Source organism: Octopus sinensis, linkage group LG25 (genome assembly GCF_006345805.1).
Source record: "Octopus sinensis linkage group LG25, ASM634580v1, whole genome shotgun sequence".
Lineage (NCBI taxonomy): Eukaryota > Metazoa > Mollusca > Cephalopoda > Octopoda > Octopodidae > Octopus > Octopus sinensis.
Window position 1 is genome coordinate 9,271,331 of NC_043021.1, and position 72,089 is coordinate 9,343,419.

The window sequence follows — 72,089 nt, forward strand, 5'->3', positions numbered from 1 at the left end:
CATTTTGCCTGGCATGCTAACGATTCTGCCAGCTCTCTCTCTCTCTCTCTCTCTACCTATATGAATAACAGTTTGACTCAGCTCCATATATAAGTTTCATGGGTTCAGAGGATGGCACCCTTTCAGACATTGGAAAAAAAGTAACCAGGTTTCAGATAAATTCAACATGATTTTTAGATGTGGGGTGTCTCTGTTAATCAGCTCAGGTCATATGAAAGCATCACCAGCTCTCTTCTTTATTGTGAGGCCCTGAGCTGACCAATAAAGGCCTTAATGTCTAGAATTTGTCAAAAATCTGTTACTCTTCTTCCAATATCTGATGAGATAGGTTCGTCCTACATGCCCATGAAACAAGTCATATGGAACTGAATCAAACTGTTATTAATATATATATATATATATATAACAGCTACCAAATGTGTTGAGTGCCACTTTCTTTTGTTTGAACACAATATCTATGTGTGTGTATATATATATATATATATATATATATATATAACAATTGCAGTGTGGAAGGTGTTTATAAGCCATGTAAGAAACACAAAAAACCGATAGATTCACTGTAGCATGGAATTTTGTCAATGAACAGGTCGTGGTCTCAAAGCAATGAAAATATTTTGGCAAATTAAATTTAAATGTTGAGTGAATCTAACGGTTTTTGTGTGTTTCTTAAATGGCTTATAAACACCTTCCACGCTGCAATTGTTTTCGTTCTAGCACACGGTCTCAGATCAGGTCACTTGCTATGCAAGTACATCTCCGTACTATATATATATATATATATATATGTATAAAGTGAGGTTACTCTCTCTCTGGCTGCTCCAAGTTTCATCTTAGTACAATAATAATAATAATCACCTAATTGACATTCAGAAAATTTTCGTCTTCTTGGTAAATTCAATTGTTAGATTTGCAACCATTGTTACTATAGTATAATAGTGGTCTTCCATATTTTCACCAATTCCAATCTGATCCTAAATTGGAAACATTTATTGTTGTTGTTGCTGTTGTTTGAACCTGGACATCTGAAACTACTTCAGTACTGGACCCTGTTCGGTTGGTTATTACTGATCAACGCTGTGTTATCTCCAACAAAATTCAGTTGGAAACAGAGACAGTTGATCTCGTTGCATCCTGGATCACAGCTGCAGTCACACTTGCAGTTTCCAAACTGGAGAAAGAAAAAGTCAGAGATAGAATGGTGAATAAGAACACTGTGTAACGATTTTATTTATTAGGTTGTCCCAAAAGTTCGTAAACACTTGTGAAAATTGAATTTGTACTTGCCAAGTACTAACAAAAATTATTCCTCAAAATAAAGACCATTATTTTCCAAGACTTTCTACGAACTTTTGGGACAACCTTATATTTATTTATTAATTTTTTTTTTTTTTTTGGGGGGGGGTCTTTGGTCAGTGAGCGTTATTTCCTATTTGCTTCTATCTAGAAATCAAAGGAAATCACTAAAGGGGATTGGGCTGTTACAACCCTGTGCTGGTTCCACATGAAAGGCACCTGTGCCAGCACCACACAAAGTGCACCTGTGTTGGCACCAGATAATAGAATCCGTGCCAGAACTACATAACAGCGCTCATCCAGGTGCCATGTAAAATGCTTGGCTTTAGGAAGGGCATCAAGCCTTAGAGACCAAGCCAAGTCAGACTGGAACGTGGTGCAGCTCTCTGGCTTGCCATCATGGACAACAGATGTTAAAGGATGATGATGAGGGTGAGAAAATCAGACAGGGAAAGACAGGATAAAGCAAGTTACATGATGTTAATAATAATAATAATAATAATAATAAACCAGTTGAATTACTTACACCACATGTGTTACCAGAACCTGCACCAGCACAACATTGGCATAGAATTATATCGACACAGTCCATTTGCTGAAAAGTGGAAAGAAGATAGATATATATATATGTATATAGATAGATAAGACCATATACACGCATGCACACTTCACAAACACACATATGGAGACACACATCTATACATAACAGACAGACGTACATAGTCACACAAATCCATACACATAGACACACTCAAGCATGCACACTCTCTCTCTATCCGAAGTCGACTCTCGGTCACTCGTTGGATCAGTGTCCTCCAGTCAGTTCTATCCTGGGCCGCTTCTTTCAGATTGGCTATGTCCATTCCAGTATCACTCTTGATGGTGTCAAGCCAGCGGGTTCTTGGTCGGCCTCTTCCTCTCTTGCCACTGACCATTCCGAGCATGATGTCCTCCTCCAGGGATTTTCTCCGCATAATATGACCGAAATATGCCAATCTATGCTTGGTGATCCTAGCTTCTAGATACAAAGTGATATTTACAATACTGATATCTAGTTGTATCAACATCTCACAGAGAAAAAGAGGATTCTGCAAATCATCTGAAATTGGAAATAGGTTAATAGAGGTAATATTTATCCCCACTTAACCCTTTCGTTACCAACCCAGCTGAAACCGGCTCTGGCTTTAAGTACAAATGTCTTGTTTTCATAAGTTTTGAATTAAAATCTTCCCCAAACCTTAGTCACAATTTATGTTCCTAACACTAGCTGAATGATAACTAAGTTATTTTACTTAATTCTTTGTTATATTTAAAGTAATTGAAAGAAACACAGAGCATCTCAACAGAAATATGGTAACAAAAGGGTTAAACATGGAGGCTCAGTTAAAACAAACTATACTGTGGTAGATATCATGAGAGAGACTGTCACATTGCTTCTTGGTGTAAAATGCACTCTTGTTTCTACAGCTGGTGGGGAGATAAATCTCTGCCATCTCCAGCACCAAGATCATCATATCATGTGATTTCGACCTTGTTTGGTCTCATCAGAGATGGATACTCGACTGCTAGAGATAGCAGTGACTCATCTTTCCACCAGTAATATATAGAAAATCAGTGCCAGTGAGTTTCTTGAAAGGTATATATATATTAATGATAGAGACAGTATTAATACCAAGAGATAATATTTCCCCCCCACTTAAATATGGATGTTTTCTTAGAACAATATGAGTGCATTTTGCACCAAAAACCAATATGAGAGTTTCTCTCATGGCATCTACTGCAGTATAGTTTGTTCTAACAGAACATCCATGTTTAAGTTGGGATAAATATTACCTCCTGAGAGTAACACTCTCTCTGTTGCTATTATATTTTAATATACAGGGATTTTTCGACTTGCGCAAGTAATTGGGGGATGCGCAATTCGAAATTCGCGCAAGTCGAGTATCAAATATTGTTATCAATTACTCAAACACAATATTTTTACTTTATGTATATTTGAAATGATGGATAGATAACAAGATAACAGACAAGGCAATGCAACCATGGATAATAAATATCTTTACAACAAGCGCAAGTCGAGAATACAACTCGCGCAACCTGAACACTCGGTACAAAAGTTGGCTCGCACAAGTTGGGGAATCCCTGTATATTTAACAGGGTTAGTAGAGAGAAAAAGAGTTATCTTACCTTCCTTTGGGGACAGCAGGCATCTAAGCATTTTTCCACACTCGGCACAGAACAAGTGCACTTCTCTGAGATAGCCAGGCAGCACTTGATACAATTGTTGTCAGGCTTGGACCCACAGATAGTACACTCAGAACAGACACCTCGCTTCTGTTTAGAAAAAGTGAAAGGTCAGAGTTTAGAGAAAGTAAGGAAACAAAAGTACTCACTCCCCTTTCTTTTTCAATAGGGGTATCCAGGTATCTACTCTACAGCAAGACACCTATCTCTGTGCCTATGTACCTTTAATCCTCGAACTACCCCAAAGCCACACCCCTCACAGCTATGTAGACACCTAAAACAATCAAGAAAAGCATGGTAGATGTCAGCAAGTCATACTCGATATATTTCTTTATTGCCCACAAGGGGCTAAACATAGAGAGGACGAACAAGGACAGATAAAGGGATTAAGTCGATTACATCGACCCCAGTGCGAAACTGGTACTTTTATTTATCGACCCCAAAAGGATGAAAGGCAAAGTCAACCTCGGCGGAATTTGAACTCAGAACGTAATGACAGACAAAATACCTATTTCTTTATTACCCACAAGGGGCTAAACAAGGACAGACATAGGTATTAAGTCAGTTACATCGACCCCAGTGCGTAACTGGTACTTAATTTATCGACCCCAAAAGGATGAAAGGCAAAGTCGACCTCGGCGGAATTTGAACTCAGAATGTAACAGCAGATGAAATATGGCTACACATTTCACCCGGCGTGCTAACGTTTCTGGCAGCTCGCCGCCTTAAGTCATACTCAATAGGTACAGGCATGACAGTGTGGTAAGAAGCTTGCTTTCCAACTACATGGTTCTGGTTTCAATCCCACCGTGTGGCATCTTAAGTAACTGTCTTCTACTATAGCCTCAGGCTGACTGATCAAAGCCTTGTGAGTGGGTTTGGTAGACAGAAACTGAAAGAAGCCTGTTATATAGGAGCACTCTGTCGGTTACGAGGATGAGGGTCCCAGTTGATCCGATCAATGAAACTGCCTGCTCGTGAAATTAATGTTCAAGTGGTTGAGCATTCCACAGACATGTGTACCCTTAACGTAGTTCGCAAGGAGATTCAGCATGATACAGAGTGTGACAAGACTGGCCCTTTTTTGAAATACAGGTACTGCTCCTTTTTTGCCAGCTGAGTGGACTGGAGCAATGTGAAATAAAGTGTCTTGCTCAAGGACACAACATGTCGCCAAGAATTGAACTCACAATCTTACGATTGTGAGCCAAATATCTCAACCACTAAGCCACGCATCTTCACACACACACACATATCATCATCATTGCTTAATGTCAACCTTCCATACTAGCATGGGTGGTACAGTTTCACAAAAGCTAGCCAATCAGAAGCTTGCACCAGACATCTGTGACTGTTTTGGCAGGATTTTTACAGCTGGATGCCTTTCCTGACACCAACCACTCAGCAGAGTGGACTGTATGTATGCATGTATGTATATATGTATGTATGTATGCATGTATGTATGTCTGTATGTATGTCTGTATGTATGTATGTATGTATGCATGCATGCATGTATGTATGTATGCATGCATGCATGCCTGTATGTATGTATGTGTGTGTGTGTGTGTGCGTGCGTGCGTAACCAGCCCATTTATGAATACCCCTCATTCATTGGACAATAAACCTTGCTTGTGAAGACCCATGGAGGCAAGTAAAATTAAAATCAAAATTGCTGACGTGGCTGACAACAGTACCGCCTGATTGGCATTCATGCCAGTGGAATGTTAAAAGCGCATCCGAATGTGGGGTGTAACCGGCCCATTTACGAATACCCCTCATTCATTGGACAATGATCTTTGATTGCGAAAACCTATTGAGGCAAGTGTAAACAAATCAAAATCGCTGACATGGCCAGTGATAGTACCACCTTATTGGCACTTGTGCCAGTGGAATGCTAAAAGAAGCATATCCGAGCATGATCGTTGCCAGAGCCACGGATTGGCTCCTGTGCTGGCGACACGTCAAAAGCACCATTCAAGCATGATTGTTGCCAGCATCACCTTACCGACAGGTGCCGGTGGCACATGAAAAACAACATTCGAGCATGGTCGTTGCCAGTGCCACCAGACTGGCTCCTGTGCAGGTAGCATAAAAAAACACCTCTTGAGCGTGAGCATGGTCATTGCCAGAACTGCCTGACTGGCCCTCGTGCCGGTGGCATGTAAAAAGCACCCACTACACCCTCGGAGTGGTTGGCATTAGGAAGAGCATCCAGCTGTAGAAACTATGCCAGACCAAACTGAGCCTGGTGCAGCCTCTGGTTCACCAGTCCTCAGTCAAACCGTCCAACCCATGCCAGCATGGAAAGCAGACATTAAACGATAATGATGATGATGATGATATCTAGAGATTAAATTTAATTTTGTCTCACCGTAAGACATTGCTGAATAATGGTGAATATGATGATAACCAAGAGGTAGATACCAATAGCAATGGACAGGATGGATGCTGGGTGGTAAATGAGTGTGACTGGTGTTGGCTGTGGAGTCGACATAATAGGCACCATCTGGAAAATTCCAAAAAGAATTAAAATATTTAGCAAATGTGAAGTAAATAATGGCGGTGCCCCAGCATGGCCACAGCTCGTGAGCTGAAACTAGATAAAATAAAAAAAAAAATTTTTTAAATAAATATAATTTTATTGATTCAGAAAATAAAAACATTTAACAACAACAACAATAATAATAACTGCTTGTCAGTTGCTTGAACCTTAACCAGTTGAGCATGTCCCTTAGTGGCTGATGATATGTGCATCTCTGATCACGAACAGAAGTAGTTGGGGAGCATCATAGCCGTATGTTGAGAGGAATTCTTTGGGGTTTCAATAACTCAGCCCCAGAAACATAGGCATTTCGTTCATCATCCTTCAACAACCCTCATTCAGGGACTTTTTGAGTGGGATGGGCTACTTGACCTGAAGAAAATTCTGAGTCTCACCTGCAAAGTCATGCATTGTTTATCTCAGTATGAGATCACCATGTCACGCACATATGGTTGTGATGCATGTGCCTGGTGCACTCTTATCAAATGAGAGGTCATGATGGGTATATTGGACTTTGTATACTTGTACCCCAGTGTCGCTCTGATGGCATACACTGCTCTCTCATCTAATAATAATAATAACAATAATCCTTCCCACTATAGGCACAAGACCTGCAATTTTGGAGAAGAGGCTAGTTGGTTATCTTTATCTTTTATCTTTTACTTGGAGCACCGCCTTTAGTCAAGCAAATCTACCCTGAGACTTATTCTTTGTAAGCCCAGTACTTATTCTATCGGTCACTTTTTGCCGAACCGCTAAGTGACGGGGACACAAACACACCAGCATCGGTTGTCAAACACAGACATACACATATATACGACAGGCTTCTTTTAGTTTCCGTCTACCAAATCCACTCACAAGGCTTTGGTCGGCCCGAGGCTATAGCAGAAGACACTTGCCTAAGGTGCCATGCAGTGGGACTGAACCCAGAACCATGTGGTTGGTAAGCAAGCTACTTACCACACAGCCACTCCTGCGCCTATTGACTTTAATAATATAATGCATCTAATAATAATAATAATAATAATAATTGATTCTTGTGTATGCATATACATGCAAAGATGTATGTACATTTAAGTGTAGGTATATGTATGTATATGTGTGTCTATTTATATTTATAACTTAACCTTATGTACTTTCTAAAATCTCTGATGAAGCCTAGAGAAACACCCAAGTACCTCAATTTCATTTACTAATTACTTCAGTCTACTAGAGAGATGAAGGTAGAATGAGGTATTTTACCTCTTGGCCGAATCAACTGTAAGATATTTTCACAATTTCTATTCATCATCATCATCGTTTAACGTTGATATTTTAATAATTACTGGTATCTTTATATATTATATATGTAAAGCATAATATGTTATACATGTATGTATATTGTTGTAATTGGCCTTTTATTAAATAAATAAATAAATACCACCTATTGATCCAAGGCGATGGGTTCAATCCTCAAGATTTACTTGGGCTGATAGCAGGGCCACCTCGAAAGCATTATTGGCCCCTGGACAAAATATGCTCAAGAGCCGCTCTAAGAACAATCACAGCATACACAGATTTGCATTAGGGCCCTAGAACCATGGGGCCCAAGGCCAAGTTTACAGTGTGTCTATGCATCCAGACGGCACTGGCTGATAACTACATCTCTACTGAACGCGATAACAGCTTTTCGATATAATAATGAAATTATTGTATACAGTGCTCAGGTGCACCACAACTTGTCAGACAGTGCATGTAAAGTACATGCAGTAATGTACAAATGTCTGGAAAGCGAACAGCATATGAGTCAGATACATGCTTGTGTGTGTATGGAGGGGAGAAAATCAAGTGTAGTGTTGGCGAATCTCAGGAAGCATGGAAGTTTTGAAGGATGCAGTGCTCCGACAACTAACAAATGATGCCGGCAGTTTGTTCCATGCTTCAGCAACTCTCAGCGTGAAAAAATGTTTCCTAAAGTCATGGGAGCTGTGCTGTTTTCTGACTTTGTAAATATGTCCTCAGGTGTTAGACGGGTGGAGTTCGAAAAGGTGCTCAGAGTTATTGTTTGTAAGATGGTTGATAATTTTATGGGTGTCTCCATATATCAGTAATGACCGGACACTGAACAAGATCCTGTACAACGGTTTCGTCTCAGTTGGAAGAAGAAACGAAGGATCTTAAGTATCCTAGTACATGGCAAGTACTTTAGTTTAACGACCTAGCAGGATTCGAACTCAGAACATAAAGACACATAGTTAAATATAACATTTAGCCGGTTTTTGCGGAGAAGGGAGTGTGTATAATAGTCGTCGATTACATCAGCCCCGGTATTTAAGAGAACTTTATCAACACCGTAGAGGGATAACAGGTGTTATCGATCTCAGTATGATTCGAACTCAAAAAATAAAGTGACGCGAAAAAACAAAAATTAAAGTTTCACAACTTCGTCTTACCATAGTACCAAAGAAAACATCTTCGCTGTCCTCTGTCCAAAACATTTACAAGAATTACATCGTCTATTAAGAATTTTGTGAGAGGGATGACTTAACAATGAACAACAGGGGCCATCACAATGAACAACAATGTTCAAAGTTGATCCATCAATGTTCAAAATTTGTTCTTAGAAACAATGTTTGATCACGTGACTAAGTTCTGGTTTCTAACGACTGGAAACGTCACGAATTTCTGTATTTTAAAAACATTCTAAAAAAGACTTTTCTCCCATATTTTTCTCATCAAAAAATTAAAAGAAAATTTTTCCTTTTCGAATTATCTTCTTATATGTTCCCAATGAATTAAAAAAAAAAATTTCTCCTTTTATAAACTTATTTACTTCCTTTATGTTTATTTTCGTCATCGATTTCGTACTTCCGGTTTACTCCGAAGAACCACAAGGCTTTTTGCTGTGTATTTACTTTCGTTTGTTGATTAATCACTAATTACTAAATAATTACCAATTATTTTGAAATTTACAATTAATTTAATTCCATAAGAGTATCATAGATCGATTCATTGTCGAAACAAAAACAAGGAAAAACAACAACAAAGTGAATGTTGTTTATTTCACTGTGAAATAATAAATAACAATTAAAAGAGAAGAGACAAAAAAAATGGCTTTGGAAACAAGGGAATATTGCGGAGTTCTTCGGAAAATCAGAGAAAGCAGCGATAAAGAAGCGATTCTTGTGAAGAAGAAAAAGAAAAAAGTCCTCGATGAAGACACTTATATCGAAGTGAGTTTAACATTCTTGTCACCTTTTCTGTAAAATTGTTTTCGTTTGAGCACCGTTCTCTGTGTATTGTCTTAGTTAATTACTGCTCTAATAGAGCCATGACCAAAACGCCTGTTTCTCCACAGAACTTTTGGTATATCCTGTATTCTACGGCTTTTAGTCCAGTAAATTTGAATAAATTTACGCACCAATAAGTACACCAAGGAGTGCTTATCCAACGTGTCATCCTTCCTCCTTTCTAAGACAGTTGGTGACAGATGTGGATCCTAGTTCTCAGCTACAACCGCCGAAAATCTTTTTTTTTCCTTCGTGTAATTGTTATTGATTAACTCCAAGTCAGCAGTGTTTCAGTAGACCTGTGATCAGTGGCGTTCCAACCATGATCATTCCATCTTTTATTTCAGATATCTAAATTGTGTCCTCTAAGATGGCAGGGTGGGAGATTTGGGTACTATTTCTAGCAGATTCAAGACCACATTGATACTCGTTTATACTGGTTGCATGGTTACATTAGCTCTATGATCAAAGACTTCTGGTCAGAACGAGTTTGTGTGTATATACACACACACACACACACACACACACATATATATATATATATATATATATACATATACATATATATAAATATATATATATATATATATATATATTATATATATATATATATATATATAATATATATATACATATACATATATATACATATACATACATACATATATATATATATATATAATATATATATATATATATATATATATACACATATATATTCCAAATTGAGGAGTGGAACAAATAAAATATACGCTACATGTGTTTCTGAAGCTTGTGATTCAATTGATTTGCATTAAGCTCTACTCATGTAGCTAATCACCAAGCCAAGACAACCTTAATGAAATTAACATTGATAGCATGGGCCTTAGTTTCTCCTTTAACTCCAACCTTAAAACTTCCTTGATATCAACTTAGATCTACAAAACGGCTCCTTCCATCCCCAACAACAAACCAGGTGAGAACCTAAATTATGTAAACTTCTTATCTTATCACTCCCTCTCTGTCCTTAAATCTGTTGTTAATGGCATGTCCTATAGAATTTCGTCTCTATCTGTTAATAAAGAAATACTGGTGCTGGTGTCACATAAAAGGCACTGGTGCTAGTGTCACATAAGAAATACCCAGTACACTTTATGGAGTGGATGGCGCTAGGAAGGGCATCCAGCTGTTGAAACCAAGCCAAGACAGACAATGGAACTTGGTGTAGCTCTTGGCCTTGCCAAGTTCCTTGCAAGCCAGCCAATCCATGCCAGTATGGAAAACGGATGTTAAATGTTGACGACGATGATGATGATGACAGTATGTAGATGACTGCATACATCTCTTTTACGCTTTTGTTTCAGGACTTATTCTTTGTAAGCCTAGCACTTATTTTATTGGTCTCTTTGCCAAACCGCTAAGTTACGGAGATGTAAACACACCAGCATCAGTTGTCGAGCGATGTTGGTGTGTGGGGACAAATACAAACACATAAACTCACACATATATACATACATATACATATATACGACGGGCTTCTTTCAGTTTCCGTCTACCAAATCCACTCACAAGGCTTTGGTCAGCCCGAGGCTATAGTAGAAGATGCTTGCCCAAGGTGTCACACAGTGGGACTGAACCTGGAACCATGTGGTTGGTAAGCAAGCTACTTACCACACAGTCACTCCTGTATATACAGATGTGTGTATATATATATATATATATATATATATAATATATATATATATACATCTGTATATATATATTTTATATAATATATATTATTATTATTTTACACACGTATATATCTTTCTGAAGAATTTTCTAATATTTCTTTCCTGGTATTAATAATATATATTATCATATAAAATATATATAATCGCTCGTATTAAATACATAAATACTTTAATAGTATTAATACTTTGATACAATAGAGCATTCAATATAAATTCAGTATGTAATATTCTCATTAAATATATTTAACTAAAGATTTACATACATCTGTATATATATATATATATATATATATAAAATCTTTTTTGTTGTTGTTTCATTTTCAGGGTTTACAGAAGATTATTCAGCGTGATTTTTTCCCTGATCTTCCAAAGTGGAAGGCTCAGGCAGAATACTTTGAAGCAGTAGAAAACAATGATCTTGTCAAGCTACGGGAAATCCAGATGAAATATGGTCTGCGGCGCCCAGAAACGGGCTCTTCATCCGTCTGTAAGTTTGCTCCCTTCCTCTTACAGTTTTCACTCTTTTACTCTTTTTACTTGTTTCAGTCATTTGACTGTGGCCATGCGGGAGCATCGCCTTTAGTCGAGCAAATCGACCCCAGGACTTATTCTTTGTAAGCCTAGTACTTATCCCATCGGTCTCTTTTGCCGAACCGCTAAATTACGGGGACGTAAACACACCAGCATCAGTTGTCAAGCAATGTTGGGGAGGCAAACACAGAAACACAAACATATACACATACATACACACACACAGAGTTTCTTTCAGTTTCCGTCTACCAAATCCACTCACAAGGCTTTGGTCAGCCCAAGGCTATAGTAGAAGACACTTGCCCAAGGTGCCTTGCAGTGGGACTGAACCCAGAACTATGTGATTCGTAAGCAAATATGGAAATATGCTGTGCTTGAGAAGACTTGGCAAGCTCAAGTGAGATCATAACCTTGTGGCCTATGCCAGGGGTGTAACCAGCCCACTTATGCATACCTTTCCTTCATTGGACACTAAACTCTGCTTGCGAAGACCTGTTGAGGCAAAACTCCTGATACATTTAACTCTTGTTTTATTAATTCTTAACAGACAACACTCCAGACACATTTGAAACCCCTGAAGGTAGAGAAAATAAAGGATCTCCAACAGAGAGTTCATCACTTAAAGAAAAACAAGACAATACTTCAGAGAAAAACGAGGAATCAGGTATGGCCAGCTTTCCTATCTTGTTCATATTTTATTTGTTATTTTTTTTTTAATATATATGTTTTCTGTTCGCTACTTTCAAAGGTCGCTTTTCCATTATTTGAATTGGGACCTTGAGCCAGTAAATCTTTCATTAGCTGATTGCACAACCGTGGACACCACCCCTACAGCTGCATTGCAGTGACCCTCTTGATAGTGCTTGGTGATCCTGACCTTTGATCTTTTAGGATTCCTCTGCTCAGCATCAACATAAGAAGTACCGTTGGCTCAGTTGAGCTCTTCCGCTATCTCTTCACAATCCATCATGCCGCAGTCCCATAACTTCACTGTGTCCCTGTCAGGGTGGCTGAACAGGTGCTACACCTTGTTAAAGGGCAGCCTATTTTCAAAATATCTGCATACCCAGTATGGTTAGCTCTCTTTGAATTAACCAAACATTGAGCCATAAATCCATATGCCTCATACTTTGTATATATACATATGGTTACTACCAAATCCACTCACAAGGCTTTGGTCGGCCCGAGGCTATAGCAGAAGACACTTGCCCAAGGTGCCACGCAGTGGGACTGAACCCGGAACCATGCGGTTCGTTAGCAAGCTACTTACCATACGGCCACTCCTACGTCTATATACACATTTATCCATGTATATCCGAATTATCTTGGATGTCTTTTGATTTATAGATAGAATGTAATATGTTTTTTTTTTTTTTGTTTTTTGCAGAGAGACTTCAACTCGATACGCTGGATAACTATTTGTCGAAACATACCAGTGAAGACAACGCATCTTTTGCGGAAATTCTCAAGGAAACTCAACGTAAACACAAAGAAAAACACTCGTGGCTATACGAACAAGAAGAAAGACAAAACATTGTAAGGCAATAGTTTCAAGTGTATAGTTTTTAACCCTTCAGCATTCAGATGATTCTGTCAACTATAATGCTTTTTCATTCACATTGTTTTAAGTCCTGGGGTCGATTTGCTCGACTAAAGGCAGTGCTCCAGCAAGGCCACAGTCAAGTGACTGAAACAAGTAGAAGAGTATATATATATATATATATTATATATATATATATATATATATATATATATACATACCTATTTCTTTACTACCCACAACGGGTTAACACAGAGAGGACAAACAAGGACAGACACACGGATTAAGTCGATTCAATCGACCCCAAAAGGATGAAAGGCAAAGTCGACCACGGCGGAATTTGAACTCAGAACGTAATCATCATCATCATCATCATCATCATTTAACGTCCGCTTTCCATGCTAGCATGGGTTGGACGGTTCAACTGGGGTCTGGGGAGCCCGAAAGCTGCACCAGTCCAGTCAGATCTGGCAGTGTTTCTACAGCTGGATGCCCTTCCTAACGCCAACCACTCCGAGAGTGTAGTGGGTGATTTTATGTGCCACCGACACAGGTGCCAGACGAGGTTGGCAACGGCCATGCTCGGATGGTGTTTTTTATGTGCCACCGACACAGGTGCCAGACGAGGCTGGCAGACGGCCACGCTCGGATGGTGTTTTTATGTGCCACCGACACAGGTGCCAGATGAGGCTGGCAAACGGCCACGATCGGATGGTGTTTGTTACGTGCCCACAGCACGGAGGCCAGTCGATGCGGTACTGGCTACGGCCACGTTCGGATGGTTTTCTTGTGTGCCACGTGCCACCGGCACTGGTACCACAAAGATACAAATTCCATTGATGTTCATCTATTTTGATTTGTTTTGATTTTCACTTGCCTCAACAGGTCTTCACAAGTGTCACAAGAAGGAAGGTATGCACAGGTGGACTGACTACGTCCCAGGTAGGGGCCACAGGTTATGGCCTGACTAGTCTTGCCGGGTCTTCGGATGGTGTTTTTATGTGCCACCGACACAGGTGCCAGATGAGGCTGGCGAACGGCCACGATCGGATGGTGTTTGTTACGTGCCCACAGCACGGAGAGCAGACGAAATACGGCTACGCATTTCACCCAGCGTGCTAATGTTTCTGCCAGCTCATCGGCATTATATATATATGGATGTATGTATGTATGGATGGATGGATGGTGTGGGTCTGTCAGTGTCTGTGTGTATGTATATATGTATCTGTTTGTCTTTCTTTAGTCAGATGTAGAGAGGGCCGTTATGTATTATCTTAGCAAATGTGTTTGTCTTCACTGTTACATTTGTTTTCTATTTTGTCAGGAACAAGAAGAGAAGTTGGCATTACCAAGTATTGAGAAACAAGCTATCCAAGAGAAACCACCTCCTGCTTTGCACTCCTGGCAGTACAGTGCCAAGAACAGCCTTATGTATGTTCCAGACGGTATGTTAATTTTACTTCCTCTCAATTAGTTATCAAAATCAAATTCAATGACTGGCATCCATGCTAGCGGGGTGCAAAGAGCACCATACGAGCTTGATCGTTACCAGCATCGCCTTACTGGCACCTGTGCCGGTGGCATGTGTAAAAAGATTTGAGTGAGGTCGTTGCCAGTACCTCCTGACTGGCCCCCGTGCCAGTGGCATGTAAAAGCACCCACTACACTCTCGGAGTGGTTGGCATTAGGAAGGGCATCCAGCTGTAAAAATCTGCCAGATCAGATTGGAGCCTGGTGCAGCCATCTAATTCGCCAGCCCTCAGTCAAATCGTCCAACCCATGCTAGCATGGAAAGCGGGCGTTAAACAATGATGATGATGATGATGATGATGTTTAATCACTCATCTTCAATCAAGCTATTCCTGCCATGACCAACTCTGATTTTTTGTATATTAGGAACTTCATTTTATCAATGTATCCTTATTTTTTTATTTGAGAAAACAATTGTGGTGTGATTTGGCTGCTGTTCTTAGCAGATCAAGCTACTACATAAATGCTCCCACATTGGTTCATTCTATTTGGTTGTTATTTATCTTGAACTTTTTTTCACTACCAATGAACCTAAAACAGTCTCTGATTCTATGATATTAACCTTCCTGATTTTATGATACCAACCTTCCTGGTTCCATTATGTCAATCTTCCTGGCCTTCCTCTGCTTCTATAATTCAAAATCTTGCCTTTTTATTCCTTTCATTGCTAAATTTCTAGAAATATACATTGGGTTGTCAAATCCATTTTTGGAAATAGTCAAGAATTTTGAGGAATTTACCAAAATGATTACTAATATTTTTTTATTCTTAAGCTGGTACTTGGAACAACATATAAAAAGAGCATATGGCGTAGTGGTTAAGAACCCTAACTCTAACCCCAAGATTTCGCATTCGATTCCAAGCAGTGACCTGAACAACGACGACGACGAAAAATACCTTAGGAATGACAACCCAGGTTCGAAATATCCCCAAGACACCTGAAGAAGGCTGGAGGGTATATCAGCCAAAACGTTGTGTTTACAACAAACAAGATGAAGACAAATATCCGTTGAATGTAAATAATGTAAACAATGAACATATAAAAGGGTTATTACATAAAATTACACTGAAAGGTTTTAATCACTATATATACAGGCATTCCATAACTTACTCCTTACTCCTACCCTCACCTACCTTCATTACCTGAAGTATTGAGTTGTTATTGTTATCTTACCTCTTCTGTTATTGCAGGTTCAGAATTAACCTCTGAAGAAAAGATCGAGAAGTCAATAAAAAAGAGAGATATAATCCACAATAACACACGGTTTAATCTGAACCCTTTCAACTCTGAAAAAAATAAGGAGATTCTACAGCAGGTAGCATCTGAAAAGGCCCACGCCAATTTGGGGAAAATCGGTCATGACGGGAAGGAAGTGCATACTGGATTCTCACCGATGATCAATGGATATGGTTTTGTGAAGACCCCGTCACCAGTTCCTGGGATGGGAAATGAGTCACCTTTGATGACATGGGGTGAAATTGAAGGTACACCGTTCCGGTTAGATGGCACTGACAATACACCATTGCCCAAAACACCTGGTCCGACATTTAAGGTAGGTCATGTAATTAACAGATCTAATCAACTTTCTAACTTTGTGCTTGTCTGATAATTACGTTAATGAGTAATTTCTATCTTCACATACATGTTTATGTATGTGTATATATGCATACATTATTCTAAAAATAAATAATCATGTTATTGAAATCTCAAAGCTACATGTTGTGGAAGGATTCTGACCACCCCCATGTGACAAAAAGTGGACTGACACATAGCTATAAAAAAAAAGACTGTCAGCAGTTCACTGTGAACCACTGACATAGAGCGTTTAACCTTGTGTAACAGTAATAGTTGTACATTGTGTAAATATTGGGTTGTTGGGAAAGTTTGTGCTGATTTTTCAAGAAAAGAAAAAGGTCAATAAATACTTGCCATAACATTTTTAATCAACCAAATATGAACCATTTTGTTGCACAATGCGTCTCCATCTTTCCTTTAACTTGAAAATACCCTCTTCCTAGAATTGAGGCGGTTTCATGGCAAAGAATTCATCAAGGTATCTTTTTACGTCATCCAAGGAATTGAAATTTTTACCATTAAGACTATTCTGCAGAGACCTTAATAAGTGGAAATCTGAAGGAGCAATATCTGGTGAATATGGGGGGGGGGGTAACACATCCCAGCCGAGCTGCAGCAATTTTTGTCTGGTTCCCAAAGCATCAAGTGCTAAAAATGAACTTTCTTATCTTCCATTTTAAAGGGTTACAGAATTAACCCAGGTTATAGGAACATAAACCTTCTTCCACGAAAAGATAGCTTAAACTGTGCTCTAAATGGACATGTAGTCAAATGCTATTTTATGAACTCAACCATGTTCTAAAATAAGTCGAAAGGTAAGCCACTATAAATCGGCATGAACTTTCCGGACAACCTAATATTTGGTAGAGTAAACTGAATGCCAACAGGTTAAATGTGTGTTTATGCAAAACTTTACATGTTTATATCAATTCGTTGTTTTAGATACCTGAATTACCTAAACGGGACCGAATTGCTCTGGAACTGGCAGAAAGGGCAAGTAAGGCCCACAGAGTGAGAAAGCAGGATGCTCTACGAAGGGTCACACAGCGTTTATCCAGGTAAACTTAACTCACATTTTGACATTTCATCATATTTGAATGGCATTGATGTGTGTCCGTGTATCAGTGTTCATCATTGTCATTTTAACATCCATTTTTCCATGCTTGCATGAATGAGGCAGAGTTCATTAACCCTTTTGTTACCATATTTATGTTGAGATGCTCTGTGTTTCTTTCAATTAATTTTAAATATAACAAAGTATGTAGTAAATATATATGAGTCGCTTTAGTAGACGGAAATTGAAAGAAGTCCATTATATATAGACTAGCAGTATCGCCCGGCGTTGCTCGGATTTGTAAGGGAAATAACTATATAAGCATTTTTAGAGAGTTACTTCCCTTATAGATGCCAATTCAGGCTTTCTTAGCCATTTCTGTTTTGGTGTCTTCAAGCCATGAAGTCGTTGTTCTAAAAGAACGCTGGTCTTCTTGACAGCGCTTTACGACGTTGATTTCCTTACACTCCCTTCCCCACAGCTTCACGAGGGAGGGAAGAAGGGGGAGAAGCAAACAGGTGCAGGTGTGACCATGGACGCCAACTCCGCCGCCATCGACACACGAAAAATTATGCATTAAAATGGAATAAAAAATGATGTTAAATTATTTTTAAAATCGTAGACTCATCGTAGACGCGCGCTAATACTCAGACGGGCTCGATATGAATCACGACTATAAGATACCCAAATTTGGTTAAACTGCACCGCAAAATGTGGGAGTAGTTAGGAATCTAAATCGAAGGGGACAGACACTCACACAACTACAGTTTTATATATATAGATATATGTGCGTGTGTGTTGTACGCATGTAAATATTATTTTGTGTTACAGTACAGTTCTATCGTTACATATGTGCTGTAATTTAAATACTTGGAAAAAATTTAATCATTCCCATGTCTACTTTCAGAATAATACTATCCTAGGTTACGTAAGCTGCGGATCTTTGATACAGCTTCGCGTATAGACATTTGATTAGAACAAATTTGTCATCAGTACGATCTATTAGGTGATCTATTTCTAGCATATGGCTGGCCACATAGGGGTTTTAGCTCTTAAAATATATACTAGCAGTATCGCCCGTATTTGTTTCTGTTTGCTGTGTATTTTTTTTTTTGAGTAGTGGTTTAAGGTACACTTGCAAAGAGAAAGTAGGCAAAATTATGGTAATAGCAGGAGTGAAGCAGTTGAAATTAGAGAGGCAAATCGTAAAATATTTACTTTTCTCGAATTTTTGCTTTATTGGGGGTCAAATTGAAAAAACTTTATATGCCATGACCCAATCGAATATACTTGTAAAAATCATAAGTAAATTCCAATTGAAGAAATTCTATATTGTAGAATTGTATTAAAAAGGAACATGGGAACAGGCAGAGAAAATCTGCCTTTTATCATAAGAGATATGTATGTATGTATTTTCTTATTTTGTATTTTCTGCAGTCCATCGTCCTTGTCACCATGCTTTGGTATGAGTGGCACCGATAAACTAAACAACATGTCTCCAGCGGCACAGCGACTCGCTAACTCCAGTCTACGCATCAAGACTAATACCGACAAGGCGTTGAGGGCCAGCTACAGCCCCAGTCCGTTACGCAGGCACAAGTCTCCTTTCTTCAGTCCTGACATGAAAAGCCCAGGTAGCAGTTCCTTCAGGAGTACTGGCAGCCAATCGAGCACTCCCGGTCATGTCCAAGATGTTGACCAGTATCACCGACAAGTCAAGACACCAAGTGGTTCAGAGAAACGTAGTGTTGGTCATGGTGTTGCAGACTCTCCGTCGTTGACTGACAACTTGCTAAATCTTCCGGGAAGAATGTCAGCTTCAGACTTTTTCTGAGATGTGCGACAAGTTACAGTGATCAAAGAATTGGGGGAAAAAAAGTGGTTTTTTGTAAATATATATTTTGAAAATTGAAAAAATAAAAATAAAAATGCTTATTTTTTAATATTGCTTTGTTTTTTTTTAATGTAATTTTTTTGCTGAAAAAGATTTTTTTTTTAATAATATTTGCAAAATTGTTTTCCTCTTAGTGAATTTTAATTCAGTAAACCTATTGACTAAAGGTATTTTAGTTGGGACCATCTGGTCTTTTATTTCAGAATGGGGCATTTGAACATATAATTTATATATATATAGGCACAGGAATGGCTATGTGGTAAGTAGCTTGCTTACCAACTACTACTAAATTGGTCCCACATATGGCTTGACCCTAGAAAGACCCTCTTCCTCCTGTGCATTCTTCACATTTAATAACTTTTCATAATCACACTTCCATCCCTCTTTGTATTCAGAATCATTAAGTGTAAGTATGATTTAGTCAATCTCAGAGGTGATCAGGTGGATGGTTGGTTTTCTGAAGTTAATGCTGCTGACCATCAAGCTATTTGCATCACAGAACTCCAAGCACCTTGTTCCCTCCTCATTTCTAGAACTAAAGCCGCAACCTCCATGTATACCACAGAATCCTTTGGAGTCTTGCCTAACATATACTGAAATCACCAGCTATAATAATGTCATTTGTTGAGGTAATCTGCAAAACAGACTCATATCGGCCCTGTTCAAACTTCGGACATTGTTAGAACGTGTCATATAAAACATCTTTTACTCTTAGCATTTTTGAGAAAAACTTATATTTACGAAGTTATTTCACGTTAAAGTTCTCATATTTTGGTAATTTCAACCAGTCAATGACGTGCATTCAGCTGAATAAAATTACTGCTGTTGTTTATCAACAAGAACCTCCGGCGATGTATATTTCGTTTGTCACTGTTATTTATGACAACCCTAACCTTAAAACCAGTACAAACGCACAAACGATGTGATAAATGAAAAATACCCCTCTGATAGTTGTTGTTGACAAACAACAGCAGTAATTTTATTCAGCTGAATACACATTGATTGGTTGAAATTACAGAAATACGAGAACTTTAATGGGAAATAACTTCATAAATATAAGTTTTTCTCAAAAATGCTAAGAGTAAAAGATGTTTTATACGACGCATTCTACCAGTGTCCAAAGTTTGAAAGTATTTAGTTACAAAAAATTATTTTTTAAATCTGTCGGTCAAACGGTAAAGATCCCAAAAATATAAACAGAAAGAAAAAAGAGAAAAAAAGAAATCAAGAAAAATATTTCGTTCCCTATAATAATTCATATATATTTTTTCTAGATATGTTTCTTTTTTTATTTGGTATTAAAAAAAAAAAAATCAATGAAACCCAACATAATTAAATATTAATTAAAAAAAAAAAAGCCGCAATATTTTTTTTAAAGTCTAATTGTTTATTAAGTTTCAAGTTGGCTGTTGGTTCTGAATTTGTGATTGTAATTTTTTCATAGCAGCTTCATCTTGTTGTGAAATAGCTGTGAGTTTTTTACCAATTCTGTCATGAACATCGAGGTACTTGGCCACACATCGGTCTAAACAAACTGCTTCACCTTTGTTGAGTTCGGCATCTTTGTATCGAGGTGGAATGCATTTCTTCTGACAGGCACTGGTCATTCTGCAAAAGATCAAACAAAAAAGAACTATGAGTGCATTGCATTTTATAGCAGAAACAACTGCAAGCCAATGAAATTCATTGCATAATTACTAGTTCCCTTGTCATTTACATAATCTGGGCAGCGAGCTGGCAGAAACGTTAGCACGCCGGGCAAAATGCGTAGCCGTATTTCGTCTGCCGTTAGGTTCTGAGTTCAAATTCCGCCGAGGTCGACTTTGCTTTTCATCCTTTCGGGGTCGATAAATTAAGTACCAGTTATGCACTGGGGTCGATATATATTTCTTTACTACCCACAAGAGGTTAAACATAGAGGGGACAAACAAGGACAGACAAAGGGATTAAGTCGATTACATTGACCCAGCGCGAAACTGGTGCTTTATTTATCGACCCCGAGAGGATGAAGGGCAAAGTCGACCTCGGCGGAATCTGAACTCAGAACGCAGCGGCAGCCGAAATACCGCTAAGCATTTCGCCCGACGTGCAAACAATTCTGCCGTTTAGCCCCTTGTGGGTAGTAAAGAAATATATAATCTGGGTTCACTTAGAGTGGAGGGAAGCTGTGGAAGAGGGAGACCCAGAAAGGCATGGGATGAAGCACTGAAGGCCGATCTCAAAATGCCGAACCTTATGAAAGAGATGTTAGAGAACTGAGATACGTGGTGCATTGTTGAACTCGAGAAGACCTATCCACCACAACATAAAGGACCGTAACTAAAGAGCCTAGGGCTTTTTGTCTGATGCTCTACCGATTCTTCTAATCCACTGCCTATAGGATAAAATGGCCAAATGTGACCAGATAAAATTGTTGGACTGTCATGGCACTAGGACATGGTTTCAAATATAGTGCAATGTTTGTTATTTTCTTATGTTATGCTATTTCCGAGACCTATTGAGTCGAGTACATCAACATCAGCAACATCAATATCAAATCAAATGGAAATTGTAGTTGTGAGTACCTTGCCAGTAGCACATAAAAAGCACCATCTGAACATGGCCGATGCCAGCCCCGTCTGGCACCTGTGCTGGTAGCACATAAAAAGCACCCACTACACTCACGGAGTGGTTGCTGTTAGGAAGGGCATCCAACTGTAGAAACACTGCCAGATCAGACTGGAGCCTGGTGCAGCCTTCTGGCTTCCCAGACCCCAGTTGAACCGTCCAACCCATGCTAGCATGGAAAACAGACGTTAAACATTGATGATGATGATGAATGTTTTGTGTGTTTCTGGGACCAAAAGACATAGTCCCACAATTGGCAGTTTACCTGAACTATGGTGGAGCAGACAAGTACCAACGTAGAAGGCCCCTCATTTATAAGTTCCTTGAATTGTAAAAAATTGAAACATCATCAACATCATTATCACCATTTAACCCTTTAGCATTCAGATTATTTTGTCAAATGTAATGCTTATTTATTCACATTTTAAATTTACCATACATTATCTTCCGTGCCGGTGGCATGAAAAAACCACAATTCGATCATGATCGTTACCAGCGTCGCCTTACTGGCACTTGTACTGGTGGCACGTGAAAAAGCATTTGAGTGAGGTCATTGCCAGTGCTGCTGGACTGGCTCCTGTGTAGGTGGCACATAAAAAACACCATTGAGCGTGGCCATTGCCAGTACCGCCTGACTGGCCCTCATGCCGGTGGCACGTAAAAGCACCCACTACACTCTCAGAGTGGTTGGCATTAGGAAGGGCATCCAGCTGTAGAAACTGCCAGATCAAGATTGGTGCAGCCATCTGGTTCGCCAGACCTCAGTCAAATCGTCCAACCCACGCTAGCATGGTAAGCGGACGTTAAACAATGATGATGATCTTATAACTTTGAGATTTCAATGATGTGATTGTTTAATTTTAGGATGACATTATAGAATAGGTGTGAGAGGCCTGATCTGGTCAGAACATAAAACAAGTAGAATATTCGGTTAGTTTGAATACTAAAAGGGTTACACTGGTCATATCCAGCCCAAATATTCTGCCTGTTTATAATCAAACTGGCTAGATCAAGCCCATCACACCTATCCTACAATGTCATATTAAAAATAAACAATAGGCACAGGAGTGGCTGTGTGGTAAGTAGCTTGCTAACCAACCACATGGTTCCAGGTTCAGTCCCACTGCGTGGCATCTTGGGCAAGTGTCTTCTGCTATAGCCCCAGGCTGACCAATGTCTTGCGAGTGGATTTGGTAGACGGAAACTGAAAGAAGCCTGTCGTATATATATATATGTATGTTTGTGTGTCTGTGTTTGTTCCCCAGCATTGCTTGACAACCGATGCTGGTGTGTTTACATCCCCGTCACTTAGCGGTTCGGCAAAAGAGACCGATAGAGTAAGTACTGGGCTTACAAAGAATAAGTCCCAGGGTCGATTTGCTCAACTAAAGGCGGTGCTCCAGCATGGCCGCAGTCAAATGACTGAAACAAGTAAAAGAGTAATAACATAATTGAAATCTTGAAGCTATGAGATAATGCTTGCTTAATTCAAACACAATGTAGATAAATAAGCATTACATTTGACAGAATCTGTTGGGCTACCCAAGGAGTGCACTGTTCCCCAGTATTTGTTTGACGTAACTTGTATGACATGATGTCCTTCCTAACACCAACCACTTTACAGTATGTACTGGGTAGTTTTTTTTGAGCCACCAGCAATAGTGAGTTACCATGGACCTTATAAAACTACATACCCTGAATGGGGAGGGGAAGTTTATGCTGGGAGAATAAAAAATGGTGGAAGTTTATACTAGAATAAAAAATGGTGGGAGGAAGTTTATGCTAGGAGAATAAAGAATGGAGGGGTAAAATATGAGAGAAAGGGCTATGATGTTTTTTTTCTATAGAAACCACTTTACAGTAAGAACTGGGTGTATTTTTATCATACCATCTATAATTTATAAATTATGTGAGGATGAATGGCTTGTAAGATCATGAAGATAATGCATGTATGGGATTTTTCACCTGTGGACCTTTTTTGATTCCTATTTTAATTGGACAGACCCAGGTTTGCAGCTGATACAGCAAGGTTGGTGTAATAACTGTTTGTGATTTAGGTACAAGGCCTGCAAATTTGAATTTGGCAGGAGGAGGGTTAGTCAGTATCATTGACTCCCAAAACTTGACTCTCTTTTACTTGTTTCAGTCATTTGACTGTGGCCATACTGGAGCACCGCCTTTAGTCGAGCAAATCGACCCCAGGACTTATTCTTCGTAAGCCCAGTACTTATACTATCGGTCTCTTTTACCGAACCGCTAAGTGATGGGAATGCAAACACACCAGCATCGGTTGTCAAGCAATGCTAGGGGGACAAACACATACACACACACACATATATATATACATACATATATATGACAGGCTTCTTTCAGTTTCCGTCTACCAAATCCACTCACAAGGCATTGGTCAGCCCGAGGCTATAGCAGAAAACACTTGCCCAAGATGCCACGCAGTGGGACTGAACCCAGAACCATGTGGCTGGTTAGCAAGCTACTTACCACACAGCCACTCCTGCGCCTATAAAATGACAAGGCTAACCCTTTGAATTAAGGTACAACTCAATTTTGCCAGCTGGGTGGACTGGAGCAATGTGAAATAAAGTGTCTTGCTCAAGGAGACAACGCGCCACCAGGAATCGAAATCGTGACCTTGTTAACCTGAGCCAAAAACCCCTAGCCACTATAAGCTATGTGCCTTGACTCACATTACTTTATCAAACATGGAGAAACAAAAGGCAAAAACATGGTGTGTGGTACTGAGGACATGTGAGGTGTAACGTGGATACGTTGTGTGGTTTGTAGAGTGATGCTGGCACTCCGTCGGTTACGACGAGGGTTCCAGTTGATCCAATCGATGGAAAACCTGCTTGTGAAATTAACGTGCAAGTGGCTGAGCACTCCACAGACACGTGTATCCTTAACCCTTCCATTACTGCATTTATTTTGAGACGTTCATAGTTGGAATATTCATTCTATCGTTAAACGTCTAAATTGACCCAGAAGGTAAACAACAACAATTGGTGAACAGCCATAGGCGCAGGAGTGGCTGTGTGGCAAGTAGCTTGCTAAACAACCACATGGTTCCGGGTTCAGTCCCACTGCGTGGCATCTTGGGTAAGTGTCTTCTGCTATAGCCCCCGGCCGACCAATGCCTTGTAAGTGGATTTGGTAGACGGAAACTGAAAGAAGCCTGTCGTATATATGTATATATATATATATGTGTGTGTCTGTGTTTGTCCCCCTAGCATTGCTTGACAACCGATACTGGTGTGTTTACGTCCCCGTCACTTAGCGGTTCGGCAAAAGACACCGAAAGAATAAGTACTGAGCTTACGAAGAATAAGTCCTGGGGTCGATTTGCTCGACTAAAGGCGGTGCTCCAGCATGGCCACAGTCAAATGACTGAAACAAGTAAAAGAGAGAGCCAAATGAAAATCGAGAGAGATTAACAAATATATAAGAAACGTGGACAATAAGATCGCGTACGGTATTTCCCATAAGGATCTAACAACGAGAGAGAAAAGCTGAGGAGCGGAGAGAAGCTGCTCACAAAGCACTAATCTCTCTATATATAAACGGCAGTTTGTCTGTGTGTGTTTCTGTGTGTCTGTTAGGTTGTACCCTCACCCTGACCACGGCTTTCAACCGATTCTGATGAAACTTGACACAGACATAGCCCAATGTCATAATTCAAAACTAACGCAGCGAAAATTTTGAAAAGTTCCCCCAGTTCTGAAAAAAATCGATAAATTCGACATGGGGTCGAGAATCTAAGCTTTTTATATGCAACACATTTTCTGTCTAGGGGACACAACTCGACCTTTTTATCGCCCAAACGGACAGCTAGGAACATCGTATACACAGAAGTATTCGAGTGAAGAGAAGACATTGCAACCTACACATGCGCCTTCGTTCCCTAGAGGGAAAGGACTAGATTGGGATTAGTCGTTGCCTACTAGGGGCTCTTACATACCCGGGCTATGCTGCTAGTATATTCTATAAGGCAGTGTTTACCAACCTATTTCCCCCCCGGCTCCACTATAACTTCCTAGAAAAATGTATGCTCCACCGGTGGCTCGAAAAAAAAAAAAAACAACTTATTCTTAATATCTTATCACAATTATTTAATACGAAAGAATCTACAGTAACTCTTTTAGGCATTCCTTCGATATAACTCGACAAAATCAAAACATTTCACTTGGGGTATTTCCGTGGGTTGTGGAGTATTGATATAACGAAATTATGCCAGCAATCTTTCATTTTAAACTTGAAGAAAACCTGCTTCATGTGTGTATGTAAAATCCGCAAATTTCCAAGCAGAAAACAGAATCGAACTGTTATTTGCTTCCACGGAAATACCGGGAGTGAAGTGTTTTGATTTTGTCGAGTTGTATCGAAAGAATGCCCTCTTTTATTACGTACTGAGTACAAAAAAGTACAATACTAAGAAGAAAAAATTGGAGCCCACGTCCCACCATAATTTTCCCAGGCCCTACCGGTAGGGCATATATCAGTGGTTTTCAACCAGGGTTCCGCCAGTACAGTCCAGGGGTTCCGCAAGAAGTTACAAAACTGCTAAAATCGGCAGTAATTTTTTTATTCCCCTGTGCAGATATGTGTGCATAAGACTATTAAATTATTGCACAGGGGTTCCTCGAGCCAGTGGAATGTTACCTTGGGGTTCCGCTCCAGCAAAAAGTTTGAAAAGCACTGGCATATATGACCTACGTTAGGGATCACTGCTATAAGGCATCCAAGATATGAATGAAATTATAATTGAAGGCATAGTAGCATCAATGAGAAAAGTCAAAAACAAAACGGAAATTATAACAGAAATCCATTCGCAGAATGGAACAGATTCTCGAATAAAGTTTCTATTGCCACTCGATTTCAGTCAACACAAACGAATTCCTGTTAACTATCCTTATTTAAAGAAAACACACACACACGTATATATAATCAACCGGTTTATGCATAACTTATATTCTATGTTTATCAAGCTAACGCGGGAGCCTTTATGTAGTTACTCAAACGGTTAGAAATAGCTGCCAAATTTCCACACCCACACACATACACACTGAAAATCCTACATTCACAACGTATGTTTGTTTGAATAAAGACGTGAAGGTCACGACTGGAATGGTTTGTGTATAAGCTCGCTGAGCTGAAGCCAAACAACAATAACAATAGCGGCGTGTTTGGTAAAGTATGGTAAACCATCGCATTTGTTAGTAGAATATTACCTAACCGGCATTTTGGTCATATTCTTGGACACGTGCTTAGAAGAACCGTGCATCTGTAGCACAATCAATCAATTCTTGAAAGATAATTACTTGAAAGCAATCGAAAATGATGCCGATTTAATATCTAAAGAATGTTTAGGGTCGCTGATTTCAAGAATTATTAAAACTAGCATCTTTATACGCAGCTAAACGAAATGACCTTAAAGTCGACACTTTAAGGTCAAAGGGGCCTAGTCGTTGTTGTTTCTTATTTTTGTCTTTCAACTAATATTTCAAAATAATTCATTATTACCGAATGGCAGTATTAAATTCGTTCGAAAATCAATTACAGAAACAAAAATCAGAAAATATTAGGGATGCTTCTTCGCTTTTTTTTAAAAATTATTTCTGTAAACGTGTTCTAAGCCCAAAATTAAGATGTGTGTGTGCGTGTGTACGATCCTTATTACAGCTGAGAAAGGAAGGGTCCCACGCAATAGTCAAGTTTGTTAATATCAAAACGGTGTAAAATTCACTATAAACGGTCATACGGGAAAATCGATTTCCTTAATCAACGAGGCAATTAAGTAATGATCTTTATTATTTAGTCCCAAAATAAACCATCATCCGGCAGACCTTATCATCAGAGATAATGCAGTTATGATCATCCCGAATTTTTGTATATCAGTGACTGACCTTTTTTTTTTTTGAGAATAAGTGTAATTTGAGTGAAATTTGACTGCTATTTCTAGCGGATCGAGCGATTGCATCGAAGCTCACTCGCCTTGTTTGTTATTTAGGGCAAGGTAATGAGAACAGCAGGGACTGATTCTCTGCATGACCCAAACGACTTGACTGACTGAGTTCAAATACCGCCGAGGTCGTTCGACCGTGTCCTTGATTTTATCAATCAATCAAGCTTCGGATATAAGCACCAATAAAATACTAATTGGAATAAACTTTATAAAACTGCAGGATTTTGTTTATTAATATATTAAATATATTATAATATTTTAAGTTATTTTGTTCCAAGATTCGAAACAAACAAGAGTCTTTAAATAATCGTTCGATCTGCTAGAAAAAGCAGCTAGGTTCTCACTCAGATTACACTCCTATCGACTTAAAAAACAGATGGGTAATGTAATTCTACATACATTGTTCTTTTTGCTTTCTTTGTTTTTAAGGTGGGAGCGGAGAGATTAAACGGTCATAACTGGAATACTTCAACCAGGACTAACCTTTTGGCTGAACGACAAATTAAAATGCTTTGTATTTTCGGTATAGTTATATATGGTAATTATAGCAATATAATTATGAAATTATCATATAATTAATGTATTTATATGAGGAGTTAATTAAAAATTAACCAGTGATTACTGAAGCAAAATTTTGGCAATGTAATATAAGAATCTAACAGGTATTATCACGCACTGATATAAACTACACACAAAGGACCCTTAGATTTTTAAAACTAAAAATCATATTAGTTTATATTAAGAAAACTTCTTTCACTCTCTCTCTCTTCCACCCACATTTCAATACTCAAAGATATTATTTGATGACGGAGTACTTTTTTAAAGACATATCCATGCAGCATCCAGGATATTTGGTCGAACCAAAGAGTCGTCGGAATAGTCGAAGACTTTTCAGTTGACAATCAACGAAAGGTGTTTTGTGGGTGATGGGTGGACGACAGAACTGGAAGACTGTTAAACTTTGCGTATCATCAGTTCGGAGTGCGGCGATGAGTGATGTTGGTGAAGAATGAATGGGAGGTCGCCGAAATCAGTATGGAGTCGAAGACTTTGAGATCGATCTGATTATCAGACCATCCCTTTCTTCCAAACTATGTGACTGTGTGCATGTGTTTGAAATCAATTATACACAAAGGATATGTATATGTGTGTGTGTGTATATATATATATATATATATAGGGGAGAGATATGCAGAGACAGAAGTACTTTGAAAAACCTTTAAACTGACCTGTTATACATGTCCGCCATCATTTCCATTTCTAAATCCACAACTAGTTTCATTTGAGCTTCGTTTAACGCCATCTTTCAATCAGTCAAATTTTTTTTTTTAAAGAATATTTGGGGAAAAGTGAAAACAAAATTTTAAACAAACGTAATAGCTGTCGACTGAAAGGAGCAGGAGGTGAATTATGGAGCAGGAAGTGTATGTTTTGTTGTGTGAGGGGCAAGAAGGGGGCAGGACCGCCGCGTTACTGAAATATCAAGGTGTTTCTCGATAGAGGTGTGTAACTCAGTATGTACACGTGCTTTTGTGAGGAACTTCGCTGCTAAACTGTCGTAACTGGGAAACAGAAGGGCAGATAACTCTCTTTTACTGGCGAGAACGAGGGCACTTCTTACCCGGTCATTCCACCCGACTTGCTAGAAATAGCAGTCAATTTTGCCTTCATATGCCCCATTCATCATCATCATCATTGTTTAACGTCCGCTTTCCATGCTGGCATGGGTTGGACGGTTCAACTGGGGTCTGGGAAGCCAGAAGGCTGCACCAGGCCCAGTCTGATCTGGCAATGTTTCTACGGCTGGATGCCCTTCCTAACGCCAACCACTCCATGAGTGTAGTGGGTGCTTTTTACGTGTCACCGGCACAGGTGCCAGACGAGGCTGGCAAACGGCCACGATCGGATGGTGCTTTTTACATGCCACCTGCACAGGTGCCAGATGAGGCTGGCAAACGGCCACGATCGGATGGTGCTTTTTACGTGCCACCGGCACGGACTGGTTATTATAATTCCTTGATTTATGAATCGACTGGATGTTCACTACAGGGACGCCTATCATCATAGGTCTTTTCGATCAAAGTTAACCCATGCTTAAACTATAATTCTTTCTATTATAGACACAAAGGTTTGACATTTTGGAGGAGGTGGGTTACTCGATTACATCGACCCCAGTGCTCGACTGGTACTTAGTTTATTGACTCTTAAAGGATGATGGCAACGGAATTTGAACTCTGAACGTAAAGACGGAATAAATGCCGCTGAGAATTTTGTCCGGCGTGCTAATGATACTGCCAGCCCGTCGCCTTTCGGGGTTAAACAATAACAGCTCTCTTTCGCAGATATAAACGAATAAACCAGCGAAGAACCTCCTATGTGATCGTTCGACCTGCTTAAAAAGTAACCAAATTCCCTCAAATTACACCATGCCGGGATTAGATGGTACCCAGTGCACACAAACATACATACACACAATCTCAGTGCATAGCTGAACACTCACATACCCTCACACAATCTAGTACAGATCTGTGCTCCAGTACGCACATCACGAGGGAGCTTCTACGTAATCACTGGCTTTTCTAGAACTTGCAACCAAATCTCCAAAGAGAGGATCGAATCATCGGTCTTCTCGAAGACCAAGGGGAACTGGAACTGTATTTTAAACTCGTGAAATGACTTTGTAGGGCCAGCACATGAAAGAGGAGGGTGCAAAAGCCTTGAAAATCTGTTTCGGAGTTCCCAGATGTTTGAAAGGTACCGACTAGATTTCCTTGATGTGTCAACAACTACAGTGGGACTACAGAGTTTGTCAGGTCACTGAATAAGGTCGGTTCATATTTCAAACTGATCGGTTACAGAGACAATTCATTTGTGATCTGCGCGGTGACATATTCAGGGAGCGGATTAGTGACTTAGTTGATGGGAGCAATCGTCAGATATCGGTGAGGAGAGTAATTAGATCAGAATCGATTGCCTTTAACAAAGAGCGAGCGATAGTGTGAAATAAATATGAGAGGGTGACTATTTAGCAATCTAGAAGAGGTGGTAAGTAAAGTCATTGTGACCACCGTACTAGCGGTCATTCTGCGTTGTCAGAGCTAAGGCCCATGTGCTAAATGCAGGAGATCAAAAACCGTAAGGCGGAGTCGTGACAAGGAAACAAATACACAATCAAGTCTTTGACGGAACTGGCATCAGCTACTCTGTTCTGAGCATCTTTGTGTAGCTTTGCAGCAATGCTGCTCTTTATTGTTTGGGACAGGCAATGGGTTAGATACGCAGCGGACTTTATTTGCTATCGTGCGGCTCTTAGCAGATGTGAGGTGCTACGGAATACCGATAACGGTAGCTGAAATACGGGACGCGATAAGCACAAGGCGCGAATCGCCTGCTTTGAGTGATCTGCTCTTCGACTTTAAAGAAGCCTTGATAGACTTTTTGGGATGCCTCTTGGCAAATGTGCACCGCAACTGGGAGCAGAAGAGGAGAATTCCTAGCACTGTGGACTGGCGAGTGGTACGATGCTGAAAATGACAACGATAACGGGGATGTCGTAAACACAATGTTTAATCTATCTGTCCGCCCGTCCGTCCATCCATCCGTCTATCCGTTCATCTATCTATCTATCTATCTATCTATCTATCTATCTATCTATCTATCTATCTATCTATCTATCTAGCTAGCTAGCTAGCTGTCTGTCTGTCTGTCTGTCTATCTATCTGTCTGTCTGTCTATATATCTTCTGGGAAAACTGGCTAATGGTGGTGGTCGTGGTGGGAAGAACGAGAGGAGCATTGGCTGAATCAGGTAAAAAAATCTCTAAGGTACACCATTTGTCACGACGGCGCTCTCTACGACTCAGTGAATGAATTGAGGATCTAAGACGGTAGGGCTCCCTGAGGGTGTTGAGAGTTCATACAAGGGTATTAGGGAGGCGTTAAATGTTTACAGGGATCGTGATCTTTCTTGGAAACAAAATATTTATAACAGGTACAATATTAGGAATGAGAACTCAGGTTCGAAATTTTCCCCAAGACACCTGATGAAGGCTGGAGGGTTTATCAGCCGAAACGTTGTGTTAGTAACAAACAAGATGAGGACAAATATCCGTCAAATGTAAATAATGTACATAATTCCTAATCTCTTAAATATAGAACAGGTACAATATTATATTTAAACATATTTTCAAATAAATAAATAAGATAATAATAATCCTTGTAGAATTTCGAATATAACTGGGACATTGGTACAGGAGAATATATCACAACTGTTGACATTCCAGGTGAGCGATTTATCCCACTTCTCGTTCGAACGGGAAAAACGGGTTATCCTGTCCGAATGCCTCCTGATGCGGCGGTCGAGACCACAGGTTCAAGTTGTGTTGGAAAATCAGCAACCTCGAGGTTACGAAGTCTGAGTCATTCACGGACAGATTTTTTCCCCACATACATCTGCCGTTGATGAAAACCCTGACGTCTTCAGTTTCTGGAATATATGCACTTCTTCAAATTGTGATGAAGGTGTCTGTGCATCGGTGATTCTCTGAAGTTTGGCTTCCAGATCTGTGAGACTTTTAAATGCTGCTGCGGATCCGTTGTGAATTCTTCCGGCTTCCACTCACTGCCATGTCGTTGTAGTCTTGGCAGTCTTCCATGCCATGCTGCTCTCAATAAAGTATAATCTAGACACTGCAGGCTTCCCTTCCCAGATTGAGCCAGTGGAGGATAGACCGAGGGGACTGTAAAAGACCTGACAGCATGACAATTTTCTTGTTCCGCAGTGATAAGCCCCTCACCTGAAATTCCACACGCTGTGACACCTTTTCCAACGGCAACCTGGTGTGTTCAGCTGCTGGCCCAGGTCGAGATTGGCAAACTGTCAAAGTATCGACTGCTCTCTAATAGATTTGTGGTCGAGCCCGTGACAGTGAAGACCTCCGACGTTCTCGGCCCCCAGGACCACATCCCTGCTTACTGCTATCGGGTCGGAGGTGGCTGTTCCAGTGCATCTACCTCGTTATCTCCAGGAGCAACGCCTTTTCCATTTTGTCCACTGGGACCGAGAGGCAGATTGACAAGCCTTTTTAGATATTACTTCTTGTTTTATATAACCAATCATAATTTAATGAAGAGCACAATATGTAATTTAATTATTACATATATAAATAATACAGGTAGCCAACCAGAGGGTAAAAAAAAAGAGACGAAAACCAGTGAAACAGTAACTGAGTCAATGGATATCGCTGGCTGCTCGGGGCAACGCTGTTGCCATATTCTCCGCGGAACATAAATGAAACAATATATTCAAAAAAAATGCTGAAATTTGTCTTCACTCCTTTTCCTCGCCTTACCAAGAATAGATTGGATCGAGATATATTGAAGAAAGCTAATTCTACAACATGTTTATATAAGATATGAATCCCCGTCAAGAAAGTTTTACGCGAGGAATTATGACTTAATACTTATACGTAAATAAGATTTGAAGATTTTAATCCCATCTCTCAGCATACCGATAACATTAATTGTTTATTAATTCCACATTACTTTCTTTTTTTTTTTTATTATCTTCCTATCGGTCTTCCTTTCTTTCCATAATTTTTTTCTTTGTGCATATGATGGAGCGATTGATCGACTTGTTTAATTCATTTATCGATTTAAATACGTATTTGTTTTATTTTAATTGATTTACTAATACTTTTACCAGTCAAGCGTTCCTTCCTCCCTACCTCCGTCATTTTCTTCTTTAATTTCTTCATTTCTTTGTTTATCGTTTGTTTTTGTAAGGTTGAAAAGCATTCAAATGTCGTTGTCATCATCGCCGTTGCCTCCAGTAAGTCGGGCAGGACGCCAATCCAACGTCTTTTCTCGGACCAGACGTTGTTTCAAGAGGTTGTTTGGGAGTTGTACTAGCAGAAGAAATTCTGTCGGCCCCGATCCCGATTCCAACCCGGTTACAGAAAGAGTATTTAGTCATCGTGTTCCTCGTAATCTCTTCATAAACGCAGAACCAATAGCAGTTACTCTCAAAGACATCGAAGAAGAGAGGCTGACGGGGGAAGAAGAAGAAGAAGAAGAAGAAGAGGAAGGAGAATCTGAAGAGGAAGTGGAGGGTGGCGAATATGAAGAAAAAGCTGATGAGCAGGGAAAGGAAAAGGAAGAAGAAAAGGTCGAAGGAAAAGAAGTAGAGACGAGACATCGGAGTGAATTAAAAGAGGTGGGGATGATGAGAATGACAGAAAGAGAAGGCTTAGGAAAACTAGAATTAGCAGGGCTGAAGGAACTGGAAGACGAGGTGATGCAGGAACTGGAAGAGTTGGACTGGCTAGTAAAACGGAAGAAACAGCTAAGTGAGAAATCGAAATCTGAGAAGTTGGCGCAGATGATGGAGAATCCTGAGTTGGTGAAAGAGATAGAGTTCTTGGAAAGGTGGAAGGTTTGGATGTTTCACCATTGAAATACCAAAAAAAAAAAAAAGAAAGAAAAAAAAGAAAAGCCTCCAAGAAACATTTACAATCAGTTTAAATTAGTAACGATAATATAAACTACTACGATTGGTATGATTCAAAAATACATATACTTCAGCATATAGTTAGTGTATTTAATGTTTAAAGTATACGCGCGCGCATACGCACACACTCATTCACAAACTATATATTTCTTTACTACCCACAAGGGGCTAAACACAGAGGGGACAAACATGGACAGACAAAGGGATTTAAGTCGATTGCATCGACCCCAGTGCGTAACTGGTACTTAATTTATCGACCCCGAAAGGATGAAAGGCAAAGTCGACCTCGGCGGAATTTGAACTCGGAACGTAACGACAGACGAAATACGGCTACGCATTTCGCCCGGCGTGCTAACGTTTCTGCCAGCTCGCCGTCACAAACTATATGTACCTTTTAATCCTTTGAGATTAACTGCACCCAAACAGAGTTTAAGGCCTGGGCTAAACTGTATAGAAGAAGACCCTTAGCTTGCCCATGCAGCTGGTCTCTACCAACCGTGTTCTCCAATAGAAGTGAAAAGGCCACTACAGATTGGCACCAGTCCTGTGTCAGAGATTTCTAAAACGAAGTTGAAAGACAGCTTTAGACTACTTTAGAGACTCCTCTTATTTATCGTTGATTTAAACGAACCCAATGTTTGACTGGTATTTGTATTTTTTCCCTTCTATTGACCCCAGAAGGATGAATAGCGAAGTTGATCTTCGTAGTCATCTGACATTATACTTAACTGTTTGATTATCAATCTCTAAGATATTGTAGTTTATTTTAATTTAACATTTATCACGACTCTTTCTGGCACCACACACACACACACACACACACACATATATAAAATTGCGTGTATATTTTAGCTCAGAGGCTCACAAACTTTTTTTTCATTCCATTCACCTCCTTTCAACTTTTTCCTACTTTATTTTTGTTCAATAATTTGAGTTTACACTTCTATCAATAAAGCAAGAAAGAAAACAAATGACGAAGAAGAAATTTACTATTTTTAAACAATATTATTTCAAGTTCAAATAACAATTACAATAAAAATAGCACATTAACACTGTTCTTTCACTTGTTTTTTAACTAATTAAGAACGGAGCCAAACACTATTTTGATTTAATTCGTAACATGGTAATTAAGAAGTATACATACAATACAGATGGTTAAATCCAAAGTGATAGAAAGAAAAGAAAACAGGGATCTTTTTCCTTTTGAACGGCACTCTGTAACATAATTTCTAGGTAACTAAAAAGTTTTAAACTTCGTATACTGGTAGAATGTGTTTATAAAACATCATTTTCTCTTGGTTTTATTGAGAAAATTCTATATGTTGCAACATATTTCGTCTAAAATTTCTTGCATTTCGGCAATTTTAGCCAATCACTTACCTCCATTGACGTAAATAACATTCTGTGCATAATGAATATGTCCCTCCTTTAAGAAACAGATTGGGTTTATTTACATTTGTGAAGAAAAATGATACCCTTCCCCAACCCCTAACCCTAAATCTAAAATAGATTGAAATGCAATAGATCGATACTAGGGTTATAATTATGGGTGACAATTTCATATGACACCGCTACGGAAAATGGGATTTTTTTCTAGTGGTGTCAAATGAAAATGTCACCCATAATTATGGCCCTAGTATCGATCTATTGCATTTCAATTTATTTTAAGGTCACACATATGTAGACATATAAAGTGTGTCAGTATGTATGTGAACTCACCAATGTTTTTGGTTTTTTTTTTTTCAATATATTGAAGAGGAGGAGAAGATAGAGACTTGTAACCTAGAGGACAAGAAGTTTCTATGACACAACCTGCACCAAGTCACAGACCAGATTTGTGGATGGAGCAAGGTTCAAATGGAAGTGACAGCGATAGGAAGGTAGAATGCAGACAGTGATAAAAGTTATGGGATGGGGTTGGAAAGAATAGCAAAAAGTGGGGAAGGAAGAATGGCTGTGTGGTAAGTAGCTTGCTTACCAACCACATGGTTCCGGGTTCAGTCCCACTGTGTGGCATCTTGGGTAAGTGTCGACCAATGCCTTGTGAGTGGATTTGGTAGACGGAAACTGAAAGAAGCCTGTCATATATATGTATATATATATATGTTTCTTTATTACCCACAAGGGGCTAAACATAGAGGGGACAAACAAGGACAGACCTAGGGATTAAGTCGATTACATCGCCCCAGTGCGAAACTGGTACTTTATTTATCGACCCCGAAAGGATGAAAGGCAAAGTTGACCTCGGCGGAATTTGAACTCAGAACGTAACGACAGACGAAACACTGCTATAGCCCCGGGCCGACCAATGCCTTGTGAGTGGATTTGGTAGACGGAAACTGAAAGAAGCCTGTCGTATATATGTATATATATATATGTATGTGTGTGTGTATATGTTTGTGTGTCTGTGTTTGTCCCCCTAGCATTGCTTGACAACCGATGCTGGTGTGTTTACGTCCCCGTCACTTAGGGGTTCGGCAAAAGAGACCGATAGAATAAGTACTGGGCTTACAAAAGAATAAGTCCCGGGGTCAATTTGCTCGACTAAAGGTGGTGCTCCAGCATGGCCACAGTCAACTGACTGAAACAAGTAAAGAGTGAGAGTAATATCAAATAGTTATGAAGGAGAATAGGAGAAAATCAATGATTTGTCTATGTTTTAAGATGCGAGGATCAGAATGTGAAATGTTGGGAGACTGTAAAATGGCCTACAAATCAGGATGTTATTGGAGAGAATTGTATACACGATAACACCTCATTTGTTTTCACTGATACCAAGAAATAAGAGGCATGGAATTGTGATGAAAGGTTAAAAAATGGGGAATGTTTGACAGAGAGAGTGGTGGGGAAGAACTAATCTAAGTCAATCCAACATGGCCACAGTCAAATGACTGAAACAAGTAAAAGAGTAAAAGTATGTTTAAATAAACCCATTTCAAGAAAGTATTAAGTGGGCCGCAAGATAAAAGTCTGCAGGCCACATTCAGCCTGTGGGCCTCAGGTTGGCCAGCCCTGAACAAGACCATTAACCCTGACAATGCACCCTAGAGTTAGCTTCTATATTCATCAAACAGTCCATTCTCTCCCTTTCAAGAGGAATATACTTTGATCATTGTAAACACAACTGTGTTCCATTCACCCTAACCTTTCTAAACTGTCATAGACAAACTTCTAATATCTCAAGGGTAATGGTAATATCCATCATCTTGAATCTATTTCTCTCATTAAGGGTCCTCAGTATGATTTCTCCAGTGAAAGCTGCCCATCTATGGGCTCTGTTTACCTCTCATATCTTGGGTCAATAGTTTCCTGTCAGATCATGCTGTTGTTGCAGTTGCTGATAGAACTCTCTCTATTAAAGACCTGGGCAACGACGATAAAGGAGGACCTTTCCAAAGTCTCAGGTTCGCAGGTGGTTGGTCTGCGCAGATGGAACCGCAAATGGCTCGCTATCTCCAGTGACCTCGCACAGGACCGTTGAGTGTGGGCCGCCATGGTTCGTGATGCCGTCAGGATCAGTGAAGAAGCTGGCTCAACTCACCCTGGGTGAACGCTGTCACAAGTACATTTACAAGTAAGTAATCCAACAGCAGGGACCAGCTATCGAAATTTACAATTATACAATCAAAAGTAGGCAAAGAAGCTAGATCATCAGTCTGATCATTGTTGGCAAGCAAGGGTCAACTATGGACATGCTTTAGTCTAACCCAGTGTTTCTCAACTGGGGGCCATATAAGATTTTTGGGGGTCCCCTCAATGAAACTCCACCTGTCTAAAACCCGTGGACATATTTACAAAGTCAGAAAACAGCACAGCTCCCATGACTTTAGGAAACATTTTTTCACGCTGAGAGTTGCTGAAGCATGGAACAAACTGCCAGCATCAATTGTTAGTTGTCGGAGCACTGCATCCTTCAAAACTTCCATGCTTTCTGAGATTCACCAACACTACACCTGATTTTCTCCTCTCCATACACACACAAGCATGTATCTGACTCATACATTGTTCGCTTTCCAGACATTAGTACATTACTGCATATACTTTATACGCACTTTCTGACAAGTTGTGGTGCACCTGAGCACTGCATACAATAATTTCATTATTATTATTATTATTATTATTATAGAAATAGTAAATTGGGGATCCACAATATTATTTTAAGGGCCCCTGAAAAGTTTTGCTTTAGATATATGTGTTGGTATGTATTGCAAGAAACTTCTAGGTTTCTTTCTCTAACATTTTACATAGTTCAATCTATACAGGTTAGTGTGAAAAACAAAATAAGAATTTTGTAAGAAGTTTCTATAAAACTAGTTTTTAAACAGCGAAAGACTATGAGGGTCCACCAGAATAAAATAGTAATCAAAGGGGTCCTTAATTAAAAAAATGGTTGTGAACCCATGGTCCAACCAAATATTCTGCACCCTTTTAAATAAAATGCACTAAGGGAGATAACTCAAATAAATCAATACTTTTGGAAAGGACAATTTGATCTTTGTCAGCAAGGAACAACTATGGACGTGTTTTGTTAATATATGCCTTTTGCCTCCAATTGCAGCTCAAAAAAAAAAAAAAAAAAAAAAAAACACTGCCTGCAACACCTGGAAAAAAAATCATTCACTCCAAAGTTGGGTGGCATTTATCCAGCATTGCAACTCTTGTGGTGCCACCATCCAAACTACAAAGGATGCTTCAATGTATTGTATAACTTTCAAGTTCTTCCATTTCCCAAATTGCAGCTGATCCTTCTGGTTCCTTAGCCGAAAGGATCCCTACCAATTTTGTAGAATCCCCCTTTCTCCATTGCTCAACCATGATGGCTTTGTTAGCAGTATTTCTGCAGAAGAAAATCTACACTTTTGTTACTGCACAACTGCATACATTTGGTAAATAATCTCCAAATCTATTCCCTTTCTTTTCGCTTGACTTACTATCATGTATCCATTCCATATATGGCCAAATATATGGATGCATGTATTGTTGCTTTACACCAACAAGACCAGGCCTGGCCAACTTGAATTACATTGCAGGCCACTTTAATCACATCAAGTTTTTCAAGGGCCACTTGTATATTGACAGAATTGAAAGCATTTTGCTTTCTCATGCTATTATTACAATAATGAATGAACAATCATTGATTCAACATGAAATATTATCGTTGCAAAAACGGGAGTATCTTTCTTTTTTACTTTTTGTTACAAGCTTTAATTTTTGATAAGAGTTTTTGGCTGTGTGGTAAGTCGCTTGCTTCTCAATCACATGGTTCCAGGTTCAGGCCCACTGCATAGCACCTTGAGCAAGTGTCTTCTAGTACAGCCTCAAGCTGACCAAAGGCTTGTGAGTGGATTTGGTAGAAAAAAACTGAAAGAAGCCCGTCATATATATGTATATGTATATATATGTGTGTCTGTTTGTGTGTCTGTGTTTGTCCCCTCAACATCGCTTGACAACTGATGCTGGTGTGTTTACATCCCCGTAACTTAGCAGTTTGGCAAAAGTTACCGATAGAATAAGTACTCGGCTTACAAAGAATAAGTCCTGGGATAGATTTGCTCGACTAAAGACAGTGCTCCAGCATGGCCACAGTCAAATGACTGAAACAAGTAAAAGAGTAAATGCTTGTTTAAATAAACCCATTTCAAGAAAGTATCAAGTGGGCCGCAAGGTAAATGTCTGCTGGCCACATTTGGCCAGCCCTGAACAAGACCATTAACCCTGACAATGCACCCTAGAGTTAGCTTCTATATTCATCAAACAGTTCAATCTCTCCCTTTCAAGAGGAGTATACTTTGATCATTGTAAACACAATAGTGTGTTCCATTCACCCTAACCTTTCTAAACTGCCAACTGTCATCCTATTAGACAAATTTCCAATATCTCAAGGGTAATAGTAATTCTCAATCATCTTGAATCTATTTCTCCAGTGAAAGCTGCCCATTTATGGGCTCTGTTTACCTCTCATATCTTGTATCAATAGTTATCTGTCAGATCATGCTGTTGTGACATTTGCTGATAGAAGTCTCTTTATTAAATCTGGTGTGTTCCAGGGTTTGGTTCTATACCCAATATTTTCCCTTCTATACATCAGTTGTCTACTTGTCATCATCATGTCTAGCTGCAGTCACTTCATTCTTTCCTAACCTTTCTTCTCCAAAAGTCATCCACATGCAACCTAGACATCTCACAACAAACCTACACTGACTCCATCACAGAAACTGTGAAAACGTTTTCCTGTGAAGTCATACGAATATTTTCTCCTTCAACAGTAAAAAAAACAACAAAATCTGCGCAGGAGTGGCTGTGTGGTAAGTAGCTTGTTTACCAACCACATGGTTCCGGGTTCAGTCCCACTGTGTGGCACCTTGAGCAAGTGTCTTCTACTATAGCCTCGGGCTGACCAAAGGCTTGTGAGTGGATTTGGTAGACGGAAACTGAAAGAAGCCCGTTGTATATATGTATGTATTTGTGTCTGTGTTTGTCCCCACAACATCGCTTGACAACCGATGGTGGTGTGTTTACGTCCCCGTAACTTAGCGGTTCGGCAAAAGTGACCGGAAGGTGCAGCTGCACACATATTCTAGCCTGCATGCAGAGAAAGGCCACTCAACTAGTTGGTACCGAATCACCCTTGGACAACCAACGACCCATCATCACGCTTTGTCTTCTATTCAGCTACTCTACATAAGTCTCTACTTCTCGGAGCTGGTAGTCTCATATCCCTGACACTCCCTATTCCCTCGTCTTTCTTTCATTACTCATGCAGTGTCTTATCCCTTCCCAGGTTTCTCATTAAGTACTACCCTCTGTTTTTCCTTCTCAGAATGTTGGCTGAAATTTTCTCCCTATTCATGTCTTTTCTTTACTGCAGCCATTGCCTTGAAATAGTTTAAGCAAAACGTTGACAACATCAATCCCCGGTTTTTTTGAGGATCGGCGAAAGCCATGAACACTGTTCTTTTCTCGGATCTTTTCCTTTTGAACGGCACTTCAACACAATTTCTAGTTAACTAAACACTTTTAAACTTCGTATACTGGTAGAATGTGTTTATAAAACATCATTTTTTCTCTTGGCTTTATTGAGAAAATTCTATATGAAGTGCCCCGTTCAAAAGGAAAAGATCCCTTTTCTCTACTGGTTGCAAGAACAAACCAACTAACAAACAAAAAAAATCATTGTTTAGCGCCAAATTGAAAAATGAGCAAAACCAAGCTTAAAATGAGAATCGCTTTTCCCCTCACTACATTAAAAATGATGCTCCTCTTCCCACCCAAATATTACAGTAATTATTTTCTATGATAATGGGTATCTTAATTTCCCTTCAGATATTTCGCGACGCACTTGCCTACTCTAATTTCTGTCATTCCATCACTAAACCAAGCGGAGCGCCACCGTTTGTGCAGGGGGAGAGAACTCTTGCTTCCAACTGTCAACAAGAACATGGCGATTGCCAAATCGAGTCGATGTTGTAGATTGTCCATAACTGCCCAGATCGACTGCATTTGCCAGCCAAATATCTTGCCGATGGCCGATGATCATTGAGTTCGTTTCCCGGTCGACGTCCTGGCATCGTTCTTCTTCACCGCTCGACAAGCAGTTCGCCATGGCTTAGAAGCAAAGGACGACGCTCGCCGTAGTCCTTGCTTCTTCTTTTTTTTCTTTTTTTTTTTTCTTAATGTAAATCCTTGAATGTTTCGCCACTTGTTTCTCACTTGTTAAGAGTGGAGAGTTGAGTGGAGAGTTGAGTGGAGAGTGGATTGGAAGCTGAGGGAAGCTGTCAACTCCTTCTCGTAGGCTATACAGACTCTCTTTCTCTCACTTACTCTGCCTTTCCTTGTACATTTCTCTCTCTCTCTCTCTCTCTCTCTTTCTCTCCTCCACCTGGAATGAACATTAGACATTTACTTAGAAATTTGGTTTTTAGAAATTATTCATCGTCGAGACGTTTACAAATTACTCAACTCCACCAAGCACCACCACATATACATGCACTGTTTACTACACTCCATCACTATCATCTCCGTTATCAACAGTCAATGCTTGTTGAATCTTCAATCTCCACATGTTGAAAAAGGTAAGTCGAGTTTACATTTTTAAAGAATTTTACCTCTCTCTCTTACACTTTCTCTTCCTCTCTCTCTTACAGTTTCTCTTTCTCTTCCTCTCTCTATCTTTGCTTTCTACTCCTCTCCCTCTTTTACTCCTTACTTTCTCTTTCTTATCTCTAAGTCTCAATATTTCTCTCTTCTTCTTTATCTGTCTCTCCCCCTTCCTCTTCTTGTTGCTTCTCTCTCTTTCTTCGTCTCTATTCTTCACTCACTCTCCCCCTCTCTCTCTCTCTCTTCGTCTCTATTCTTCACTCACTCTCCCCCTCTCTCTCTCTCTCTCTCTCACTTTTTATCTTTCTCTCCCGAAACTCTATTACCTTCATTTTCTTTATATCTACTCATTCTGCATAACAGCTCTCCCTTTCTCTTGTTCCGAGTTCAAAATGTCACAACGACCGAATTTGCCATTTATCTTTTCGTTGGGGGCTGCAAAATGCGAGATCGAGACCACTCATCTTTAACACATCCGCTAAACAAGAATGTTTGGCTCTGACTCAACTTCTCAAACGGTCACTGGGTATGTTATAGATAACGACTAAAAAAAAACTCCCTCGAATTACATTACACAACTCTTTTATATCACAAAAAGAACCAACCATAGATACCCTGTGTCTAAATAAAATACAAGATGGTTACGACTGAAATATCTTAGGTCATATCTGGATCCGGTCAACTCGGAGCTAAACAACAAACAAACATAGACACCATTAACGATTGCAGTATATATTGGAGAATGTAGTTCTAAGTATACAAATGTCTGAATACATTACAAGACTATCACAGAACACCTTTGATCGTAGGTCTACTGTATCAAGACTGACCCAAAGCTACAATCTCATCCCCCCAAACGTAACTATAAACACTATAAATGTTAATTCTTATTACAAGACATTTGATGCAAAGAGTCTAAATAAAATATGGGATAGCCACGGCTAGAAAATGTTTGATCAGATATCTGCTGGATCAGGGCAGACCTGGGGCTACACAACATATTTGCTTATGTTACGTTCGAAATATATCTTTTCTCATATAAAGTGTATGTGTGTATGTATGTATGTATAGGGTGGTGTAAGTGGTTTATGTGTGTGTATGTGGCTATATATATATATATATATATATTTACACACACACACATATATATATATATATTACATACATATATATATATATACATACATATATATATATATACACACACACACACACCACACACACACACATATATATATATATATAAGTATAAATAATATATATATGTTTACATAAATAAATATATATAAAAATACATAAATAAATAAGTATATATATATATATCTATTTCTTTCTCTCTCTCTCTCTCTCTCTCTATATATATATATATATATATTATATATATATATAGTAGGTAGTAGGATAAATCCCAGCTATGTTTACATAAATAAATATATATAAAAATACATAAATAAATAAGTGTATATATATATATCTATTTCTCTCTCTCTCTCTCTCTCTCTCTCTATATATATATATATATATATATAATTATATACACATATAATATGTGTATATAGTAGGTAGTAGGTTAAGTCCCAGCTGTTTCCTCTTGAAGCACATCTGCTTATCCAATTTATTACAATCCAATATGTATCTCAAAATACATATCAAACTTGAGAAATATGGGAATATTTGTAGAGCTATTGTAAAACAAAAACAGGAAATTGGAAAGTTTTTTTGCAAATGAAACGCATGTAATGCTGAATGAATACTAATATATACATATATATATATATATATATATATATATATATATATATATATATATATATAGGTGCAGGAGTGGCTGTGTGGTAAGTAGCTTGCTAACCAACCACATGGTTCCGGGTTCAGTCCCACTGCGTGGCACCTTGGGCAAGTGTCTTCTACTATAGCCTCGGGCCGACCAAAGCCTTGTCAGTAGATTTGGTAGACAGAAACTGAAAGAAGCCCGTCGTATATATATATATATACATATATATATATATATATATATATATATGTGCGTGTGTTTGTGTGTCTGTGTTTGTCTCCCTAGCATTGCTTGACAACCGGTGCTGGTGTGCTTACGTCCCCATCACTTAGCGGTTCAGCAAAAGAGACCGATAGAATAAGTACTGGGCTTACAAAGAATGAGTCCTCGATTAAAGGCGGTGCTCCAGTCAAATGACTGAAACAAGTAAAAGAGTATAAATAATAATAATAATATTATCTCAACTGATACTGCGGAATTCCTGAAGTAGATCCAAAGGAAATATACCCGAACTACGGATGACACCATGTAGCCCAAACTGTATCAGTGCTTTATTCGGCACATCAGCACACTAACTGTAGCAATTCAACAATGATATAATTAAATCAAAATATATAGAAAAAAATTAAATATACAATAAAACATATACCTATAATTAAGTAAAATACACAATAATATAGGCACAGGAGTGGCTGTGTGGTAAGTAGCTTGTTTACCAACCACATGGTTCCGGGTTCAGTCCCTCTGCGTGGCATCTTGGGCAAGTGTCTTCTGCTATAGCCCCGGGCCGACCAATGCCTTGTGAGTGGATTTGGTAGACGGAAACTGAAAGAAGCCTGTCGTATATATATATATATGTATGTGTGTGTTTGTCCCCCTAGCATTGCTTGACAACCGATGATGGTGTGTTTACGTCCCCGTCACTTAGCGGTTCGGCAAAAGAGACCGATAGAATAAGTACTGGTCTTACAAAGAATAAATCCCGGGGTCGATTTGCTCGACTAAAGGCAGTGCTCCAGCATGGCCGCAGTCAAATGACTGAAACAAGTAAAAGAGAAAAGAGTAAGAGTATACCTATAATTAAGTAAAATACACAATAATAAATAAATAGTATATAATTAGTATATATATATATATATATATATGTATATAGTTAATAAATGAGATTGAGAGAATCTCTCTATAGAAAACACTTTGTAGTGCTCAAGAGACTTGAACTGATGCTCTGCAATCTTTACCAAGGACTGAGTCTGATGTATAAAGAGTGGCTACAAGGGGAATCCAAGGGAGCAGATATGGAGACAATGATCACATATATATACATGTATATATATATTCTGTATATCAGACCCAAGGAGTTTTATCTGTTTATTTGCATCATTGCCTCTCTCTATATATATACATATGCATGCAATCTGTGTATATGATCAAGTGATTCCGAGCTGGCAGAACCGTTAGCACACCGGGCGAAGTGCTTAGTGGTATTTCGCCCGTCGCTACGTTCTGAGTTCAAATTCCGGCGAGGTCGACTTTGCCTTTCATCCTTTCGGGGTCGATAAATTAAGTACCAGTTACGCAATGGGGTCGATGTAATCGACTTAATACCTATGTCTGTCCTTGTTTGTCCCCTCTATGTTTAGCCCCCTGTGAGTAATAAAGAAATAGATTCTGGCCGTGACCATCCTGTCTGTTATTTAGACATTGTGTGCACCATCCGAACGTGGTCGATGCCAAGTCAGCCTGACTGGCTCCTCTGCTGGTGGCGTGTAAAAAGCACCATCTGAATGTGATCGATGCCAGGGTCGGCTGACTGGTGCTCCTGTGCTGCTGGCACGTAAAAAGCACCCACTACACTCTCAGAATGGTTGTCATTAGGAAGGACATCCAGTTGTAGGAACATTGCCAGATCAGATTGGAGCCTGGTGTAGCCACTGGCTTTCCAGACCTCAGTCAAACTGTCCAACCCATGCCAGCATGGAAAACAGACTTTAAACGATGATGATGGTGATGATGAGTGTACCTAGATCTACATTAGGCATTGTTCTGCAGCTGGATATCCTTTATACTCTTTACTCTTTTACTTGTTTCAGTCATTTGACTGCGGCTATGCTGGAGCACTGCCTTTAGTCGAGCAAATCGACCCCCAGGACTTATTCTTTGGAAGCCCAGTACTTATTTTATCGGTCTCTTTTGCCGAACCACTAAGTGACGGGGACGTAAACACACCAGCATCGGTTGTCAAGCAATGCTAGGGGGACAAACACAGACACAAACACACACATACATATATATATATATATATACATATATACGACAGGCTTCTTTCAGTTTCTGTCTACCAAATCCACTCACAAGGCATTGGTCAGCCCAGGGCTATAGCAGAAGACACTTGCCCAAGATGCCACGCAGTGGGACTGAACCCAGAACCATGTGGTTGGTTAGCAAGCTACTTACCACACAGCCACTCCTGCATATTACATGACCAAACTCCTGCACTCTTTCTTTTTATCATGCTATATCTGGTTCCTGTTACACTCAATTTTTCTCTCTACCCATTTACACATTGTTATAAATGCACACGGATGTTGCACATCAAATGTAGCATACTAGCTTCGTCCCTTTCTAGTCTTTCGATGTTCTCCGCATTCAGGGCCCATATCACACAGAATTGCTGTACATGCACGAGCATCATACAATCTGCCTTTCACTCTGAGAGAGATAGATAGATAGAGAGAGAGAGAGAGCTAACAGAGGTAATAGCTCTGAATTTTCTCCAGCTAGTTCTTATTCTGAAAATAATACTTCCAGCACATTCTCCTCCACTGCTGATTAGGTCACCTAGATAACAGAAACCATCTACTATCCCTAAGGAATCTTGTGGGCATTTGAGAAATTTAATTCCTGTATATTCTTAGTGTTATTTGCTTCTGCCTTTTCTGCTAACTTTTCCTGTAATTTCACGTCGTCTCTTGTTTGTCCATAGCTTGTACTGAGTATTCTACATGGAATTTCTACTTATAACTTCCCCATATAGGCACAGGCATGGCTGTGTGGTGAGAAGTTGCTTCCTGGCTACATGATTCTGGGTTCAGTTCCACTGTGGGGCACCTTGGGCAAGTGTCTTCTCATATAGCCTCAGGCCAACCAAAGCCTTAAGAGTGGATTTGGTAGATGGAAACTGAAAGAAGCTTGTCGTATATATATATATGTGTGTGTGTATTTGCATTTGTGTTTTCTCCACCACCACCATCACTGCTTGACAACCAGTGTTAGTTTGTTTATGTCTCCATGACATAGTGGTTTGGTAAAAGAGACTCATGGAATAAGTACCAGGCTTAACAAAATTAAGTACTGGGGTCGATTCATTCAACTAAAATTTCTTCAGAGTGGTGCCCCAGCATGGCCACAGTCTAATGACTGAAAGAGATTAAATATAAAAGATAAAAGACAGGAAGCAAGACCATTTTCCTGAAGGTAGTAGAATCCTGTCTTTATTTCCCCAGTTCTTAGAACTTTGGTCTTTCTTAAGTTAACTGTAAGGCCCTCTGATTCCAGGTTTTGCTTCCACACCTGCAATTTCTTCTCTACAGCTTCCACCTTGAGAATGAAGTCATTGGTATTGTCCCCAAGAGAGCCATGACTGGGTTCTTCTGCTTGTGTTGCATGGTGCAGTATCCTGTTGCCAGACATGGGGTCCTCTTGACCCAGGGCAGTACTACCTCCTCAAGGCACTTGATGTAGGCCGGCCTCCATGTTAAATCTGAATCTGTGTGGGAAGATGAATAGAGGCATAACTTCACCATCACTAGTGATCACCACAGACACCATGATGTTGACTGGATGTTTGATTTTTATCACTCTTGATACATGTCCTCAGATTGACACCTAATCACTCTGAAATGTTTGTACTGGAGCCTCTGGTGTGAATGCCAAGCAACACAGCATGTCATTTCCAAATTTCTGGCAGAGTGAATTGCATCATGGTGCTGTTTTTTCTCACAGACGGTGCCCGACTGACCCTACTATACTGTGTATTCGACAAAATCAAAAACAAACAATGCTCATGTGCAAAATGAAAAGTATATAAAATGGCGACAATTTATCCATTGCACCCTGTGTGTGTGTGTATATACATACATACATACGTACATACATACATACATGTGGGTGCTGAAAAGTTCCTGGCTTGGGTAAATGAAAATACAGCAGTTAATTATGATTTTATTGAATACATTCCACTCTCAGATTCACACACTTATTGTAGCAGCCCTTCAGTTTTTGTAAGGCCTGTTAAAAAAATTTGGAAGGTTGGGCTTGCAACCAGGCCTTTTGCAATACCCTTAACCCTTTCGTTACTGTATTTATTTTGAGATGTTCTGTGTTTCTTTCAATTACTTTAAATATAACAAAGAATTTAATAAGATAACTTAGTTATCATTCAGCTAGTGTTAGGAATATAAATTGTGACTAAGGTTTGGTGGAAGATTTTAATTAAAACCTTAAGTAAACAAGACATTTGTACAACAGAGCCAGAGCCGGTTTCGGCCGGGTTGGTAACAAAAGGGTTAAAGCAAAGAACTTTTTAACATATCCCTCATAATTATTTTCTGAAATTATTGAATGGAGGAAACTGAAGTAGATAGTGCCTGTGAGTCATGTAGGTTATTTGTGTGTTGGGTGAGAGATCAAGGTAAAACTTGTAATGAATAAGATGATTAGATATGGACAGATGGCATTTCTTATCATGAAGGAAATAACGTATTAAAATTTCATAGAGGAAAATGAATATTTATTTGTAAGTTTTCTTGAGAAGCATTTAAAGAATGGAAATTCGTCGTTTTCTTTCCATTTTGCAATAAACTTCTTTTAAAAGAAAGTCTTTTTTATTGTTGAAAGTATGTTGAGAAATATATATTTCTTTACTGCTCACAAGGGGCTAAACATAGAGGGGACAAACAAGGGCAGACAAACAGATTAAGTCGATTATATCGACCCCAGTGCGTAACTGGTACTTAATTTATCGACCCCGAAAGGATGAAAGGCAAAGTCGACCTCGGCGGAATTTGAACTCAGAACGTAGCGGCAGACGAATACCTATTTCTTTACTACCCACAAGGGGCTAAACATAGAGGGGACAAACAAGGACAGACAAACGGATTAAGTCGACTATATCGACCCCCGTGCGTAACTGGTACTTAATTTATCGACCCCGAAAGGATGAAAGGCAAAGTCAACCTCGGCGGAATTTGAACTCAGGACGTAATGGCAGACGAAATACGGCTACGCATTTCGCCCGGCGTGCTAACGTTTCTCCCAGCTCGTGTGTGTACATGCTTGCTGCATTCATACATAATTTATTCATAGCAGTCTTGGGGAAACGACAGTGGGCTGACCTATGCAAATTACCTAGGCTATCAATGTGTTCTATTTTTTCTATACCTCTTCAGGATAATGTTGGACACTTGTTATGCTGATGATTCCTATTGAGGCAGAAACACATGTCCATGATTGTCCTCTTATCTCCAGACAATAAACCTGTCCTTTTCTGTAATGGCATGTCAGCTTTGGAGAATGTGAGTCTTGAGATTATCTCCCTTCCTCGTATGACAGGGATCTCAATTGCCATTTTGGAATTATGATATATTTTCTAGAAAAAAATAAATAAATAAATGCGCCCTTTTAAAGCCTAGCCAGGCTCATGGGCCCAGTTTCCCGGTTTCAATGGCATATGTGTTCCCCAGTTGGACGGGATGCCAGTCCATCACAGTGTTACTCATTTTTGTCAGCTGAGTGGACTGGAGCAATGTGAAATGAAGTGTTTTGCTCAAGAATACAACGCGTCGCCCGATCAAGGAATCGAAACCACAATCTTATGATCATGATGCTGACATCCTAACCACTAAGCCACGTGCCTCCACATATTTTCTAGAGGCAGAAATAATTTCAATAAATCAAGAATTTATGCTGTATGGTATTGAATATACTTGAATTTGTCTATGTTGTTTAAAATGTTTAAAATAATAACCTTTGTTTGTGTTAGTATGTATAATTATATATACATATATATATATATATTTTCCGTTTTTTTTCTCTCTCTCTTTCACAGCCAAATCACTTCACCTTCAATGTGCTGCATATCTTCACTGCGTATCACTGCAACCGCGCTTGAACACAAGTCCTCACAACCTCTCTTTAGTAGTATACTCAATCCTCCTACATTTGTGTTTGCTTCTTTAAAAAAAAAACAAAAACAAAAAAAGAAACTCTAAGAAAAGATTCATTCCTTCTCATTTCTTCAGACCAACCTTGAGAGTTTATAATTTCCAAAGTAATGGTCGGAGAAAATGTAGAATCTATTTATTTATTAATTTATTCAAGTTTTACTTCAGCTGCTTCACCAAATCTTAATATTTCTCTTACATAGTTGGGAATAAATATATATATATATATATATATATATATATATATATATGTATGTATAAATACTCACACATACACAAAGATCTGATTCCCTCTGTCTTTCTTAAAAATCTCTTGAGATTGTCTGCGTACAATAATTAATTGAATCTCTGTGATAAGAACTTCTTAATTACTTCATTAAGGCAATGTTGTGTATACACTTTAATTGTACCAAGCCTATGCATTCTAGTCACGTACTCCCCCACTTTGTTTTAAACCAAAGAGTAACACTCTAGTCAATTATTTTGGTTTTATAAATCCTCCAAGCTTTACTTCAACCATAAAAGTCACTATATTATATTTGAAAACAAAATTCTGCATTTACTTAAAAACAAATCCTCCCCCACAATTCAAAAACGAAGTATCATTAAATACTATTATTAGTAAATATTAAGAGATTTAATATCCTTAAGAAAATCCATATTATAATTTGTCATGTTCATTTCCCCTTGAAAATCCAGGACCCTTTTGTCCAATGTAATATCATTATCACTGTTGTCTTCCTGAAAAGGAAGGGAGATAAATGTTTTTTTATGTTCCCTTTGAAATTTGTAAAATCAAATTTTCCCTAAGATATATTAGCTACACTTTACTTATGTAGTACTCCTCTTTTTAGGTGTAATTAGTCTTAGACGGGTTAAGTATGGATAATTCAAAATAGCTCAGAATATTCTAATATAGTAATTTGTTTGTGTGCATTTAGAATTGTGGAGATTGAATTTGAAGTCATTTAATTAAACTGTAAGATAGTTTTTACAAAAGAAAAGAAGCATCATCGTCATGTTAATTAACACTTAGAATATAACGACATACTTTAGATGCTCGACACTAACAAGGCTGCAGGTCTTAGCTGTAGCATTGTGTCAGATTTTAGTGAGGCTCTTGTGTTTGGAAAAGTGTGTTTGTCTGTGTAACTAAGTAGGAGATATGCAGATGGCTGAAGAGAAGAAGGTGTCCGGAAACCATGCAAGTTTGGAGAACTTACAGCAAGTACCACTGTCACAGAAAAGTGTTGAGCAGATCATTACATTTCCTTGGAGTCGTGACCATTCGTTGAGCTGCTACCATGGCTTGGACCAGAATGTCAAACCCGGAGAATACGTCCTTCTCACACTCTTCATGGAGTTCTGTTCAATTACTGAACACAAGATTGAACAAGTCCTTGCTGAACCACTTAAAAACCATTTTTCTAAATCTCTACAAAGAAATGAGGACCCCCAGTTTGACCAGCTGCTTGCCTCCCTCGGCTGTGTGGCCGAACAAGGCCTGCCATCTCTCCTGCATTCCTTTCTTAAATGGTATGAAAAACAGTCACTTGTTGACAACAGTCACCTCCTTGATCGTTACCGTATACGAAATAAAGGAGAAAAAAACTTCCTGTGCGAGCGCCGTGAACTGGCTGTTGATTATGTTTATTGTTTGGTGCTGATTGAGATCTTACCGAAACTCTCATACCACCCAGGCCATGATGAACTTGTCACATGCATTATCAACCAGGGGTTCCGGCATTTCAAGTATAAAGATGGTTTACAGGCAAATCCAAATGCTGGCAATATCAAACTGATTTCTAGTCTGTATGCAGAGGTGATCGGTGTTCTGGCCCAGTCTCGGTTCCCACCGATTCACAAGACTTTTCTCAATGAGCTGAAAGAACTGAAGCTCCGTGACCAAACACCATTCACGGCACAAAGTGTTATTAGCCTGTTGATGGGCCTGAAGTTCTTCCGTGTCAAAATGCACCCAATTGAAGATTTTGAAATGTGTGTCCAGTTCCTGCACGAGTTGGGTCAGTATTTTCTCGAAGTAAAAGACCGGGATATCAAACATGCCTTAGCCATGTTGCTTGTGGAAATCCTACTGCCTGTTGCTGCCCAAGCGAAAAATGAGGTAAACGTCCCAGTTTTGAAGAATTTTGTCGAGATGCTCTACTCAACCACCATTGATATGACCACGAAAAAGAAACACACTCTTCATTTATTTCCTCTGGTCACGTGTCTGTTGTGTGTTAGCCACAAACAATTCTTCCTTAGTAACTGGCCATACTTTCTCACAATGTGTTTGTCTCAGTTAAAGAACAAAGAAGCAAAGATGTCACGTGTTGCCCTTGAATCTCTCTACCGCTTGCTCTGGGTCTACATGGTGCGGATTAAATGTGAAAGTAATACAGCCACCAGGAGTCGACTTCAAAGCATTGTGAACAGTCTCTTTCCAAAAGGCTCAAAGATGGTAACACCACGCGACACACCGCTTAATATTTTTGTCAAGATCATTCAATTTATTGCTAAAGAAAGACTGGATTTTGCTATGAAAGAAATAATTTTTGACTTACTCTGTGTTGGAAGACCAATCAAATTCTTGACACCAGAAAGAATGAGTATTGGTTTGAGAGCCTTCCTAGTTATTGCCGACAGCTTACAGCAGAAGGATGGTGATCCTCCGATGCCTCAGTCTGCAGCAACATTACCTTCTGGCAGTACAGTCCGTATCAAGAGAACATTTTTGAACAAAATGCTGAGTGAGGAGACAGCCAAGGACATTGGTCTATCATGCTACTATCCTCACATCCTGAAAACCTTTGATTCAATCCTTCGTGCTTTGGATGTGCAAGTAGGTCGTCCATTATTACAGACAAACTCTGAAAACACGGGGAAAGAAGTTGACGAACTCATCACCAGTGACCGTAAACCTAAAATCGACTTATTCCGCACATGCATAGCTGCAATTCCCCGCTTGATACCCGAAAACATGTCAAGCCAAGAACTTGTCGAACTGCTTACCCGTCTGACAGTACACATCGATGATGAATTAAGAGGTTTAGCATTTCAAGCTTTGCAGAACCTGATGCACGAATCTCAAACTTTCAAAGAACAGGTCATTCGAGGTTTTGTGCAGTTTATTCAGCGTGATGTCAGCGACACAGCATCTCAGCCACTGGACGGTGTTCTCCGTATGTTAGTGCAGCTGCTAGTCCAGTGGAAGAGCAACCCTGGTCAGCAGCAGAGCCTGACCTCGGTACCAGGTCAAGGAGCAAATAAACTGGACGGTAGTAATGGTGCTACTGGTCGTGAATCAGTCGAACTTGTTGTACTTCACGATGTCGAAGGGTTGGCTCTTGTCATGCTGTGTAGCATTCAACTCGTCATCCGCAAATTGGCTCTGCTTCTACTCAAGGAGGTGCGCAACATCTTTACTAGTTGCCAACATGGTTCATCGACGACTTGCAGCAACTGCACTACATCACAGCAATCTAATCATCATCAACACTATAACCACCACAACATAACTCGCCATCACCAAAACCTTCTCCAACATCATCACCATCACCATCACCTCCATCAGCCACAGTTGCAGCAACTAAACAAGTCAGACGGTAGTAAAACCTGTTTAATTGACCAGATGGAATGTATGTGTCTGCCAGTCATGACTAAAATGCTTGCAATTCTTCCACCAGATGAGAAGGCGTCTCTGATTGCCTGTTCCAACATTGATCTGAATTGGATAATCGATCGAGCAGCCAGTACCTGGCTGTCTGGTGCCAGCCAGGACAGCCAGGACATGCACCAGCTGATGGTCAACTCCTCGTTTAACCAACCGGACCCCTGGATACATCGTCTCGTTGGACTTATTGCATCTGAGGAATCGTTCAAGAAGTGTAGTCATGCTGTCAACTGTGCGTGGATGATTGTCTATACTCGATTGCAAATGTTGTTTCCATTGGTTGATGCCAGTTCCCAAACCAACGAATATCGGTCGTCAATACTACGTTCTGGAAGCAAGAAAGTCACAAATGACTATGATCTCTACCTACGTCTTTGGCAAAACTACGTGATCCTTGCTTGTTGTTTAGCTCAACAAGGTACAGTTTTACCATATCATCGGTGTGCTTCTCCGGATCTTGGATTTTCCCCAGAAAGTTTTCCACCATTGTCTTCCGATAAAACAGAGAATAAACAAACAGCTCAGAGCAGTAACCTCTTCCGTTTGCTTGTACCATTGATAAAGTGTGAAAGTGCCGACATGAGGGATTCCGTTGTTAACGGTTTGGGTTACACCAATCCCACCGTTTTTAAAGAACTCCAGGAAGAACTACTCCCGTACTTAAAGGAAGCCAACGATAAGAAAGTCGATAACATCAAACAAAGGCGCAAACGTAACAACCTGAGGGTTCAACTGACTCGACTGTTCAAACTAATGGCTGAAAACGGGACGTTTGGACTTCACAATTCTGGAGTCATCGATGCTGATAAGAACTGCCTGAACTCCATGTTCCTTGACTACATCGACGGTGCTCGTGTTTACTTAGAAGGTGAGAATGAAAGAGATTTGCCAAATATTCAAGAAGTGAGATTACATTTTAGTAGTTTTATTCGTCTGTTGATCCAAAACACTCCGTTGAAACAGAGGAACACTCTACTCTCGAAAGAAACCCGTCACAGTCTATTCCATCTTCTTGCCATCTGGAGTGGCCACTTCAGTTCATCGTTCGTGCATCTTGAGAGGAAGCTGTCTAAGGAGGAGGTCAGTCCAGAATTGGAGCTGGCCACTGTCAGAGCCATGTCTTCAGTATTGACCTGCGGTCCAGTTTTTGACTCAAACGGCCTGAATGAAGATGGCTATGTTTATACTTGGCTCGACGCTCTGTGGAATTGTCACGAGACGGAGATGCAGGAACAGATTCTGAGCTTGGCCAAAGAGACTGTGATTCTACTGTTGGACTTCAACCCAGATGTACAATATTTACTGGACTGGGTCATTGACCACTGCTATACTGCTAACATGGAAGTCGCTGACCATTGCTTAAATGCCTTGGCTGCTGTGTTTCAAACTAAGGAGTATTCTTGTGATCTGATTGCCATGTTGAATCTAGTCGTGTTGAATGTCGGCTGCACTCGCATTGAAACTCATGACACGGCACTCCAGTTACTGCGACTTCTCGACAGTTACTTCTTCCAAGACAAACCTGTCTTTGAAGAATCTACTCTAGACGCATCCCAACAACCGAATACTCTCAATGATATTTTGTTGACCGTGAACTATGGTCAGTCTCAAGTAGTCTTGTCTGACCAGTTGGTCAAATTACATCCAGACATGACCGTGCCGATGTTTTCTGAAATCACCCATCGGTTCCAGACTGCACGTCCAGCATTGCGAGAGGTTCTACTCAAATGTCTGTTGCCGTGGTTACACAACATCGAACTTGTTGACCCCTCTCTGCCATCTTCTACTGCTATGTCAAGTTTCTTGACCAGTGTCCAGGACAGCCAGACCGATAAGGTAACCAAGTCGTACCTGGAAGGTGAAGGCTGGGGGTCTGCTCAGGCCACAGAAATGGTACTAAATAATCTGCTGTATATTACTGTGAAATTTGGAGATAGTCACCCGAGTGAGATTGAACACCTATGGGCTGCTTTGGTAAAATACTGGGCCAACAATTTAAGGGTAGTCGTACGATATTTAGTTATTGTCACCAATATGTCGCCAACAGTGTTACTGCCCTACGCTAAACGTGTTATCAGTTATCTCGGCCGAGCTAAACCAGAGAAACTTGTCGATGAATTAATGAACGAATTACAAACAGTGGAAACTTTGAACCAGACCATCGAACGCACCCAGACTCCACCATTCTATCGGTTGTCATCTTTGAAGAAGTCAGCTACAAACGCCAACACCACAGACGATGAAAAGCTTGGCCGTACACAGGCTCCGGAGAATTCCCTAGAAAAGGGGGTACTCCACACAAAGCGGCACAGTACGTGCGAAGAGATCACAACTGAAGGCACCCCCTGTACCGATTCCACTACGTTTCTCTGTAGTATATCAAGCATGTCCAGCTCTTCTTCGGTCAGCAGCAGTCATGACTTAATGGAAGAGAACTGTGCAAGCCCCACCAATACTCCGGTACCTTACCCGCTTCCTATGCCAGCTTACGGCGGATATTTTGCCCCAATGTCTGAGCTTCTACCAGATACGTTTGTTCCTACTGCTGGACTACATCGCAGCTATCTTGGTATAATGTTTCTGTCTGATCTTGTGCTTGATGGCCTCGATATAGACTGGACACCTCATCTACCTTTGCTACTGCACATTGTCTTTTTGGGACTTGACCATTCTCGAGCGATTGTCTACGAACACTGTAAGAAAATATTTCTCAACTTGTTACTCTTCCAAGCTTCAGTTCCTGAGCACCAGTACATTGCACGCCTTTTGATCTCACGAATGCCACGACTGAAGTTGCTGAGCGATAACCGCAAGACTTTTACTGCAGACAGCCCAGCTGTTGAAGAAGATAATTTATTGTGTAATCAGTTAACGAGCACTACACGAACCACTGCTGACCTCACCAAAGACTCTTCTCAACATGACTCAGTGGAAACAACTGTGGACAGTCTGTTGTGCTTTCTGGCCAGTAAAACTGGGAAACCACTTTGGAATTATGAAGATATCACTCCTAAGACTCTTACAACTATCAGTTCTTCATCATTGGACTATTTCTTAAAGTTAGTGGTGAGGGTGTTTGAAGAATTGGTACCCTTGGCCCTTGTTGAACAACGATGGTCACAGATAGCCCTGCAAATGGCATTGTCCTGCTCTTCCAGACATTATGCCGGCCGTTCCTTCCAGGTCCTACGGGCTCTTCAAGTGCGTCCATCTACACAAATGCTGTCTGACATTCTGTCGAGACTTGTGGAAACGGCAGCCGAACAAGGTGAAGACATGCAAGGGTACGTAACAGAAATTATGTTAACCCTGATTGCTTCTGTAGACAACCTTGACCTGGAGTTGAGGCCCACTGACATGATGCGGGAACTATTTTTATCGACACCAAACCTCGCGAAAGAAAGCTCCACTGAAGTTGCTCGTGGTTCTGTAGTTAATGCAAACTCTGGCCCTGCACACACACGTAGCACTAGCTACACTGTATCCGTCCTGTCACGCCTGACTGCTTGTGTTGCAGCTGGCATGCCACGTGTGCGTTCGCCATCAGAAGTGCACCGGTCATGTTTGGCCAAATCCCACAGTGCTCAGTCTCTGAAGAACTTTGACGAAGCCAGCACTGAAGATAAACTAACGATTGTTACTCAGATGTTCTGGATGGCCGTCTCTATGTTGGAATCAGACTACGACTACGAATTTCACCTTGCTATCAAACTTCTGGACAAGATTCTGAAACACTTGCAGCCCGAAAGACCTGAATGCCGGGAGAAGCTTGATAAGATCTTGCAACAGATAAAATGGAATAATTTCCCTGGTGTGCAGATTCTTCTGTTAAAAGGTTGCACTTCACATGCATTAGCAGAGCCAACATGGCTCCTTTTATCTCAATTGACCCTTTGCATCAATGCTCCAGTGATGGACCCCAGCGGAGCCCTTGGTTTCCCCATTAACGTCATCGCCTTACTGCCTTATTTAATACACCACTACGAGAACCCAAGCTCAGAATGTCGTGAGGCTGCTGATCGAATTAGTCAGATGTGTGGTCAGCAGTCTGAGAAACTTCACAATCTTGCAACTGTAATGTCTCTTTATAGCCGAGGGACTTTCAACAAGGACAGTTCGCAGTGGACCAAATGTGTAGTGAAATACTTGCTCGACGTGTATGCGTGCACCAGTCTGAGCATGATTACATTCCTTGTTGAAGTTTTGGAACGAGGACCAATTAATTATCAACCAGACATTCTCCAGATTCTTCACTGCATTGTCCATTACGTTGATTTCAACACAACATGTAAAAAGGTTTTGAACCAGCAACTGTTCTGCCCTGTGTCACGCCACACCAAAGGGATCCACTGGAAGGAAGCCTTAAAGATCCTCAAGCTCGCAGTCACTCGATCATCTACCCTTGCTGCTGCCTTCCCAAGTGGCGGTGATGCAGGAGGTCCACCTGGAAACCGTTCGTCCTTTGTGGCAGATACCGGCATCTTCCGTAAGAAGGAGTTACCAGGACTGACGCTAGACTTCACAGTAGACTTGTCCAATCGAGCGTTGATTGGTCACAAGTATCTGGGTATTGATCTGTACCCGAAAGAAGACAACAAGAATGTCAGCCTTCTGTCCGTTAGTCGGAAACATTCTGGTAACCAAGATTACGAGTCATCCTGGAAGAAGCCAATGATGTCACAGACGCGTACACGGGAACGATTGATCAGCCTGCTGAACTATTTCGGACAGCGCATTGGGCTGCCCAAGAGCCCTTCGGTGATATTCAGCCAGTCCAGTGACCAACAACACAGTGTAACATCCAGTGGTGAAGAAACATCTATTCCAGAAACCCCATCAAACGATGCTCTGTTGAGCGATACTAACAGTAGTGACCTTATGATGACCTTCAAAAGGTTTGATTTTCTTGACAACGAACTGGAGAAAGATGAACAAAACGACGACTATTTCTCATTGGGCGATCGGTGCCAGTCGTTTAATCTTCACAGCTCCGAGATTTCCTCAAAGACCACATTTGGAAGCTCCCCTGAATTGAAACTACAGGACAGTATAGAAGACCTGAAGGGTATAATGTCAAGCGATATTAACTGTTTACTTGAAGTGTCAACGTCCGATGAAGAATCGCAAACCCCTGGAGCCGATGAGGATGGAATGCCTCGTGACCTTCCATCCAGTAATTCATCAGCCATGCTACAAAACGATACATTGATTGAACGGGATACATCTAGCCCTGTCCTAGTGGCCACCTCGTCCAACAGTTCTCCCAGTGAAATAGATCTTATGGTGCTCAGTTCCAGCACATCCCGTGCACTAAGTCTTGCAAGTCTTGGTGCCATCTATTTCACTATACCTCCTGATGAAGCATGGCAAACTCATCTGCACCAAGTTCTCACAGATTCCTCAGTATCGTTGACCAGTGCCACTTGCCTCATCTTCCCTCGTCTTTATAACGAGCATAAGAAATGCATAGCTAACCTGACGCAGGAAGCGTGCTCATACATAGGCGAACACGACAACTTGCAAGAACTCACCACCAAATTCATGCATATCCTTGACACGCTGTTTTCCCAGATGGAATGTCCGTATGTGTTTGTCCAACCAGAGTCTCTGTTGGAGAACAGTATTATTGACCGACATAAGTTCTGTGTCCTGGAAATTCAGGAGTGTTTAGAAATGCTAAGCATGCGACTCACTCAAGCCGAACAGTGTCTCGAGACAATGAAGTCCATGGCATTTCTCGAGCCTCTAAATGAAGGTGCAGCCTCGGCCGATGCGAGGAATTCCAGTATTGATGACCAGAAGGGGGAGATGTGTCGACAGCTCTACAAACTGCTTTTCCAGCTGGTGTTACTCTTCGAAAGTTTCATTAAGGTCGTCGATATCTTCCAGAACCTGACTTTGACCGGCCAAGCTTTAGACATGTCCAGCCAACTGGCAACGATAAAGCAGGAGCTTGCTGCCAGCCTGTCGGAGCTTCAGACCGGTCACACGTCACCATTGTACTTTGATACGCAAATCACACCAAAGCAGGAGGCCATTGCATATCTGCTGGAGTACCTGCAAGGAAAGCAACATCTTAGTACTCTGCAGCTCTTGCGGATGTTCCGATACCAGTGGCCATCAGACGTCTTTGGAACAACCGAAGATGACGACATCATAGCTTTACTAAACATTTATTGCAGCTGCGTTGCCCAGACGACAGGCATATTTGTGCTTATACATCCAGAACCGGACTTTGGCCAAGTGTATAGCTTACTGATGGAAGTAAACAGTCTTTTGTCTTCCAGATGGCCTCATTTAGTATGTCACATTCACAGAAATGAAATTAGTATTAAACCATCAGATTCTAGTACATTCTAGAAAACATTATTTTAAACATTTCTTCAAAAACACATACACAAACACACATCCCACAAAAAACAAAACAAAAAAACAAAAACAAACTTGAATCCATTTTTACAGGTAAACCAAATGAAACAGTCATTAAAAAATTCATTTTTTTAATTTAAAAATATATTAACAAGACATTGTTTTTAATTTTAAATTCAATAAAAGATTTAACATGTGAAAAGAATTTTAAATAATGTAAAATAATTAAAAATCTAAATACATAATAAATTAAAAAAAAAAGAAGTGAAACTGTTGTGAATCTCAATGAGATGTGGTTTGGGATTGAAACCTGAACCTTTGAGACCAAACTGAACTGAATATCTTTGTACCTTTTTGACTCTGAACAACTGCTGCTTAATGCATTTATTGAAGATATAAAAGTTTACCAAAATGATTTATCATCACCGTGTTTTCAACAGTTTTATGTGTTTATACTTTTTCATCAACATCATCGTCAATGTCATCTTCATTATCACCATCATTCATTGATTTACATCCATTTTCCATATTGGCATGGCTTGGACAGTTATGCCTGCTCTCCTGAATGGGTCAAGGGACTACCTTTCATTCATGGGTTTTATTTTTGGTTAGGTTTCTTCAGCTCGGTATATATGCTTCCTAGTGCCGTCCACTTTACACAGGAGTACTGGGTGCATTTCATTTTGTGGTACTAACACCAGAAAAATTATTGTCTCTTCAATAAGCCTAAAGCTCCTTGCAACCCTACACTTATACAGAGTAGACTAGGCACATTTTTTTGTGGCATCAGCATGAGAAAGACTAGGAGTGAGAGAATGATGGCTAGCAAGAGGTAAGAGTGAGTGATGACTGTCAATGTCAAATGGCAAGTTGAGTGTGTAAGTAGAGTTTGTGAGGCATGTTCATGTCTAATGAGATCCCTTAAGTATTTTTCTCAAGATGGTGAGAGAGTTAATGGGATATGGACCAGGCTCAAGGTTTAGTGGCTAGCGATCTACACATACTGGGCGCCACTGCATAGTGCCAAGGACTCCAAATTTGCCATCAAGATGTAGGACAAGATACTGTGATAGCCTGGGCTTCAGAGGCCCACAGCTCTTCAATATCCTCCCGAAGAACCTGAGAGACCTGCATGGGGTGGATGCAGATGTCTTTAAAATAAAACTGGATCTCTTCCTGTCAGGTGTCCCAGATGAACCAACTTCACCGCAGGAGGTGCAGATGAGGGCAGCTGCATCGAACTCTCTCATGCACCAAATGGCAATTGCTAAAAAGCATTCGTGAAGTAAAATCATGTAGCAACACCAAATGATGGCGGTGCCCCAGCATGGCCACAGCTCGTGAGCTGAAACTAGATAAATTAAAAAAAAAAATACTTAAACACAAACACATAAATACACACACATACACATGAATAAATTGACTGCTATCTTTAGTTCCATCAGCAGCAAAATAGAGTGAACGGTCAAGAGGTGAGCAGTGGGAGCATGGGCGATAAAACAAGGCTGATAGAGACTGGAGAAGATAATAGGGAGACGAGATAGGTGTGTTACAGAGACGAGAAGCTGCCAAGGACCCCAAAAACAGATACACATGTACTCATATATATGTAAATCAGAAGTTATGAACCAATATTCTCTCTTTTACTTGTTTCAGTCATTTGACTGCGGCCATGCTGGAGCACCACCTTTACTCGAGCAAATCGACCCCAGGACTTATTCTTTGTAAGCTTAGTACTTATTACATCGGTCTCTTTTGCCGAAAAGCTAAGTTACAAGGACATAAACACACCACCAATGGTTGTCAAGCGATGCTGGGGGGGACAAACACACACACACATATATATATATATATATATATGACGGGCTTCTTTCAGTTTCTGTCTACCAAATGCACTCACAAGGCTTTGGTCGGCCCGAGGCTATAGTAGAAGACACTTGCCCGAGGTGCCACGCAGTTCAGTGGGACTGAATCCGGAACCATGTGGTTGGTAAGCAAGCTACTTACCACACAGCCACTCCTTTGCCTATAAATATAATACATGCCTTTTATCTTCTACATGTTTCAGTCTGTACAGACTGTAGCCATACTGAGGCACTGCCTTCAGAAATTTTAGTTGAAGTAACCAACCTCAATACATATATTCTCTTTAACCCTTTTGATAGCAGCCTGGCTGAAACTGCTTCTGGCTCTGTAGTACAAATGTCTTGTTTTCATAAGTTTTGAATTAAAAATCTTCCACCAAACCTTAGTCATAATGTTCCTGATACTAGCTTAATGGTAACTAAGTTATTTTACTAAATTCTTTGTTATATTTAACCCTTTTGATACCAACCTGGCTGAAACTGCCTCTGGCTCTGTAGTATAAATGTCTTGTTTTCATAAGTTCTGAATTAGAATTTTCCACCAAACCTTAGTCACAATTTATGTTCCTAACACAACACTAGCTGAATGATAACTAAGTTATTTTACTAAATTCTTTGTTATATTTAAAATTAATTGAAAGAAACACAGAGCATCTCAATTGAAATATGGTAACAAAAGGGTTAAGTCTGGTACTTAATCTGTTGGTCACTTTAGCTGAACTGCTACATTATGGGGATGTAAACACACTATCACCGATTGCCAAGCAGTAGTGGGGACAAACACAAAGACATAAGCACACACACACACACACACCATTCATATAACCACACATGTATGATAAGCTCTTTCAGATTCTGTCTACCAAACCCACTCACAAGGCTTTGGTCAGCCTGAGGCTATAATAGAAGACACTTGCCTAAGGTGTCAGGAAGTGGGAATGAACTCCGAACCACGTGGTTGGGAAGCAAGCTTCTTACCACACAGCCACACCTGCGCCTATATACATATGTAAACATATACATGACCTTTGTTTCACTATGCCCGGAGAGTATAACTGGAGGAAGAACAGGTTGGATAAAGTTCAAGGGGCTATTTTTATTTATTTACGCACCCTTTTCAAGCCTGGCTAGGCTCATGGGCCTGGTTTCTGCGGCATATGTGTGTCCCCCAGCTGGGCGGGACGCCAGTCCATCGCAGCGTTACCCAAGAAACAGGAAGATGAGTAAGAGAAAGTTGTGGCGAAAGAGTACAACAGGGGTTGCCACCACTCCCTGCCGGAGTCTCGTGGAGTTTTAGGTGTTTTCAATCAATAAACACACAGAACGCCCAGCCTGGGAATTGAAGCCGCGAGTCCACTGCCCTAACCACTGGGCCATTGCGTCCTCCACATATTACCAGTTTACAAAAGTGAAATAGCCATTTGTAGCGATCCCAAGTTGAGGGAAACCACTCACTATTTAGTACCCGATAAAAACTGATCTAGGATTAGAAGTGTTCCATTCGTGACCCTCCCATATTTCTAGTGGTCCTAAGATTGCACCATCCGGTGTCTCCACTTTTTTTTTTTTGTTTTAAGGTGGTAGGTGATTTGAGGAGAGATTTCAGATCTTATTAATTTCTAGGGAAAACGAATGCGATTTTCCTTTTCAACATGCAAAACTACATCAGAACTATATTTGTTGAAAACAATCTGGCGAAAATTCAGAAAAATTAAAACGGTTGGAAGAAATTTAACAAGATACGATTTGAGGGGGAGATTTCGTTGTTAATTCTAGTAAGTTGAAGGATTACGGAGAAGCTCCCTCGTTGGCGAAGGTAAAGAATATACACATCACCCGTTTTCGGCGTTTAGGGTTAGGGTTAGCCCCAAAACGGTGGTGTGCGTATTCTTTACCTCCGCCCCTTCGTTATCTAAGGAGGAATTTTAAATGTTTCATATACATAGAATGGATCTTTTTGGTTTGAACGGCCGTTTTAAAAAATAATTTCCACATAACTAAACACTTTTAAACTTCGTATACTGGTAGAATGTGTTTATAAAACATCGTTTTCTCTTGGCTTTATTGAGAAAATTCTATACTTTGTAAGATATTTGTTGTTGTTTTTTCTGCAATTTCAACCAATCAATGACGTCTATTGAGGTGAAAATATTCTGTGCCGTATGAATATGTTCCTAGTTTAAGAAACAGATTGGGTTTATTTACATTTGTGAAGAAAAAAAGATACCCTTCCTCCACCCCTAACCCTAATCCTAAAACATTGAAATGCAATAGATCGATACTAGGGTCATAATTATGGGTGACAATTTCATATGACACCGCCAGAAAAAATTGCCGTTCAAACCGAAAAGATCCCATGGAATTATAGAATCTATGTAAATGAAATCATAGGATGTATGTATAAACGGGATGGTTTATTTCGAATTTGCTTTCAGAAATGGAAATTAAGAGAAATTGAAAACCGGAACGATCTATAAAAATACACCATTTGTAATTTTTTAACAGTGAAGAGTTCGTTGCCAACCGGAAGTGTTGCCAAGTGTTGTCAAACTTTCTTCGCGAAGTTTATTTTGATCAAATCTCGAGTAAAATGAATATTTTACCCCATAAAAGGTAAATAGCTTGTTTTTTTTTTTACCTTAATTAATCTTTTGTGACACATTAAAGGTATACGTATAAAAGAACGTTGACAAAACTGAAAGCTTTTGGATAAAGCGAGAGCTTCGGGTTTTAATATTAAAAGATTATTGTGTGTCTATGTTTGTTGTAATTATGTGAAAAGTTGAAGGAATTAAATGGTTTCTTGGCAATCTTTCGTCTCTAGTAGACCTTTCCGTCGATTTCCGTAAAAAAATATTTTTTTTTTACATATGGGCTTGCGGGAACTTTTGAAGTAATATACATACATATACACATACACCGAGTAAAAAATTTCAGTTATCTCTTTCCTTCACACATTACTCTGTCTCTTCACACACACTAACAGAAGCACTTCACTTACACAACATACTGTCTGTCTCCCACACCCCATCAAACACACACACACACATGTACATCAATGCTTCCCCTGGACGGTAACTTCAAAAGAACTTCCCTCGTCATAAAATCGCTTTCTCTTAGTCTCTTTCGCTCTCATTACTTCAAAAGTTCCCGCAAGCCCATATGTAAAAAAAAAATTTTTTTACGGAAATCGACGGAAAGGTCTACTAGAGACGAAAGATTGCCGTTTTTTTTGTTGTTGTTGATTTTTTTAATAAATATATATATAGCAGTCCCTGTATGTCTTTCCGCTAATAATTTCTACTTCTAGAATTACTGTTTTTAGAACAACCGTCTTCAACTGAGTAAAAAAATATTGAAGAGGGGCCGGGGCTAATGCAGACAAACCGTTGCAGAATATAGAAATAATGGTCATAATTTAGGAGGTGAATTTATGTCGATATGTGGCAATTTGTGCATATTCTTTAACCAACAAAAATTTCGGTATCTTAATTATGCTGACTGTCTCGTACTGCACTTTAAACAGTGTAGTATTTCTCTTACCTGATGGCATATACGATGGGACGAGGCAAAAACTTGGTTAGCATCGAACCTTAATGCCATGGTTTGTTCTTGCGTAAGAAACATATTTAGCAAGTTCACGAACTGAAAGATAAACAAGTCATCCTGTCGCTCATTCGTTTTACGTGCATATGTGGCGGTGCCTGGCTTAGTGGTTAGGATATTTGACTCATTGTCGGTAAGTATTGAGTTCGATTCCTGGCGGCGCGTTGTATCCTTGAGCAAGACACTTCACTTCACATTACTCCAGTTCACTCTGCTGGCAAAAATGAGTTAGTACCTGTTTTTCAAAAAGAGCCAGCCTTGTCACATCCTCTGTCATGCTGAATCCCTCTTAGAACTACGACTATGTCTGTGGAGTACTCAGCCACTTGCACGTTACTTTCATGAGCAAGCCGTTCCGTTGATCGGATCAACTGGTACCGTCGTCGTCGTAACCGAAACTGGAAAAATGAATTTCTTTAAATGCTGAAAGTTACTTACATCTGTGTATTTGTTTTTAGTAAATATTTCATTGACTGATATAGTTACAAATTTATTAGGTCCTTTTGTTTAATTAAGGATGAGAATATCATTTTAGAATAAGCATATGGTTTGTAGTGTTCCTTAAGGGGACAGCCTATCAGCAGGCTGACCTGAAACCCAGCTGTATTAAAACCTGTAGTGCCTATAAAGTCTGACTGGTCCTTTATTAAAATTTTTGTTATCTGTATTAAAACCGGTCTGTGGTACCTAAAATAAACCCAAACTGTGGTACCTATAATAAAATCAAACTGTGGTATGTATATTAAAACCTGGCTGCTGTAGAACTGAATTGTGGTACCTATTATAATACACTTGGTACTTGTGTAAAATCAACTGTGGTATGTATATTAAAACCTGGCTGCTGTAGAACTGAATTGTGGTACCTATTATAATACACTTGGTACTTGTATAAAATCAAACTGTGGTATGTATATTAAAACCTGGCTGCTGTAGAACTGAATTGTGGTACCTATTATAATACACTTGGTACTTGTATAAAATCAAACTGTGGTATGTATATTAAAACCTGGCTGCTGTAGAACTGAATTGTGGTACCTATTATAATACACTTGGTACTTGTATAAAATCAACTGTGGTATGTATATTAAAACCTGGCTGCTGTAGAACTGAATTGTGGTACCTATTATAATACACTTGGTACTTGTATAAAATCAAACTGTGGTATGTATATTAAAACCTGGCTGCTGTAGAACTGAATTGTGGTACCTATTATAATACCTTGGTACTTGTATAAAATCAAACTGTGGTATGTATATTAAAACCTGGCTGCTGTAGAACTGAATTGTGGTACCTATTATAATACACTTGGTACTTGTATAAAATCAAACTGTGGTATGTATATTAAAACCTGGCTGCTGTAGAACTGAATTGTGGTACCTATTATAATACACTTGGTACTTGTATAAAATCTAACTGTGGTATGTATATTAAAACCTGGCTGCTGTAGAACTGAATTGTGGTACCTATTATAATACACTTGGTACTTGTATAAAATCAAACTGTGGTATGTATATTAAAACCTGGCTGCTGTAGAACTGAATTGTGGTACCTATTATAATACACTTGGTACTTGTATAAAATCTAACTGTGGTATGTATATTAAAACCTGGCTGCTGTAGAACTGAATTGTGGTACCTATTATAATACACTTGGTACTTGTATAAAATCTAACTGTGGTATGTATATTAAAACCTGGCTGCTGTAGAACTGAATTGTGGTACCTATTATAATACACTTGGTACTTGTGTAAAATCTAACAGTGGTACCTGTCATCATCATCATCATCATCATATAATGTGCACTTTCTATGCTGGCATGGGTTGGATGGCTTGAGAGGAACTGGCAAGGCCAGGGGTCACATTGGGTTCCATAGTCTGTTTTGGCATGGTTTCTACAGCTGGATGCTCTTCCTAACGCCAACCACTCCACAGAGTGTACTGGGTGGGTGCTTTTTACATGATACCATCACTAGTGTATTTACATGGCACCAGCACCAGTGCTTTTTATGTGGAACCTTGGTTTTAGGATCACAATTCTGTTGTGGTGGGCAGGTTTTCTGGAGTACAGCCATGTATCAGATATCTTGGTCTTCCCTCCACATGGTACATTTATTAAAACCTAATTGTGGTACTTCTATTAGAACCTGAGTCGCAGTGGTACGTTCTTATTTCTTTACTGTCCACAAGGGGCTACATACAGAGGGGGAAAAAAAACGGACAGACAAAGGGATTAAGTCAATTATATCAACCCCAGTGCGTAACTGGTATTTAATTTATTGACCCCAAAAAGATGAAAAGCAGAGTCGACCTTGGCGGAATTTGAACTCAGAATGTAGCGGCAGACGAAATACCGCTAAGCATTTCACCCAGCGTGCTAACGGTTCTGCCAGCTCGCTACCTTATCAATGGTACATTCTTGTTATATTGAAACCTGTCTGTGGTACCTTTTTGTATCCTAAATGACTGGTCCCTGTTTCTCTCTCTTCAGTTGGCATGTTCGAACCAAGAAGAACATTGAACGCGTGCGACGAGATGAAGAAAAAGCTGCCGAAGAAGAAAAAGAGAAGCAACGGAGGGTTGCTCTAGCTGTAAGTATTAGGGTTATCTTAGTTTTGTTATTGTTTTAGTATATCTTATCACAACTCTGAACAGTTGTGATCAGAGACATTCCTAACATGACTATACTATCTTTTATTTAAGCATAGTGTAGCCTTGGACACACCTGTAATAACAGACCTGTGGCAAAGGAGATGTTGGTTAATGCAGGGTCCCTATTTGAATTAGTGCCTGTCAGAAGGCTTGTAACATTTAAATATGTGTTTGCATAAAAGGCACAATAAAATACCAGGAGACAATGTTCCCTCTTGGTTAACAAACCTGAGAATTTATTCTGGTGCAATCAAGATATTACCGGAGCTTTACAGGTAAGCCTTCCCGATAATCGGGAAGGAATCAAGTGTTTATTCATTAATAATTGTTCAATCTGTGTATCGTAGATATCAGCCTTCCCGTCAATCGGGAGCAGTAAACAAATGTTTATTCCTTAGTATTTTCCCATGGGTTGGAAAAAAAAAATCAGTGCATTAAAGTAGAAGTCCTTCCGTCGATGAGTGCTAATTTCTGATCAAAGTCCTGCCAGGCCGAAGCTCATCTAACCTGCTTACCGTGTCCAGTCTACTCGACTACTGGCCTTTCTTTTTAAAACTCGCGCTTCACTGCCCGGGCTGCATGTATCCTAACCCTAACTCTAACACACACATCGCCTGGTCTGAGATTCGAACCCGCGATCCCTCAAACGTGAGCCCACTGCTCTAACCACTAGGCCATGTATCTCCACACACACACACACACATAATCTCCTATATATATATATATATATATATAATAATCTCCATAATATTTTCATGTTTATCAGGAACAAGAGGCAAGGACTGAAATTTTACGAGCAAAAGTACGACAAAAGGGTATTGAAGAAAATCCAGAGAACACAGTTTCTGAAGCTGTACCAGGACAGAGACACATCAACTTTTTCTCTGCCATACAAAATGAAGAGGTATGTTTACAAAAATATTTTTCTCGGGGTGGTTGGCATTAGGAAGGGCATTCAGCTGTAGAAACTCTGCCAGATCAAGATTGGAGCCTGGTGCAGCCATCTGGGTCGCCAGTCCTCAGTCAAATCGTCCAACCCATGCTAGCAAGGAAAGCAGACATTAAACAATGATGATGATGATATATATATATATATATATATATATATATTTATAGTTCACTCTATAAGGTGGTTGGTTTTAGGAAGGGCATCCAGCTGTAGAAACTCTGCCAGATCAGACTGGAGCCTGGTGCAGCCATCTGGGTCGCCAGTCCTCAGTCAAATCGTCCAACCCATGCTAGCAAGGAAAGCAGACATTAAACAATGATGATGATGATATATATATATATATATATATATAGATATATATATTTATAGTTCACTCTATAAGGTGGTTGGTTTTAGGAAGGGCATCCAACTGTAGAAACTCTGCCAGATCAGATTGGAGCCTGGTGCAGCCATCTGGTTAGCCAGTCCTCAGTCAAATCGTCCAACCCATGCTAGCATGGAAAGCAGCCGTTAAACGATGATGATATATAGATATATATATATTTATAGTTCACTCTATAAGGTGGCTGGTTTTAGGAAGGGCATCCAGCTGTAAAGACCCTGTCAAAACAGACAGTGAAGCCTGGTGCAGTCTTCTGCTTAGCCAGCCCCTGTCAAACCATCCAACCCATGCCAACCAGACTTTAAATGATGATGATGATGACCTTATTGTTCTGGGTTCAAATCTTACCAGGATCATTGTGATTGTGGTGTATGTGTGTGGTAGTTTATTTATTTTGGTTTGCTGCTGGAATTTTGGTCCATCAGTTAACGTTTATTGATTGTTGTTTGTTGCAGGAATCCAGTAATAGGAAAAACAAAGAACATGAAGCTGAGGAGAAGAGCAAGAAAGAGGAATGGGAGAAGAAAATCGGTTTGCTCACCTACCTTGGTCAAAGTGCTGTGGAGTCTCAGAGTAAGACACTTTCGACTCTCCCCTAACTTGTGGGTTCTGGTTAGAGGGTGGAATGCTCTGTTCTATGCCAAATATACATTATACATTTTGCTGTTCACCTCCTTGTTCTTTAAACCCTTCGTACCCCTCCAACTCTCCATCACCCTATTTTTGTCTTCTGTCTTTTACTTGTTTCAGTCATTAGACTGTGGCCATGCTGGGGCACTGCCTTGAAGAATTTTTAGTCGAATGAATTGTGGCCGTTGCCAGCCTTGTCTGGTCTCTGTGCCAGTGGCACGTAAAAAGCACCATCTGATCGTGGCCGTTTGCCAGCCTCGCCTCGGCCCCGTGCCGGTGGCACGTAAAAAGCACCATCCGACTGCGGCCGTTTGCCAGCCTCGTCTGGCACATAAAAAGCACCCACTACACTCACAGAGTGGTTGGTGTTAGGAAGGGCATCCAGCCGTAGAAACACTGCCAGATCAGACTGGGCCTGGTGCAGCCTTCTGGCTCCCCAGACCCCAGTTGAACCGTCCAACCCATGCTAGCATGGAAAGCGGACGTCAAACGATGATGATGATGAATTCTTTAGAACTAGCAAACATTTATTTACAATCATTTCTGTTTTACCAATGCATTGGTTCATTAAGCCCCTCATTCATTAATTCTTGTATCTACTTCTGCAGCCGTACCACCTTGGTATCTTGACAAGAAACTTAAGAAGCAGGAAGCAATATGGTAAGTCAGATGTTTTGTAATATTGCACTCTAATATAGTGTTAACCAATTGCAAACCACTTCCTGTCCTCTTCATTGCCTAGTACTTATTCTAGTACAGAACCACCAAGTTACAGGGGTGTAAATGCATGAGCATCAGTTGTCAAGTGATGTGGGGAGGGGACAAACACAGACAAACATATACTCACACACACATACACAACGGACTTCTTTAATTTTTTGTCTACCAAATCCACTCACAAAGCTTTGGTTAGCTCGAGGCCAGTGACACGTAAAAGGCACCCTTTCTAGTTACACATTAAAGGGCACCTGTGCTGGTGACACGTTAAAGGCAAAGGTATACTCTGTGGGGTGGTTGACATTGGGAAGGGCATCCAGCCATAGAAACCAAGCCAAATCAGACTGGAGCCTGGTGCAGCTCCCCAGCCTACCAATTCCACTCAAGCCATCTAACCCATGCCAGCATGGAAAACAGACACTAAATGACGATGATGACATCATTGAAATCTAGAAGCTACAAGATAATGGGTGATTAATTTAACACAATGTAGGCACGGGCATGGCTGTGTGGTTAGGGAGCTTGCTTCCTAGCTACATGGTTTCGGGTTCAGTCCCACTGCGTGGCACTTTGGGTAGGTGTCTTCCACTATAGCCCCGAGCCGACCGGAGCTTTGTGATTGAATTCAGTAGGTGGAAGTTACTGCCGTGTGTGTATGTGTGCGTATAGCTGCTCAGTGCCTCTCCGAAAGAGAGAGAGAGGGAATGTGAAATAATAGGTAATACATTTGACAAAGAAATCTGTGTGCTAAGGGATTAACATTTTAAACGCTCTGGCAGTTCCTTCTGCAGTGATGTTTAGAATCTTAAAATTTTCAGTCAATTGAATATTTGGTTTGTTTTGTTTTCAGTTCAGACAAAAAACAGAAGCTTAGTG

At 39.9% G+C, this 72,089-nt stretch overlaps 5 protein-coding genes across 6 annotated transcripts in view; 3 read left to right on the plus strand and 2 right to left on the minus strand.

Moving 5' to 3' along the window:
* Nucleotides 1–1,005: 1,005 nt before the first annotated feature.
* On the minus strand, nucleotides 1,006–8,713 carry LOC115224561. Of its 2 annotated transcripts, none has more exons than XM_029795485.2 (5): nucleotides 8,515–8,713; nucleotides 5,912–6,046; nucleotides 3,484–3,630; nucleotides 1,823–1,891; nucleotides 1,006–1,171 (listed from the first exon to the last, which is right to left on the minus strand). In XM_029795485.2, the coding sequence occupies exons 1-5, from the start codon at nucleotides 8,557–8,559 to the stop codon at nucleotides 1,037–1,039; spliced, it is 531 nt and encodes a 176-aa protein (XP_029651345.1). In that variant the 5' UTR covers nucleotides 8,560–8,713; the 3' UTR covers nucleotides 1,006–1,036. The 2 variants fall into 2 exon arrangements, with proteins under 2 accessions (XP_029651345.1, XP_036369368.1); XM_036513475.1 differs by lacking the exon at nucleotides 8,515–8,713 and adding an exon at nucleotides 8,260–8,361 and having other exon boundaries at nucleotides 5,912–6,049.
* Nucleotides 8,714–8,925: 212 nt separating this feature from the next.
* Nucleotides 8,926–19,211, plus strand: LOC115224521 (splicing factor ESS-2 homolog). The gene is made up of 8 exons (XM_029795430.2): nucleotides 8,926–9,294; nucleotides 11,388–11,550; nucleotides 12,142–12,258; nucleotides 12,982–13,130; nucleotides 14,459–14,579; nucleotides 15,856–16,217; nucleotides 17,183–17,298; nucleotides 18,732–19,211. Exons 1-8 carry the CDS (start codon nucleotides 9,172–9,174, stop codon nucleotides 19,126–19,128), a joined length of 1,548 nt encoding a protein of 515 aa, XP_029651290.1. The 5' UTR covers nucleotides 8,926–9,171; the 3' UTR covers nucleotides 19,129–19,211.
* A 1,341-nt stretch (nucleotides 19,212–20,552) lies between these two features.
* On the minus strand, nucleotides 20,553–29,426 carry LOC115224422 (mitochondrial import inner membrane translocase subunit Tim10-B). Its single transcript, XM_029795321.2, has 2 exons — nucleotides 29,002–29,426; nucleotides 20,553–20,796 (listed from the first exon to the last, which is right to left on the minus strand). The coding sequence occupies exons 1-2, from the start codon at nucleotides 29,073–29,075 to the stop codon at nucleotides 20,586–20,588; spliced, it is 285 nt and encodes a 94-aa protein (XP_029651181.1). The 5' UTR covers nucleotides 29,076–29,426; the 3' UTR covers nucleotides 20,553–20,585.
* Nucleotides 29,427–41,685: 12,259 nt separating this feature from the next.
* LOC115224305 (protein furry) lies at nucleotides 41,686–60,841 on the plus strand. The gene is made up of 2 exons (XM_029795148.2): nucleotides 41,686–42,351; nucleotides 50,257–60,841. The coding sequence occupies exon 2, from the start codon at nucleotides 51,537–51,539 to the stop codon at nucleotides 60,405–60,407; it is 8,871 nt and encodes a 2,956-aa protein (XP_029651008.1). The 5' UTR covers nucleotides 41,686–42,351; nucleotides 50,257–51,536; the 3' UTR covers nucleotides 60,408–60,841.
* A 3,897-nt stretch (nucleotides 60,842–64,738) lies between these two features.
* The window catches only part of LOC115224212 (leukocyte receptor cluster member 1), a 10,134-nt gene continuing 2,783 nt past the window's right edge, over nucleotides 64,739–72,089 (plus strand). The window contains exons 1-6 of the mRNA XM_029794991.2: nucleotides 64,739–64,894; nucleotides 68,375–68,474; nucleotides 69,302–69,439; nucleotides 70,322–70,439; nucleotides 71,105–71,156; nucleotides 72,064–72,089. The exon at nucleotides 72,064–72,089 is cut by the window's right edge and continues 65 nt beyond it. Coding sequence (XP_029650851.1) covers nucleotides 64,872–64,894; nucleotides 68,375–68,474; nucleotides 69,302–69,439; nucleotides 70,322–70,439; nucleotides 71,105–71,156; nucleotides 72,064–72,089 — 457 coding nt within the window. The 5' untranslated portion in view covers nucleotides 64,739–64,871. The remainder of the gene's footprint in view (nucleotides 64,895–68,374; nucleotides 68,475–69,301; nucleotides 69,440–70,321; nucleotides 70,440–71,104; nucleotides 71,157–72,063) is intronic.

Coding starts and splice junctions, on each gene's coding strand:
- LOC115224521 (XM_029795430.2), top strand. CDS start 9,172: ATGGCTTTGGAAACAAGGGAATATTGCGGAGTTCTTCGGAAAATCAGA. Junction 13,131..14,458: donor AAGAAGAAAGACAAAACATT/GTAAGGCAATAG, acceptor CTATTTTGTCAG/GAACAAGAAGAGAAGTTGGC. Junction 16,218..17,182: donor CACCTGGTCCGACATTTAAG/GTAGGTCATGTA, acceptor TCGTTGTTTTAG/ATACCTGAATTACCTAAACG.
- LOC115224561 (XM_029795485.2), bottom strand. CDS start 8,559: ATGTTTTGGACAGAGGACAGCGAAGATGTTTTCTTTGGTACTATG. Junction 6,047..8,514: donor ATGTTTTCTTTGGTACTATG/GTAAGACGAAGT, acceptor GGAATTTTCCAG/ATGGTGCCTATTATGTCGAC. Junction 3,631..5,911: donor TTATTCAGCAATGTCTTACG/GTGAGACAAAAT, acceptor TTTTCTAAACAG/AAGCGAGGTGTCTGTTCTGA.
- LOC115224305 (XM_029795148.2), top strand. CDS start 51,537: ATGCAGATGGCTGAAGAGAAGAAGGTGTCCGGAAACCATGCAAGTTTG.
- LOC115224422 (XM_029795321.2), bottom strand. CDS start 29,075: ATGGCGTTAAACGAAGCTCAAATGAAACTAGTTGTGGATTTAGAAATG. Junction 20,797..29,001: donor ATGGCGGACATGTATAACAG/GTCAGTTTAAAG, acceptor GATCTTTTGCAG/AATGACCAGTGCCTGTCAGA.